The 72089-nt window shown below is 42.4% G+C and overlaps 1 protein-coding gene and 1 long non-coding RNA gene across 3 annotated transcripts in view; one reads left to right on the forward strand and one right to left on the reverse strand.

Annotated features, from left to right (window-relative positions):
* Window positions 1-6786: 6786 nt before the first annotated feature.
* Window positions 6787-40929, reverse strand: LOC145800630 (uncharacterized). The gene is made up of 3 exons (XM_082890346.1): window positions 40268-40929; window positions 7454-7591; window positions 6787-7171 (listed from the first exon to the last, which is right to left on the reverse strand). Exons 1-3 carry the CDS (start codon window positions 40927-40929, stop codon window positions 6787-6789), a joined length of 1185 nt encoding a protein of 394 aa, XP_082746472.1.
* Window positions 40930-71386: 30457 nt separating this feature from the next.
* The window catches only part of LOC145801266 (uncharacterized), a 9402-nt gene continuing 8699 nt past the window's right edge, over window positions 71387-72089 (forward strand). For both annotated transcript variants that reach the window (XR_014342466.1, XR_014342465.1), the window contains exon 1: window positions 71387-71651. This is a non-coding gene — a long non-coding RNA (uncharacterized LOC145801266). The remainder of the gene's footprint in view (window positions 71652-72089) is intronic.

Below are 72089 nucleotides of genomic sequence, written 5' to 3' on the forward strand. Positions count from 1 at the left end.
GATGATGATAGAAGGCGAGAGTGGGAGAATGGTTGGGGTGGTCGTGGAAGAAGGCTACAATGGCAGTGACGGCGGCGGCCAAAGTTTAAGTGATTAGGGTTTTGGAAGAGAAAACAAGAGTATTTTGGTAGTTTTATTTAAGGACAAAATTGTAATAAAAGAAAATTTCATTAAGTGTGTGTATAAAGAGCAAGTAGTGTATGGAAATAGAAGCTTCCTCCCTCAAGGTCTTTTTACTATTTTTCCATGACTATTTTGCCCATGCATCTTATTTTTCCACCAAACCGTAACTTCATCCTCACAAGCTCGAAGCGTCTCTTTGTTTGTAACGCCACAAATTTCTAGCCCAAATGATAATACAACAATCATGGCTCTTTCAAGGAAAGCAAAATATAAATCTCCAAACTTATATTACATGATATAATAGTTCTTGATGCAACAATACATTAATCCAACAACAAGTAAATAAACAAATAAATACCCCAAGGGTTTACAGGTCTCCAAGACTTGAGTCTGGTTACACAAAACGGTTATTCAAACCCACACACATACAGCCCTTGGCTTACACACAGAGTCATAGCAAAATGAGAGTCTCGCACTCTCAACACACATTTCCTCGCCTTTGGTTAGACGACATCACCACATCTTTTCCTGCACAAAAAATCTCGTAGGGTGAGCATAACGCCCAGTAGGAAATTCTTAACAAAGTATATACATTTTATACAAGTCTCAAGAGATGAAATGAACATGCCATGCTATACCCTTTTTGAAGATAAATCACATTTTCATCTTTTAAAAACCATCATACTCAATGATATCATGCAATTTCAATTGTTCAAAACTTAACAACTTATTTCAAGGGCGGTAAATACGACTTTGGTCATCCCTAGGTCGGTGTCATTTTTACCAGTATTAACCGGAAGGCTCGACACCTATCCGCCCGGGTTTTCAGTCTTTCACCTTGAACTCTCAGGCCAACTTATTCAATGTCATCTATACCACCTATCAAGACTTACCAACGTATTTACCCCAAAACCATTTCATGAAAACTTATTTCCCAACATTCTTTTCTCAATGCAAGTTTTCAAATCAACTTTCAAAGTTTAATGTAATCAAATAAATTGATATACCAATTTCACAAGATGAATATAAATACTTTTATTCCAATTCATCATCCAAGGAATAACACAATTCTATTTTCTAAAGTATCCTCAACAATTAGTCATTTCAAGACTATTTCAACGTTTTGTACAATAATTTCCAAAATGAACAACAATTCTCATATTCCATGAAATTTATCACTTATATAAACATAAATAAGAAATTTTTCAAGCATCCATTTATTTTGACACACAAAATAAATATAACAATATCATTCATAGATTTTCAATCTCTTTTAAAAATCTCCAATTTCTAGGTTTTCTCACCAAAACTATACAACTCAAATCTTTTGAAAGAAAACTTTCCAAAATCATCTTTTCTTCAATCAACGAAGATCAAAACCCATAAGATCATTTTAAAAGAACAAGAGACAAACCCACTTTCAAAATCGCTCAACTTCTTGAATCAACAATCAATTTTCAAAGCTATCGAAAGATGATTTTGAAAATCATATAGATCTTGCAAAAATATATATATATATATAACTCTAAGAAAATCCCTACCTCAAGTTTTGAAGAAGAAATGAGATGAAACCCCCAAAATCAACGATGCCTAAACTCGATCTTCACCGCAGACAATGAAGCTCTCGAGATGATAACCCACTTTGATGAAGAAGCAATGGCAAAACTCAAATAGATCTTGAGAAATCAAGGATTTTGATCTAGTTTGTGTAGAGAAATGTAGAGAGAATGGTGAGGAAATGTTTTTAGAGAGAGATATATATATATACAAAAGTGATCTGAAATATCAGATTCACGAACTGATTTAACATGGTCCGCTCGAGCGTGAAAAGCCCCGCTCAAGCGTCGAATACACATTCCTATTACTTTTGCAGATAGGTCAAACTTCTGGAACCAAGCATTCTCCGCTCGAGCGCATAAATGGCCGCTCGAGCGGACAAGCAACTTTGAATGCATTTTGTTCAGGGGCGTTGCCCCTTGACCCCGCCAGGGCGTTGCCCTCAGACCAGCCAAGTGGCGCTGCCCCCTGGACCCCCGCAAGCTGACCGGGCAGCTCGATTCCCGACATAGTCAGCGAAGTGGCCGAACATGAAAGATACGCTACAACCAGATACAAGCAGGAGACATTACCTGTTCCAAACACACTGCTACAACCCTATAACCAAAATAAGGGGATTATAGGGAACTAAGATACGTAACACCGTTCAAAATCATACCAACTCGAGCCCGGAACACCACAAAGAGACAGGTCAAAACTGGGATTGCTACATTGTTAACTAGAGTCAATTCAAGCATTGTTGAAATTTAGCAAGAAGCCACTGGCTAAAAAATTCTTAAATCACTTATTGAAATTTCTTGGTGAAGAAATTTCTATATTCAATTTGCATTGGGGATAAAAGTGATAAAGAACCAACTATCATCATTAACATAATAATGGGAAATGCTAGGGGTGCATAACATATGCACCCTACTATAAAATGTGTAATTTTTTTACAAAATTTTGTAATGTTAATTACAAAATGTATAACTTGATCACAAATTGATATATCAAAAAATGTCATAACCAAATTACAAACTTTTATAACATTAATTACAAAATTTTTGACATTTGTGATGCCAATTTATAAGAAGATTACACATTTTATAATTAATATTAACCACAAAATTTAAATATGAAGCAATAAATAAACAAATAGAAACTTGTAATTGATCAATAAACTGAGTACACTATCTTACTACTCATACTGCTTCGAAGCAAAATATAAGGATTTTAATAAACGACAAAACTAGAATGAAAGAGAGTATGACTATGGCTATTTCTATGTAATGAAAAGACAAAACTAGAATGAAAGAGAGTAGAATTCAGGTTTGATAGGGTTTGATCCATGGGCCTCTATTTGTTTGAACTTTATAGAAACAACAACTCCTTTGATATTTTTAGTAACTGTCAAAGGAAAAAAAATTGAGGAAGTTACTGACCGGTCCCATTTTTCAATCTTAATACCTATCAAGTCCTCTCATTTTGTTTTTCAATTTTACCCTTGGTTATCACAAGCATGAAACACACCGTTACTCACAACTTCTCTCTCCCCCAAACGCACGTGAAAGACACGTGATTTCTCAATCATCTCTCAGACGGGTTTTGTCGATTTTGAATAATCCACGAGATCTCTGGTGTTTTCATTCTAAAGGGATCTCTCACACCTTTGATCCAGATTGCATAGAAATCAAAATTTTGATGAGATCTCCATCGTTTTGATATCCATGTATGTTGTTTTTTTGTATTAAACTATGAAGAATTTATTAGTCGTATTCATTTTCATCATGATATCTTCATGTTCATTTGTAATTTGCAATCTAAATTTTGCTATACAGTGATAAATTTGCTTAATTTGCCTAATTGAGTGATAAATTCTTCATAATTTGCCTAGTTCAATGATAAATTCTTCATGTTGATTTTCTGTATTATACAATGATAATTATCAATCATATTCATCTTCATCATGATATCTTCATGCTCATTTGCAATTTGCAATCTAAAGTTTGTTATATAGTGATATATTTCCTTAATTTACCTAATTGAGTGATAAATTCTTTATAGTTTTCCTAGTTCAATGATAAATAAGATTAATCTTCAGTGCATAACCTTTGTTTACCTTTTCAAATGAGTGATATTAGTTTTGGTTATGTTAGGACCCTAAGGGGTTGATAGGGGACACTCGTTTGATGTGCATTGGTTCAAGTTAAAAGCAGATAAAATTTTTTGACAAGAAGTTAGTCAAATTTATCACTCAAGCTAGATTGTGGTTTGTTAGTTTGAATTTTGATGGTTATCAGACACATGTTCTAATAATCTAATAAAAACTTGTGTATTAGAATTGAGGTTATTTTACTACAGTTGGACCACATTTCAACAAACTTCGTGAATAGCACAAACAAGTTATGATAAGTTTTAAACGAAAAATAAAATGAACAAAATTTTTATCTTGTTGAAGATAAAACCATATTGTGCATCAAAATATCCATTATTAAGATAATAATTTATCTTAGATGTAAATGGTGCTTCAAATAACCTTTGTTTGCTTAACTTAATTCATGTGTATAACCTTTCTTAATCTTCCACATTTTGATCGAGATTCGGAAGAAATCGAGATTCCGAAGACATGTCTGGCATTTTCTGACATACTCCTCTCTCCCGGTTTAGTTGATCTCCGATAATCATGCCAATAAAAAGCGAGTCATGCTCATCTCCCCTTCTTCTTTCATAATCCTAATTACATAAATTAAAATTTCACTTGAACCTATGTATGTTGAATTTCTGTATTATGCAATGATAAATTATCAGTTGTATTCATCTTCATCATGATATCTTCATGTTCATTTGCAATTTAAAATCTAAATTTTGCTATACAATGATAGATTTGCTTAATTTGGCTAGTTAAGTGATAAATTCTTCATAGTTTGCCTAGTTCAATGATAAATTCTTCTTAATCTTCAGTGTATAACCTTTGTTTGTTTGCTTGACTTAATTGATTGATAAATCTTCATGGCATTTCATTTGCAGTAGAAAATTATTTATTTACACAGTTTTGTTTATGTTGTGAAATTGAGTTGATTGTTGGTAAATTGAATGTGATTAGCATTCTGTGGTTTCAAATCAATTCAGTAAATTTTAATGCAAATTGATTCTAAATTTTGTTTACTTTTTGAAGAATAAGTGATATTAGTTTTAATTACCTTAAGAGCCTAAGGAGATGGTAGGGGACACTAATTTGATATGCATTTTTAACATACATAAAATGTGAATAGGTTTAAGTTAAAAGCATATTTTCTACGTTGTTTAAATTTATAATATATAAATTTTAATTTTAAATTTATTTCATATTGTAAAATTTTAAAATTATTAGTCGTATTCATCCTCATTATGATATCTTCATGTTCATTTGCAATTTCAATTGTAAAATTTGTTATACAGTGATACATTTGCTTAATTTGGCTAATTGATTGATAAATTAGTTGCCTGATTCAGTGATAAAGATTATTGGCAAGTACATAAAAGATGAGTAACCTACTCTCATCGCCCCTGATAAATTTCAACAACAGACATTGAGTGTCATAAATAGCCCACAATAAGGAGACACATCGTAAGTTTATCAATAACCAAACACTCTTATAAAACAAAAATGCAATGAAACCAAATGCTAATATTTTGTTCTCAAAATGTTTTTGCAGGCTTGATTATGGAATCATTGTTCGCTATATCATGAGGTAATATGTTTCCAACAACATAATGCCTAAGCTGATATATTAACTATCTTCTTGACTGACAAACAAATTGCTCTACAATAAATAGTTGATGAAAATATTGATGACTTGCTTCCACAAGAATTAACAGGCGTGGAAGACAAAACAAAAGAAAATATTGATGAATTGACTCCACAACAATAAACAGATCTAGAAGAGAAGAAAATAGTAGAAAACATTGATTAATTTGGTTGTTACAATGTGAATAGTTCACGTATTTTTCTAGTTTGGTTGTTACAGTGTTACCTATATTTTGGTCATTTTGGTTCTTACTTTGCTTCAATGAATATTACAATACTTGGTTGTTACAATGTCAACTTTACTATTCATGCTTGAATGAAGCATTCAAAATATTGATTACAATATGATTATTTGTGTCAAATTTAAAGGTTAATAACAAGTTTGGATCCCTTGATTATTAACAAGACATTTTTTTTTAACATTGATAAATTTATCACTGTTCAAACTAACAAAAACCAGTAATGTAACTGTTGAAACTCACAAAAACCTGTAACTCTCTCTCTCTCTCTCTCTCTCTCTCTGTCTCTCATTCTTTTTCCCAATTCAAGTAAACAAAAAACTATAAAAAATAATAAAAAATTTATCTAAATTGAAAATTAAAGCACAAACACTGTTACATTTTTTAAATTGGAAATTAAAACACTGTTACAGTTTGTAGATATTTCCAAGTTTGGGAATAAATTTATTACTGGTTTAAACTGTTGCATCTGAACATGACAAGGCTAAAGCATTTCCTAGATTGAAATGTTGAGCAATTTAAAGTGAAAATGAGTTGCAAACTCGAAATATTTTGCTTTAAGAATCCCACTTATAGTTAATGGCATAGTGGCCGTTATGTATGACAGATTGGGAAACCTAGCCTAAAGTTGCCTGCAATTGATTTGTGTTGGGTTTAAGGCAGTGATAAATTTATCACTGTAGAAAAAAAAAAACATTTGGTTGGATATAACAGTGATAAATTTATCAGCTACTAACATAAATGTAAGAAACCATCAACTCTTCCCATACAATCAGTAATAAATTTATCATTCTTAAAAATAATAAAATTCAACAACCCCATTAATACTTAATTGTTTCATTCAAACAATAATAAATTTATCACTCTTAAAAAAAATAATCCACCAACTCATCCTAACCAACTAGTGATAAATTTACCAATGTAGAAAAAATCAAAAACAGCAACTACATTTAACCAAAATCAAAGAATATAAATATATAAAACTTAATCCTATAAAAATATGAGCAAAAAATATAATTTACGTTCAAAAAATTCCTCAATCATCCAATGCAACTACCAAAATGATATATCTTTCAAAAAATACTCAATCATTCAATGCAACTAACACCTTTCAACTCTCAACGAAGTAATTGAATTAAAATCAATATAACTAAACCAAAGCTTCTTTACATGTCTTCTGATTATTAGTTCCCATCTTTCCACACCCACTGCACCTAATTCTCTTGATTTCGCTCTCTCTATTCTTGGACGTCCAGCTGACCTTTTATAAAAAGAAGGTAAAACAACATCATCATCAACTACATTTGGCTTCCACATACTAGGAACTGGATGGATAGAATTCAAATACGAATCACAATAACTATGAACATGATAGTAATCATCAAGAAAACGATTCAGATCCTTCTCACTCCTCTTTATAGCACAAAAACCATGTTTGAAAGGAAAAGTATCAATTTCCCACAATCGACAAGAACAAGAACGTTTTCTAATATCAACCATAACTGAATGATCCAATTGGATTTCATAAATGCCATCGCGACATTTTTTAACTATCCATCCCTTTGTATTATTAAAAGCTTATTCTAACTTTTTCTCTACAAAAGGACAAACAATACGATTCCACTTATTCCTAACTTCTCTCTTTTTTGAAAATTGCTACATTAGTTTCATCCATATAGCATTAACAAGACTAGTTGAAAACAAATGGCGCTCATCCCTAATCCATGAATTAAAAGATTCCGTAGTATTTGTGCACATTTCACCATACCTCTTGCCTTGAAAATAAGTGTTACACCAATGCTCATTAGGCAAATCTTCAAGAAACTTCTGAATACTACAACCACAACGACCCTTAAATTCTTCAAATAGCTCATTAAACAACTCAATAGTAGAAGCATATGCACATCTACTAAAAAGAGTAAACAAAAGCAAATACTCTTTAGATTTACAACTCTTCACTGACAAATAAGTCTTCAAGTTTGTCTTAAAATCATTAGACAAAAAGAATGAGAAGAAAACGGATACACCTGTAGACACCCAATTTTTGACCGTCCTCAAAGACTTGAACGTCACCGTCTGAACACCCGGTGATCATCCATGTTTGTGTTCGTTTGGAGTTCCCGAAGGTCTCGGCTACGCGCCTTGCCTCAGGATCTCCGAACACGACCGTTTAGTGTCTGGTTTTGCACCAAACACTTGTGTTTTGCCTTGGAGGGGCAGGGAATGCCTTGTGAGGCATCCCCACACGCCACCGGCAGTGGCTAGAGGCCACCGGCTGGTTTTTGCTGCCATCGGCACTTTTTATTGCCGGTCGGCACTGTTTGTTGCCGGTCGGCACTGTTTTTTGCCGGTCGGCACTAAATTTTGTCAAAATGACATTTTTGGGCAGCCGACCACTGTTCATCTACTTTATGGAGACATTTTGTGCCAGCTGTGATAGCTGGCACCAACTCTGCCTCCCTCCATACACGTGTATGGAGGGATGTCCCTCTAAGCAAGCTTGTTGTGTAAGCTTTGCAAGAGGGACCTCTATAAGAGGGAAGGCCTTCTCCTTGCTCTAGGTTAGAAACTTTGGAGGCAAGAACCAGAGCTTACACTTATAGATACACCCTATCTCTATATTTCCCTCTCTCCCCCCCTTTGTGTGTGTTTCTTGGCCTAAAAATGTGATTTTACCTTACTTTTGCACCAATACACACACTATTACACCTTGCTCCGAGATTGAGGACTTTGGGGGTTGATTCTTGAGTTTTTGGACTGTTTTTGATCAAAAGAAGGGGGCTGCCTTGGCTGTTCTAGAAGAGTGCTTCAAGGGTGAGCATTTTACTTTAGTTTCCCCAAACTTGCACTAGTCTTTTACCTATCTTTCTTGCTGATTTAGTTTTTGTACATAACATAAAAAAGGCTTATATTTTCATGCTTTAGAACTTTCATTAAGGGTCTTTGGTGGTTTGAGTTCGAACTCACCTTCTTAGGCCTCATTTGGCCTTTTTGTTGCCTCCTTGGTAAGGCCTCATTTGCCTAAGTGTTTTGATCTCCTCACCACTGAAAACCATTGTATTTTCAGTGGTAAGGAAGGTGGTTTGAAGTCTAGCATAGGGGAGGGGCACCCCTCTCCCTTCATTGTTTTATTTCCTTGCATTTTGGCTTAAAGGGTAACATGCATGCTTGATTGGTTTTAACTCTTTTTCAGAGGTTTTTGGGTGTTTTTAGGTCATATGTGATCTCTGTTTTTGGCCGGATTTTTACCCATTTGCATGCATAATATACTTGCTTTATATCCTCCTATTTGGCCTAGAAATGTATCTCATGTTTAGGCCATGATTCTTGCATGTGTTGGCTTGGTTCCATGAAGGTGTTGGCACTATTTTACCATGTTTAAGGTCTGTTGGCTATTCATTTCAGTCATACTTGTCTTGGTTGGTGTCATCTCTTTGTGTTTTGGCTTGCAAGCTTTGAGTATGTTGACCTCTAGCATGCATAGTTTTGACCATCCTCATGATTTGGCATCATTTAGGACCATATTTCAGTCCAAGAATCATGTTTGTATGTGTGCATGTGTGACCTCTTTCATGCCTTGAGGGTGCGCCCTTTTATGCCTACACATGAGCCTTGGTGCATACATCTCTTTGGAGCCACCTTAGCTACCATATTAATGAGTTTTGGAGTCCCTTTTTTTGCATGTTAAAATTCTGTTTTGGCTTGTCCAAGTCATTCCATGAGTGGTCATGCTGGTAGGAGTGAAGTGCCTCCTTTCCGTGCCTTAACCTTAGGACCTTTGGTTTGCTTGTTGGCATGAGTATTGGTCCACCTTTTGGACACTTTTGGCCACTGTTTTGAGGTGGGTGAAGGTCTGCCCCTTTACCATTTTAAGGCCCTCTTGCATGTTTGTCTCATGTCCTTGGCATGATTGTTTCATTAAGCCTTGTAATATGTTGATCCCATTGCTCAAATGGTCCATGTTTGCATTACACTTACATCTTGCATGCTTAGCATTGCATACTTGCCATACTAATTGCATGACACTTGGTATGCCTTGTATCTTGTTACCACGTTGCATTTTGAGCCATGTTTGCATAACATGCATTGCATTACTTGGTTTGGGGTGTCAAACCAAGTGTGAGGGTTAAGGGGCGTTCATACCATAAGTGATGAAACGTGCCTTAACTCTCGGTCACCGGGGCTTTTGACTTCAACATGATAAGGTCTTGGTCCTCATTTGTGTGGTTGCATGCATCTTTACATCAAGTGGCAAACTCGATACCTTGGGCTATCATGCACCATTGATGGCTCGAGGATCGAGGGTCATGCTTCCCTAAGTTCAAAGCATGATGGGAAGCATGATCATGCTCACATGTGCCTGAAAATCCCATACCGTATACTGTCTGTTCTCTGTTGCTGTCAAAACTGTCTTCTACAGGAAGCTTCTGCCGACCGGCAGAATTAAGTGCCGACCGGCAATCTTTGAGCAGCCGATAAATCCAAAGACAGCCGATGGAAATCCTGGACTGCCGGTGGGGATTCCCCCCAGCCGGTGGTACTCTGCAGCATGCAAGGAACCTGTCCTAGGGCTTTGGCATTTTTCAGAGAGACAGGGCAGTGTAAACAGAGGTGGCAGAGGTATGGCACGGGTTTTTCAAGCGAGCCGGGTTCCGAGCATGCATCATCCGCACGTCCAGAGGCAGAGGCTGCGGCCATCATCTTCTTTCTTTTGCATTCTTTTTATTAACTAATTAGAAATTCTATAATAATTTTATTTGCTTATCATTCGGACTGTAATATTTATTTGGCTCCTCCGAGTGAGGGCAATTATGTAATAAGTGTGCGTGAGTGTGTCTATGTCTTCCAACCTCACATCTTTCTTCCTTTTTATTTACCTGCTTATGATGGTAGACTAGGGCATTTTTAAAATTAGCATACCTTATGCTATGCATGCGTGCATCCATGCATTTGTATTGCATGCATTAGGCTCGGTACATCACGCTAACTGCATATGTGCTTCAATTCACAAATTGAATATGTGATAGTTGATCGCATTCCACATGCCATGTTTAGGTTAGCCGAGCCTGTCTAGATTGCATTTTTGCATGCGATGCATTAGCCATTCTTAACATGAACTAGGACACGCATGTTTGCTAACTAGTTTACTGTTTTGGCACGGAGTACGATGTAAGTATTTATGTTTTAGCATCCCGCATGCGTGTGAGTGTTGCCATGACAGTATGCTTGCCATGCGGCTAATTGCTTATATGATAAACTGTTTGAATGCCTGTGGGTGAAGGTTGGATTGTTTGAGTTGGAAAAACTCATTGAAATCCGTGTTTTAGCCTACTTGCGAGTAGCAAATTCCAAAGCGTTTTTCAAAGCAAACGGATATGCAATGCTTGTTTCCAAATTAGGCAATCTAGTCTATACTTGTTTGCTGTGCGCATAACATAGTAATTCTAGGCTAATAACCGGAATAAGAACACATAACGTTTTCCAAATTAGATATCACAGTTAGTAGAGGCCGGTCTTCGGACCGGGCGAAAGGGGGTGCTCATAGCTGACCTTCCCCGATCGTACCCAACCTCCCGAGCCGAGATAACTCCGGTGATGACGGACATGTGGCCTTCGGCACCGAGTCAGGGTTTCCTAAATTCTCCCATTTTAAAATATTTAGGTGTCGACTCTGTATCTGGCAAAGCAGTCCATGTTTGGCACTACTTTTCAAAAATCTGTTTCTCAAAATGATTTGCCGGATTTGGACTCTTTGGTTCAGATTAAGAACCGTGACACAAATCGAGTCCGAACTGTAGTGAGGCCCACGGACACGTCTACAGTTTCTGGTGACTCCGCTGGGGAAAATTAGAGAGCTTGACTCGAACTCGTGATATCCCGTTTTGATTACACTTATGTGTTTCTTTGCATTGCATGTGCATTGGTGCGCCTAGGACACCGTGTTTGCCATCTGCCATTCCTGAACGGTTTGCCGGAGGCTTGTCTTGTCAAGGCATGACCATAAGGCTGACCGGCTATGGGCTCTGACAGTATGGGAACACAAACCCCGGTTTTACCGGGGCACCCTTTTCGACCATTCGACCTAGTGCATATTCGGATCCATAGTGACCATTCCAAGTTAGGACAGGCTGCTTGCCCGATGTTAGGTTGTTTGAAAACTGCTGCGTGCATAGTGAAACCCTACCCCAACATAGGGGTGTTTTGGCTCTTTCTTACTTGCTATGTGCTTTTAGAGTGTATCTCTACAGGAACGTACATACCAGTTTGCAAGTCCGGGGCATCAGGCCTAAGGGCATTGGTATCAGAATTCGAGAATCAGTTATATCCGCGGGTATCAGGTTCAGTATGTTGGGAACAGAAATTTGGGGAACAGTGATCAGTATCGGGGAACAGTGTGTTCAGCTTACCAACTGTGTATTATGAATGCCCAACTGCGTGTTGTATGTGTTTATTTTATGTCGTTGTGCCGTCCGATTGTTTGTTTATTTACTGCTTTATTTACCTTTTTGCTAGGTAGTTTAGCACCATTGCTTCCAACCCGGTAGATATTCCCCGAGCACTCTGGATTAGAGGTCGTCGGCTCCATCGATCTGAGGATCTGGTAGACGGACAACCAGTGTACCGCTCCCTACCCCCGGTTGCTAGACGGAGGACAGCTAGGCAGAGAGCATCAGTTCAGCAGTCAGTTCAGAGGGCCTTATCTACCCCACCTGAGTTCAGCAGGGATCAGGGTCCTGTTTCACCCAGAGAGAGGGAACGTGTACCAGTAATTCAACCAGAGCATAATAGTATGGCTAGCTTAGAGGAGATGGTGCGCCAACTCCAGGACAGCATGAAAATGATGCAGCAGGATGCTGTTCGGCAGGCAGAATTCGCCAAACAGCAAGCCATAGTTATGAGTGAACAAGCGGAGTTAATCGTGAGATTGCAGCAGCAAACTGGGGCGTCAGCTTCACAGCAAGTCCCTCCCCCGCCAAGGGTTCTGATACCCGAAGAAACACCGAATACCCGGAATGTCCAGGAGGATACTGACCTTCCAACGGGGCCAGCTCCGCCCCCGATTCTGCCTCAACTATCCAAGGCACCCACTCCTATCAATCAATCAGATTCTCCCTTCGAGTCCGAGGTGGACCCCATGGCATTAAAAATGAGCAAGCTTGAAAAGCTGTTTAAGAAATCTCAAGGTGTGAAGTCCATTCCGGACATTGAAGACGGATACACCGACGCGGCCATGACGCTGCCTGACCGATTTAAGATGCCACAAATCGATCGTTTTGATGGATCCGGGGATCCTATGGTGCACATGCGACTGTTTTCAGACATCCTAAGGCCAATGGACCTCACTAGACTGCAGAAGCTGTCTCTATTTGGCCGGACCCTATCGGGTGTAGCGGCCATATGGTATGCTAAATTGGAGGATGACGTCAAAAGAAGTTGGGACGAGATGGCCGAGGCCTTCATCTTGCAGTACTCGCACAATACACAAATCGAGATTACGACCCGGGATCTCGAGACAACGAGGCAAGAACCCAAGGAGAACTTCTCAGAATTTGTAGCCAGATGGCGGGCTAAGGCTTCGATGATGACCTTAAGGCCCACGGACAAGGACCAGATTCGGATGATTGTGCGCAATCTTCAGCCGAAGCTAATGCAGAAGATGATTGTACTCCCCTTCCCTACCTTTTCAGATCTACACGAAATGGGGGTGCAAATTGAGGATGCCTTAAAGCAGGGATTGATTGATAATGACCGGGAGCAGCCCCGCAGAACTTTCAACCGTAACGCTAATACAGGCCCGAGTGGCACTACAACCACCAGGACCTCCGAAGTGAGTATGGTCACCACCAACCCTCCCCCAAGAAATATGGCAGTCACACCATTCTCCGATGCGTCCGGAAGCAACCCACAAACAGCCAAATACCTTCCCAAAAATGCTAGAACCTTTGCTCCGCTTTATATGCCCCTGTCCAAAGCTTTGGGGGTTTTGATCAGAAAAGGGCATCTGAAGCCCCTAGAGCCGCGGCCCTTACCGGAAAGACTCCCCGCTGCCCATAATCCAGCCAAGTATTGTGCATTTCATCAACAGCACGGTCACGACACCGACCTGTGCTTTCGATTGCGTCATGAGATTCAAGATCTCATTGATAACGGGGTGATTTTACCTCCTGAGAAACCCAATGTCACTACAAATCCTCTCCCCACACATAACCAAGCTCCACCACCTAAAAGAATCAATTTCATCCATACTGGGGTCGTGCCCTACGATCCTAGCATCTATATCACATCTTCCTACCTGCCTAAGCTAGAATTTTTCCTTCCTAATTGCACCGATTTGTGCATGATGGACGTCTCCATAACCCAACCCAAGCCAGCGGTGGTGACCATCCAGAGTAGGGGAGAGAAGACTCTAAAGGAGAAGGGGGTTTTTGAGCCAGAGTCTGCGGAGTCTGGGAGTGATGTTGGAAATGCTTATAGTCCGAGTGACTACATTTCACCGATGGGCCAAAATAGACCATATGTGAAGTTTCCAGTAGAGGGAGAGCTATGTGCAATCCAAGGGGACAGCCGAGGGCAGGAAATGGATGATTTGACAGCTGTGGAAGAGGATCTTGCCAAGTTCTAGTTTTACAGTAACCAAGATCCAGAAGACTCAGCCGTCAACTGGTTCGATTATGAGGAATCGGCAGAGGCCACGGGATGGTTGGATGATCAGCCAGATGTGGTAGGAGAGTTTCAGTCAGAACAAGGCCCGGCAGGGGTAGGAATTTCAGTAACAGCCGGGAACGATGGAGAACAGAGTACATCGCCGGGGAGCGCCGGTGTCGATAGTTTCGCTCGGGAATGGAGCATTTTGAGTACAGGGATTATTGAACAATCTACTGCATTGGCACAGTCAGAACGGGAAAAATTTGAAGATTCTGAGAGAATCAGGAAGGCAAAAGCCCATGTGGGGGTTGAGATCGCCGCAAGTATAGAAATGGAGAATGCCGCGAGCATAGGAATAGGAGGTACTGCAAGTATCGGAACAGTCATGCTGGAACCAGACAGGTGCCTGTCGGCCGCAGATGGAATGTGGTGGGAGGATGACGATCTGTGTCTTGCCCACACCGACGAAGATTGGGGGAATCACCAACCAGATGATACCTGGTATATCGGCGAAGTTGATCACATGACCAGGAGTGGACGGTATTTCAAGCCTCCACATCTGGATCAACCAGAGGCGTCTGGAAAGGATAGGGAGGCAGAGAAGCAAAAGGAAAAGCAACTCGAGGATGAGGCCGTATTGAGGCAATTAAAGAAGATACAAGCAGACATCTCTATTTAGGGGCTGCTTATGGCTTCTCGAGTACATAGGCAGGCTGTCCTCTCAGCCATGGACAAAGCCAAGCTTTCCATAGACACCACGCTCGAACAGTTGGTGGGCCTAGTCTTTTCGGGAGGGGCCGCCCCGATGTTGACTTTTTCTGATAAAGAATTACCACCTGAGGGTGCGAACCATAACAAGCCACTCTACATCTCCGTGGAGTGCAGAGATAAATGGATACCCGTGGTACTTGTCGACACAGGGTCCGCCATCAACGTCTGTCTGGCAAGAACAGCCTACGCGATCGGTTTGAAAGTCGCGGATTTTGTGCCAACGGCCCAGGTGATTCGGGCGTATGACAACACGAGCCGGGAAGTAATGGGAACAGTTAAGATTCAAACAAAGGTCGGGCTGGGACAGCATGAGATAGATTTCCATGTCTTGGAGGTCCCTGCAACGTTCAACCTGCTTTTGGGGCGGCCGTGGCTACATCAGGTGAAGGCGGTCTCCTCCACCCTACATCAAGTGGTGAAATACCCCTATGGGAAGGGAGTAGCCATTGTTTTTGGAAACTCATCAATTCATCCGCCACCAGAGGTATCTACGCCTGTTCTAGAAATCGAGCATGGTATGGAAGATGTGTTCATATCGGGTTTTACCTTGGCTGAGGCTCGGGTTGTACAGGACATCATGGCAGCTAATGAAGGGGTATATGTCAGTGCCCAAGCAGTCTATCTCATGAACAAACTCCAGCACATCCCCGGGATGGGATTGGGGAAGAGCGGCCGGAAGGGCGTCGCAGCATTGGCCGAAGTGCCACACAACCCTCATACCTTTGGACTGGGTTACTTACCCACCAAAAAGGACTGGATAAGGAAAGGAAAGGAGATGGCCGGAAGAGCCAGAGCAAAACAGATGGGGAAGCCCTTTGACTTAATGCACCGGCCCATTCAGGGTACCCTAAACGGACGCTTCGTCCGGGAGGGGGAGGACTTTCCGTTCTGTGGCTTCCCGGAGCCGTGGCTGAATGCAGAAAGGAAGCGTGTACCGGGGTTTGAGATTTTCTTTGACCTCCAGCTACCTGAGAATGACACCGCTGAAGAGCAGACACACTCATCGGCTGAGGTTGAGCAGAGTGAGGAAGTGCAGTCTGAGGACGCTAAAGATAAAATGGGGGTAGCACTGGCGTGTCTACTTTCAGATCCTCTGATCAAACAGAAGCGCTTGGGGGATAACTCCTCGGTATGCATGATCGGGAATGAAGCAGCCGCAGGCCTACCATCAGCTATTTTGGATGCGTCCATCGCACCTTCTCTCATCTGGCAATATGAAGAAGGATTTTTGTCCAGCAGCACCGGGTCAGGTAGTGAGCCGGAATCTGATTCCACCGAGTCCTGTGAGTCGGAATCAGGTTCCAGCTCGACTGAGTCTGAGTCCGGTATTCCTGGGGGTGATAACCCGGATGCCACAGTCCTGTCTAGGTCGTCATTTTCTTTCTCTTTTGAGTCTGTTGTAACAGAAAAAACGGACGGCTTGGAAGTATTTAATGAGAATGATGTGGATGTGGTTTCTGAGTATTTTTCTGTGCCTTTGATTTATTGCTTAAATCAGGATTTTCAAAATTTTGATGAAAACGACGAGGAAGAAATTCCTCCGGTTTTGCAACGGTTGATTGATCAAGAACAGGAAAGATTTGTTAAACCCTTAATGGATGAAATCACTACTGTGAATGTTGGTACTGAGAAGGACCCGCGGCTGGTCCAGATCGGGTCCACGTTGTCTTCGGAGGAACGCGAACGCTTAGTCGCTTTATTAAAAGATTTCAAAGATGTTTTCGCGTGGTCCTATGAAGACATGCCTGGAATCGATCCTGAGATTGTACAGCACCGGATCCCTCTTGATCCCGAGGCCCGACCTGTCAAGCAGAAACTCAGAAGGATCCGTCCTGATTGGGCCATTAAGATCAAGGAAGAGGTCACCAAGCAAATTGATGCAGGCTTCCTGCTGGTATCCGAATACCCGACTTGGTTGGCCAACATTGTTCCAGTGCCGAAGAAGGATGGCAAGATCCGAGTATGTGTAGATTTCAGGGATTTGAATAGAGCTAGTCCGAAGGACGACTTCCCCCTGCCGCACATTGATGAGTTGGTAGATTTTACAGCGGTGCATGCTTTGCTTTCGTTCATGGATGGCTTCTCAGGATACAACCAGATAGTGATGGCACCCGAAGACCGGGAGAAGACTGCTTTCACCACCCCGTGGGGGACATACTATTATAGAGTGATGCCGTTTGGGCTGAAGAATGCTGGAGTCACATATCAACGGGCTGCAACCACGATACTGCATGATATGATCCACAAGGAAGTTGAGGTGTACGTGGATGACATGATTGTCAAGTCCAAAGAAAGAGAGGGCCACTACACCGCCTTACAAAAGTTTTTTCAAAGGATCAGAGAGTTTCGGCTGCGGTTGAATCCCCAGAAGTGTACATTCGGTGTTACAGCGGGGAAAATGTTAGGGTTTCTGATTACACAAAGGGGCATCGAGGTCGACCCTTCCAAAATCAAGGCCATCTTAGAAATGCCACCACCAAGGACTGAAAAGGAGGTGCGAGGCTTTCTAGGTAAAGTGCAATTCATAAGACGGTTTATCTCAAAATTAACCTTGACTTGTGAACCACTTTTTGGTCTCCTGAAGAAAGGAAAGAAATTCTAATGGGACGACCGATGTCAAGCAGCTTTTGAGCAGATCAAAGAATATTTACAGAACCCGCCCGTGTTGTCACCACCGGAACCGGGGAGACCGTTGATATTGTACCTTTCAGTAACTGAGACTACCATGGGCTGCATGCTCGCACAAGAGTCAGAGGACAAGGTGGAAAGGGCCATCTACTATCTGAGCAAGAAGATGCTGGATTACGAGACCCGCTACACTCCGCTGGAGAAGGCTTGTCTGGCCTTGGTATGGGCTACCAGGAAGCTGCGGCACTACCTGTTAGCTCACTCTGTAATGTTGGTTTCACGCTTGGATCCCATCAAATATCTTTTCGAGAAACCGGCACTTACGGGTAGGCTAGCTCGCTGGCTGCTGTTGCTTTCCGAATTTGATCTGAAGTATGTAACACGCAAGTCAGTAAAAGGAAGAGCAGTAGCGGAGTTCCTTGCCGAGCACCCGGTTGAAGGGGATGAAGCGGTTGAGTACCTGTTCCCAGATGAAGCCATTATGCATATCGCAGATGAAACTTGGACGATGTACTTTGACGGAGCGTCGAACCAATACGGGTATGGGATAGGAGTGTTGCTGATAGCGCCTGACGATTCCCGTATCCCTTTAGCATTCAAGCTCCGGTTCAAAGTCTCGAACAATGAAGCAGAATATGAGGTGTATATTGCTGGCCTAGAAGCAGCCCTAGAACTAGGGGCAAGACGGTTGGACGTCATTGGGGACTCGAACCTTGTTGTGTCTCAAGTAAAAGGAGACTGGAAAGTCAAAGAGGAAAGGATGATAATTTACCACCAAACCTTGGATTTGTTAATTCCTCGATTTGAGAAGCTGAATTTCACCCACCTAGTAAGAGAAAACAACAGGTTCGCAGATTCACTAACAACTCTATCTTCCATGATAAACATCCCGTTCGGAGTCCGGATGCGTCTAGTCATTATTGACCAGAAGTTTGCGCCAGCGTACGAGTCAATTTCCGCCATAGATGAGGCTCAGGACGACAACCCCTGGTATTACGACATTTGGAACTTCTTGGAAAAGGAGGCGTATCCACCAGGGGCAAATGCCAAGGATAAAAGGGCAATCAGAAGAATGGCTGTTCAGTTCATCATCTGCGGAGGTAAGCTGTACAAGAGAGGTCATCTGGGAATGCACAAGCTCTGTGTAGAAGCTGAAGAATCAAAGCGCCTGATGGAGGCCATCCATGGAGGGGAGTGCGGTGCACACATGAATGGAGTAATGCTGGCCAGGAAGATCCTCAGACAGGGCTACTACTGGTCTACAATGGAAGAGGATTGTATCGGTTTTGTTCGGCGATGCCACAAATGCCAGATCCATGCGAACCGCATGAACATCCCGCCGTCAAAGTTGTATAACATGACTTCGCCATGGCCATTTTCGGTTTGGGGAATTGATGTGATCGGGGCTGTTACTCCGAAGGGATCAAACGGGCATGAGTTCATCCTGGTTGCGATAGATTATTTCACGAAATGGGTCGAGACCCAATCATATGCCGTGTTGAAAGCGTCGCACGTTGCAAAGTTCATCAGAAACAACATCATCTGTCGCTACGGGGTCCCAAACGAGATTATTTCGGATAATGGTTCCCACTTTAAGAAGGAAGTAATTGACTTGTTGAAGAAATATAATGTGGCTTTTCATAAGTCATCCACGTACCGGCCGCAAACCAACGGAGCAGTTGAGGCCGCCAACAAGAACATCAAGCATATACTGCAGAAAATGGTGGAAACCTACCGGGATTGGCCAGATAAGTTGCCGTTTGCTCTGTGGGGCTACAGGACTTCAATTAGAACTTCTACCGGAGCGACTCCGTATTCATTGGTCTATGGAATGGAGGCCGTTCTACCTATCGAAATTGAGGTTCCGTCATTACGAGTATTGGCCGAGTGTCAAATAACCGAAGCAGATTGGCAGCAGAGCAGGTTTGAGGAACTTATGCTCTTTGATGAGAGAAGACTGAAAGCACTATACCACGTTCAAAGTTATCAGCGCAGAATTGCCCGGGCTTTCAACAAGAAGGTTAAGTCCAGGAACTTAAAGGAAGGAGATTTGGTGCTCAAGGACAACCGAGCTCCCATCCACGACCCAAGGGGCAAGTTCAGACCCAATTGGACTGGTCCCTACATTATCAAAGCTATCTGGTCAGGTGGAGCTATGGTTCTGATGGGCCTAGATGGTCTGGAGTTCTCCCAACCGATCAACATGGACAAGTTGAAGAAATATTACCCTTGAGAGGCTCGCTAGGCCGAAAACCCGAAAGGGCGACCTAGGCAAAAGTTAGAGCACAAAAAATTAGAAAATATAAAAACTGAGCTCGCAAGGCTGAAAACCCGCAAAGGGCGGCTTTGGCAAAAGTTAGAGCGCAAAAGGAGAGTGAAAATACTCGAGCGAACCTAAGCCTGAACTACGTAAGGCTTGATTCCCATCCATGGGATACGTAGGCAACTTCATCTTGGAGTTCAGCCATAATCCTTTTCCCTGATCAACTTTGTCCATTTGATCGTCTCGGCCATCTTTGTTCATTCAACATTCAAGAGTTCGGTTATGATCTCCGGTGCAGTGCTCTTCAGACTAGGGGCAACTTTCCGTTGCCATGCAGTGCTGCGGTACTATTCAGACTAGGGGCAACTTTCCAGTTGCAGGGATTCGGGGTTGTGCACCTCAGTGACAGATTTCAGGCGTGTCTAGTTCTGATCCACACTGAAAATGTCTTTGAAAAGTTTTAATAAAAATCGACTTTGTTAAAATTAATCTTTTTACAACTAAGACCATTTTTGGACCAAAGCGGAAAATTTTCAATACCACAACCTTCAATTTCATTGATTTCAAAACAGAGTTCTCCTGCTCTTGCATACAATCGAAGTTGCTTTTTATTACATTCATAAAGAAAACTTGAAAGTACTAATAAAGCAATAAATCTGGGGCATAGTCAAGTCAGGTGCTCCTGCGCCCCCTCCTAGAGCTGGTCGAAGCCTCTGACGCTAAGTTGGGTCCGACCTGTGCCTCCTCGTTAAGCCAATCCAAGCACTCGTCAGACAAAGTGCAACTGAAAGTAGGAGCGGGGGCCAGGAGTTCTCTCACCCTCCACGCGGTGGCCTGCCAAGCAAGCTGCGCGCCTCGGGCTGGGAATGCAGTAGGATACGCTATCCCCTCTGGCGGGCAGGTCTGATCATGGCCAAATTGACGTCGAATCCGGAATGTGAAGTAGAATACACAGTGAGTAAGACCGATCAGTTGAATCCCAGTCTGCCGGGGCATATTGTAACTCATTGCCGGAAGGCTCAGCCAAGGGCACCGCCAAGCAATACGGTCTGCAGACAAGTGGCACATCCAGGCGAACCACCATCCTTCGTCCAGGGCATTGACTAGACGGTCCCGGAAGAAGTAGCCGCGAGCTGAATATGCCGGGCAAGAGTCCACAACTTGTAGCTTGTCCATTAACCATACCTGGGAAGGGATGAAAAAAATGAGAGAATAAAGAATAGAGAGATGTACGATGAGAGAAAAGTGAGAATAGGGTTTTGTGAGAAAAGACCGAGCTTGAGGGCCGAATGATGTGAGCAATGCATATATGTGAGATTGGGTGGGAAATATTACCTGTAGTAGTAGCGGACTCCCTGCTAATCTGGTCGTCTCATGACGATAAAAGGCGTCTAAGCCCATCAACGTCTCGGCCAGAGTCATGGCAATACAGCTCTTGCCCTCCTTCAAGCCTTGGGCGACCTCGGTCAGTCGGACGCTGGATCCTCCGGAGCCTGAGATAAATAGAAAGTGAGATAGCATGCACAAACAGAGGGCGTGTCGCCGGAAGCCTTGCCAGTGATGGTTGTTGCGATCGCCGGCGTCAGAAAACCGATCGATCAAGCTCGGAATATCCAACATTCCGTCACAAATCAGAGACCGAGCGTCACGCATACTGAGTCCACACATTCGCCCTAAGGATTGGGCATGGCCAAAATTGAGTTGGGGTAAGAGCTCCTCGTTGCGCTCGGACTCCATTAAGGCTCGGAAATCCTCAAAAGTAGGACATATCTCTTGCCCAGCGAAGCTAAAGACATGCGTCACCGGATTCCAAAACCTTGCCGCGGCATGGAGAAACGGGAGGTGCAATGGGGTACGACCCAGAGTGAATAGTGCATTTATGGCGAAACCCCGAAAATTCACTTTTTCCGAGCCATCCAAGCTAGCAATCCAAGCTGTGAGATTTTGAGCAAGAAACTCTTCCATTGGAGCAAATCAGTGTGAAAGTGAGAAAAACTACGAAGCTGGGATCTTTTGTAGGAGATAAGGTTGAGTGGAGGACAGGTGTCAACATTCTGGTGATCCCCTCATTAAGTGCCGGCCGGCCAAACTCTTTACCGACCAACCATAATATTTTGCCGACCAAGCAATTTTATGGCCAGTGGCCATTCCTTGCAGCCGGTGGTCTTTACCCCTGGCCGGTGGGCTTCCTCCTAGTTTCCTGAGCTGTTTATGCTAGGTATTGGGGAACTTCGCCATCTCCAATCCCTCCCCGACGATCGATTCTTGCGAGGGCACACCTGTCCGATTGACAAGTTATTGTGCATTTGCTTATCGAGTTGTATTTCACTCTCTTTGAGCTCTTGATTTGTTTATCGAGTTGTACTCACACTTGTTTGGTTGTATCACGTCTTTGTTTTTCTTATCGAGTTGTAAGTTGGTTCACTACCTGATTATTACGACGCGAATTTTCAGTGTTCAAAATAAGTTCAATTTCGTTCACATTGTGGTGTGAGACTCTGCGATGCGACGCATAGAAAGTTTACAAATGCAACATCTTTTGAACAAAATGGTTGTTTCATTCCCATCATGTGTTTTGCAAAATGTGTAATTTTGAGAAAAAATAAAATCTGCCCGAGGCAGTGCAATGTGCTTAAACTACCAGTAAAAAGGAAAGTAAAGCATAGAATGGCAGAGTAGCAAAGTATCAGAATTGATACCAGTGAAACTCCCCTTTGCGGTCAACGCACCTTCCGCACCTCTGTTCGGGTCAACCACATCGTTTGGCGCCTTCACAATGCGGGAAAGCACACCTTTGAAACGTGAACCTTCGAGTTGACCTCGGGCCATAACTTCTGCGAGCAATGCTCGATGCGTGCGAAGAATGTCCCGTCCCGTATCCTTTTCATGCCTTGTGGATTCCACAAATTGTTTCAATTATGTTGTGTAACAGTACATTACATTACCTGCGTAAACCGCATGTTTGCAATCAATTTCATTACTTGCGTAGACCGCATGTTAATTACATTACCTGCATAGACCGCATGTTTGTAATCATTTCATTACTTGCGTAGACCACATGTTAATTACATTACCTGCATAGACCGCATGTTTGTAATCAATTTCATTACTTGCGTAGACCGCATGTTAATTGTTTTACCTGCGTAGACCGCATGTTTGTAATCATTTCATTACTTGCGTAGACCGCATGTTAATTACATTACCTGCGTAGACCGCATGCTTGTAATCAATTTCATTACTTGCGTAGACTGCATGTTAATTACATTACCTGCGTAGACCGCATGTTTGTAATCAATTTCATTACTTGCGTAGACCGCATGTTAATTGTTTTACCTGCGTAGACCGCATGTTTGTAATCATTTCATTACTTGCGTAGACCGCATGTTAATTACATTACCTGCGTAGACCGCATGTTTGTAATCATTTCATTACTTGCGTAGACCGCATGTTTGTAATCAATTTCATTACTTGCGTAGATCGCATGTTAATTACATTACCTGCGTAAACCGCATGTTTGTAATCATTTCATTACTTGTGTAGACCGCATGTTAATTACATTACCTACGTAGACCGCATGTTTGTAATCATTACATTACTTGCGTAGACCGCATGTTAATTACACTACCTACGTAGACCGCATGTTTGTAATCAATTTCATTACTTGCGTAGACCGCATGTTTTGTTTGCGTAGACCGCATTAGTGTTCAATTTCATTACCTGCGTAGACCGCATGTTTTGTTTGCATAGACCGCATTATTGTTCAATTTCATTACCTGCGTAGACCGCATGTTTTGTTTGCGTAAACCGCATTATTGTTCAATTTCATTACTTGCGTAGACCGCATGTATTGCTTGCGTAGACCGCATTATTGTTCAATTTCATTACCTGCGTAGACCGCATGTTTTGCTTGCGTAGACCGCATAATTGTTCAATTCATTACTTGCGTAGACCGCATGTATTGCTTACGTAGACCGCATAATTGTTCAAAATTCATTACCTGCGTAGACCGCATGCTTATGATCAATTCATTGCCTGCGTAGACCGCATGCTCCACTTACATGTCTACATTTTCACAGCATTGTTATGCTTCCCACTTGCTTTGCGCTGTCACGCATTTCGAGTACACTACTATGCATGTTGTTAACAATATTGTACCTGTTAAGTTTGTTTTCTTTGCAGGCACGATATTGTATGTACGGTTCATTTGAGGCTGGCGCAACCAGACGAGCCGCACAGGTATTGTATCCTCCGAGTAAGAAGTATCGAGAATTGCATAATTCTCTTACATCCTTTCTGCATTGTAGTGTAGTTTGGTGTATGCTAGCTTAAAATTGTCGCATGTATGCTTCATTACAGCTTTCTTTGCATGATCATAAGTTATGCTCGGCTTCATTGCATTGTCTTGCATTTTGCCCCTGCCTTCGGGCGCATACCTTGTTTGTCTTGCATGTTTGTCTAAGTCTTCGGCCTTGTCAAAAATGGGTCGTCTCTGGTCTTTGACATTCACTCCCATCATTGTTATGACTTTCGAGTTCTGTCAAAGAGGGGCAACTGTAGACACCCAATTTTTGACCGTCCTCAAAGACTTGGACGTCACCGTCTGAACACCCGATGATCATCCATGTTTATGTTCGTTTGGAGTTCCCGAAGGTCTCGGCTACGCGCCTTGCCTCAGGATCTCCGAACTCGACCGTTTAGTGTCTGGTTTTGCACCAAACACTTGTGTTTTGCCTTGGAGGGGCAGGGAATGCCTTGTGAGGCATCCCCACACACCACCGGTAGTGGCTAGAGGCCACCGGCTAGTTTTTGCTGCCATCGGCACTTTTTATTGCCAGTCGGCACTGTTTGTTACCGGTCGGCACTGTTTTTTGCCGGTCGGCACTAAATTTTGTCAAAATGACATTTTTGGGCAGCCGACCACTGTTCATCTACTTTATGGAGACATTTTGTGCCAGCTGTGATAGCTGGCACCAACTCTGCCTCCCTCCATACACGTGTATGGAGGGATGTCCCTCTAAGCAAGCTTGTTGTGTAAGCTTTGCAAGAGGGACCTCTATAAGAGGGAAGGCCTTCTCCTTGCTCTAGGTTAGAAACTTTGGAGGCAAGAACCAGAGCTTACACTTATAGATACACCCTATCTCTATATTTCCCTCTCTCCCCCCCTCTTGTGTGTGTTTCTTGGCCTAAAAGTGTGATTTTACCTTACTTTTGCACCAATACACACACTATTACACCTTGCTCCGAGATTGAGGACTTTGGGGGTTGATTCTTGAGTTTTTGGACTATTTTTGATCAAAAGAAGGGGGCTGCCTTGGCTGTTCTTGAAGAGTGCTTCAAGGGTGAGCATTTTACTTTAGTTTCCCCAAACTTGCACTAGTCTTTTACCTATCTTTCTTGCTGATTTAGTTTTTGTACATAACATAAAAAAGGCTTATATTTTCATGCTTTAGAACTTTCATTAAGGGTCTTTGGTGGTTTGAGTTCGAACTCACCTTCTTAGGCCTCATTTGGCCTTTTTGTTGCCTCCTTGGTAAGGCCTCATTTGCCTAAGTGTTTTGATCTCCTCACCACTGAAAACCATTGTATTTTCAGTGGTAAGGAAGGTGGTTTGAAGTCTAGCATAGGGGAGGGGCACCCCTCTCCCTTCATTGTTTTATTTCCTTGCATTTTGGCTTAAAGGGTAACATGCATGCTTGATTGGTTTTAACTCTTTTTCAGAGGTTTTTGGGTGTTTTTAGGTCATATGTGATCTCTGTTTTTGGCCGGATTTTTACCCATTTGCATGCATAATATACTTGCTTTATATCCTCCTATTTGGCCTAGAAATGTATCTCATGTTTAGGCCATGATTCTTGCATGTGTTGGCTTGGTTCCATGAAGGTGTTGGCACTATTTTACCATGTTTAAGGTCTGTTGGCTATTCATTTCAGTCATACTTGTCTTGGTTGGTGTCATCTCTTTGTGTTTTGGCTTGCAAGCTTTGAGTATGTTGACCTCTAGCATGCATAGTTTTGACCATCCTCATGATTTGGCATCATTTAGGACCATATTTCAGTCCAAGAATCATGTTTGTATGTGTGCATGTGTGACCTCTTTCATGCCTTGAGGGTGCGCCCTTTTATGCCTACACATGAGCCTTGGTGCATACATCTCTTTGGAGCCACCTTAGCTACCATATTAATGAGTTTTGGAGTCCCTTTTTTTGCATGTTAAAATTCTGTTTTGGCTTGTCCAAGTCATGCCATGAGTGGTCATGCTGGTAGGAGTGAAGTGCCTCCTTTTCGTGCCTTAACCTTAGGACCTTTGGTTTGCTTGTTGGCATGAGTATTGGTCCACCTTTTGGACACTTTTGGCCACTGTTTTGAGGTGGGTGAAGGTCTGCCCCTTTACCATTTTAAGGCCCTCTTGCATGTTTGTCTCATGTCCTTGGCATGATTGTTTCATTAAGCCTTGTAATATGTTGATCCCATTGCTCAAATGGTCCATGTTTGCATTACACTTACATCTTGCATGCTTAGCATTGCATACTTGCCATACTAATTGCATGACACTTGGTATGCCTTGTATCTTGTTACCACGTTGCATTTTGAGCCATGTTTGCATAACATGCATTGCATTACTTGGTTTGGGGTGTCAAACCAAGTGTGAGGGTTAAGGGGCGTTCATACCATAAGTGATGAAACGTGCCTTAACTCTCGGTCACCGGGGCTTTTGACTTCAACATGATAAGGTCTTGGTCCTCATTTGTGTGGTTGCATGCATCTTTACATCAAGTGGCAAACTCGATCCCTTGGGCTATCATGCACCATTGATGGCTCGAGGATCGAGGGCCATGTTTCCCTGAGTTCAAAGCATGATGGGAAGCATGATCATGCTCACATGTGCCTGAAAATCCCATGTCGTATACTGTCTGTTCTCTGTTGCTGTCAAAACTGTCTTCTGCAGGAAGCTTCTGCCGACCGGCAGAATTAAGTGCCGACCGGCAATCTTTGAACAGCCGATAAATCCAAAGACAGCCGATGGAAATCCTGGACTGCCGGTGGGGATTCCCCCCAGCCGGTGGTACTTTGCAGCATGCAAGGAACCTGTCCTAGGGCTTTGGCATTTTTCAGAGAGACAGGGCAGTGTAAACAGAGGTGGCAGAGGTATGGCACGGGTTTTTCAGGCGAGCCGGGTTCTGAGCATGCATCATCCGCGCGTCCCGAGGTAGAGGCTGCGGCCATCCTCTTCTTTCTTTTGCATTCTTTCTATTAACTAATTATAAATTTTGTAATAATTTTATTTGCTTATCATTCGGATTGTAATATTTATTTGGCTCCTCCGAGTGAGGACAATTATGTAATAAGTGTGCGTGAGTGTGTGTATGTCTTCCAACCTCACGTCTTTCTTCCCTTTTATTTACCTGCTTATGATGGTAGACTAGGGCATTTTTAAAATTAGCATACCTTCTGCTATGCATGCGTGCATCCATGCATTTGTATTGCATGCATTAGGCTCGGTATATCACGCTAACTGCATATGTGCTTCAATTCACAAATTGAATATGTGATAGTTGATCGCATTCCACATACCATGTTTAGGTTAGCCGAGCCTGTCTAGATTGCATTTTTGCATGCGATGCATTAGCCATTCTTAACATGAACTAGGACACGCATGTTTGCTAACTAGTTTACTGTTTTGGCACGGAGTACGATGTAAGTATTTATGTTTTAGCATCCCGCATGCGTGTGAGTGTTGCCATGACAGTATGCTTGCCATGCGGCTAATTGCTTATATGATAAACTGTTTGAATGACTGTGGGTGAAGGTTGGATTGTTTGAGTTGGAAAAACTCATTGAAATCCGTGTTTTAGCCTACTTGCGAGTAGTAAATTCCAAAGCGTTTTTCAAAGCAAACGGATATGCAATGCTTGTTTCCAAATTAGGCAATCTAGTCTATACTTGTTTGCTGTGTGCATAACATAGTAATTCTAGGCTAATAACCGGAATAAGAACACATAACGTTTTCCAAATCAGATATCACGGTTAGTAGAGGCCGGTCTTCGGACCGGGCGAAAGGGGGTGCTCATAGCTGACCTTCCCCGATCGTACCCAAGCTCCCGAGCCGAGATAACTCCGGTGATGACGGACATGTGGCCTTCGGCACCGAGTCAGGGTTTCCTAAATTCTCCCATTTTAAAATATTTAGGTGGCGACTCTGTATCTGGCAAAGCAGTCCATGTTTGGCACTACTTTTCACAAATCTGTTTCTCAAAACGATTTGCCGAATTTGGACTCTTTGGTTCAGATTAAGAACCGTGACACAAATCGAGTCCGAACTGTAGTGAGGCCCACGTGCGCGTCTACAACACCTCAGCTAAATTTTTCAGCAAACCTCCATGCCGATCGATTACAAATGCAATATCTCTTCCCGGAGTCAAAATAACCAATAACTTTGATAAGAACCAATGCCAATTGTCGTAACTTTCACTATCTAACAATGGCAAAACATAACGGATATAAACCTACAAAAAATATATATATACACTTTATCAGTAACAAATAAAAAAGATTACAAAACAAAAGCAAAATGCAAAATGCAAAGTATATAGTATATAGCACCAACCATAGATAAATTTATCATTATATAACTATGAAAATTCAACAGCAGCATGCAACATATATAATCAATCAATAATAAATTTATTAGTGTATAAATATAAAAATTTAACAAAAGTATACAACATACTCAACCAACCAATGACTAATTTCTCACTAATAGACTAACCATATTCAATAATCAACACTCTCCAATAACAAAAATGATAAAATTATCATTATTTTAAAAATAATAACAAATAGACACAAAATATACCTTGATTACTGTCTTTTGTCGTAGCAGCCTATGATGACCGGCCGCGTCGTGAGTCCCTTCACTCACCGTTCTCATTGGGTTGTTGTGTTAGAAGGATTTTGTTTCAAAATTTTCATTCTTATTTACTCTGGTGTTGAGTTTCACTTGTTTCGAAGGGTGCGAGTTCGGTCCGGAGTGCCAGGGGTTTGAGCCAAAGAAATTCTGGCTAAAGGACCAGGGTCGCACGTGCAGGGCCTTGGCTCGCATGTGCGGGGAAGTGAGGGCTTTTGAGTGTTGCATACTGCATTATATGCAAGTGTGGAGGGAAGTGCGGGAAAGCGCCGCACGTGCGGGAGGCACGTTCCGCACGTGCGGACGAGCCTAAATGTAGCAATCCCAGTTTTGCCACTTCGCTGAGTATGTCAGGGATTGAGCTGCCCGGTCAGCTCACGGGGGTCCAGGGGTAGCGCCCCTTGACGGGTCCAAGGGTAGCGCCTTGGCAGGGAACGAGCTGCCCGGTTAGGTCGTGGGGGTCCAGGGGGCAGTGCCCCTTGGCGGGTCCTAGGGCAATGCCCTGGCGGGGTTGAGGGGCAACGTCTCTGAAACAAAAATGCAAAATGCATTAGAAGTTGCTCGTCCGCTCGAGGGGCCGTTTATGCGCTCAAGCAGAGAATGTTTGGTTTCAGAAGTTTGATCTGTCTGCAAAAGTATTGGGAAAGTGTATTTGACGCTCGAACGGGGCTTTCCACGCTCGAGCGGACCATGTTCTATCAGTTCGTGAATCTGATATTTCAAATCACTTTTGTATATCTCTCTCTTTAAAAACCTTGTCCTCTCCCTTCTCTCTTCATTTTCCTATGCCAAATTGGATCAAAATCTTGATTTCTCAAGATCCAATAGAGTTCTGTCGTAAGTTCTTCATCAAAGTTGGTTAACTTCTCGAGGGCTTCGTTGTGTGCGGTGAAGATCGAGTTTCGACACCGTTGATTTTGGGGGTTTCATCTCATTTCTTCTTCAAAACTTGAGGTAGGGATTTTCTTCGAGTTATATATATTTTTGCAAGATCTATATGATTTTCGAAATCATCTTTTGATAGCTTTGAAAATTGATTGTTGATTCAAGAAGTTGAGCGATTTTGAAAGTGGGTTTATCTCTTATTCTTTTAAAATGATCTTATAGGTTTTGATCTTCGTTGATTGAAGAAAAGATGATTTTGGAATTTTTTTTTTCAAAAGATTTGAGTTGTATAGTTTTGATGAGAAAATCTAGAATTTGGGAATTTTTTTTTTAAAGGAGACTAAAAATCTGTGAATGATATTGTTATATTTATTTTGTGTGTCAAAATAAATAGATGTTTGGAAAAAAAATTATTTATATTTCTATAAATGATGAATTTTAGGGAATATGAGAATTGTTGTTTATTTTGGAAATTATTGTTCAAAACGTTGAAATAATCTTGAAATAACTAATTGCCGAGGATTTGAGAAGAGGGAATTGTGTTATTCCTTGGATGATGAATTGGAATAAAAGTATTTATATTCATCTTGTGAAATTGGCATATCAATTTATTTGATTACATTAAATTTTGAAAGTTGATTTGAAAACTTGCATTGAGAAAAGAATGTTGAGAAACAAGTTTTCATAGAATGCTTTTGTGGTAAATACGTTGGTAAGTCGTGATAGGTGGTATAGATGGTATTGAATAAGTTGGCCTGAGAGTCCGGGGTGAAAGACCGAAAACCTGCGCGGATAGGTGTCGAGCGTTCCGGTTAAAATCGGTAAAAATGACAATTTGGTAGTACTTGTATAGTCTATTTGCAGACACCGACCTATGGATTACCAGAGTCATATTTACCACCCTTGAAATAAATTGTTAAGTTTTGAACAATTGAAATTGCATGATATCATTGAGCATAATGGTTTTCAAAAGATGAAAATGTGATTTATCTTCAAAAAGGACATAGCATGGCATGTGCATTTCATCTCTTGAGACTTGTATAAAATGTATATACTTTGTTAAGAATTTCCTACTGGGTTTTATGCTCACCCTACGGGATTTTTGTGCAGGAAAAGATGTGGTGATCCCACCCAACTAGGGGCGTGGAAGTATGTGTGTTGGGAGTACAATACTCTCATTTTGTTGTGACTTTGTGTGTAAGCCAAGGGCTGTGTTTGTGTGGGTACCGTTTTTTGTAACCAGGCTCAAGCCTTGGAAACTTGTAAACCCTTGAGGGTATTTATTTGTTTATTTACTTGTTGTTGGATTAATGTATTGTTGTATGAAGAATTATTGTATCATGTAATGTAAGTTTGGAGATTTATATTCAGTTTTCCTTGAAAGAGCCATGATTGTTGTCTTATCATTTAGGCTAGAAATTTGGGGCGTTACAACTTGGTAACAGAGCTACCAGGCTTGAATACTTGGAGCTCGTGGGAAGTGGTTGTTTAACCGCAATTGGTTCATTTAGCATGCTTAGGAAGTGTTATGCATTTTGTGACTATGTGATAACATGCTTATATGACTAAATGGGTATGTGATTGGACTTTTGGGATGTTGTTTGCGCCTGTTAAATTCCTTGAGGTCTTATTAGAAGGGTACTTGATCAATACTTATTCTACTAAGAATTCTTGGTTTTCCGTGGGACGAATCTCATCATAAGAGTATAATCCGTATGTGTTTACATGACTAAGTGCTTATGAGGGGTGAAATTTAATTGTTATATAGTAGAGGAATATATAGCATTATTGTGATCAAACGTGTAAGGCAAGTTGCGGGCACGTGTGGGTTAGTGTGCTAAATTAATTCTATTGTCATTTATAAGATGTCAAGAAGAGGTCAAACCTATGGTGGTAGAGGCGGGAGGCGTGGTAGGGCTCGCCGAGGTGTGCATGAGGTACCGGTCCATGAGGTTCTGGTGCAAGAGGAAGAGTCCGGCCAAGCTAATGTGGCCGAACAAGTGGGGCATGTGGGAATCCCAGGACAGGCGGGTCAAGCCGCAATGGGGGCCTTAGCTTGAGAAATGGCAGGGGCTTTAAGAGAGTCTATGAACTTGTTGAGGGTGGAGAATCAAGCCCGAGAGAACACCGCCGAATCAAGGGCGAGTTTCCTTACTAGAGAGTTCTTGCGGCCAAACCGGATGAGTTCCATGGTGGTCCCGAACCCAAGAAAGTGGATGAGTGGCTTGAACAAACTGTGAAGACATTTGAGATGCTTCAGATCGAAGATAGTGAACTAATAGTGACTCTAGCGAGTTACTACCTCAAGGGAGACACGGGTCAATGATGGAAATATGCCAAGGGTAGAGTGGAGCCGATATGGGAGGCCTTTGCGGTTGCTTCCCAAGATAAGTCCATGCCTCTCACTAGGGAGAGATTGAGGCAAGAGTTTAAAGACCTCAAACAAATCGACATGCCCGTGGGCGAGTTTGAGGCGGTCTTCTCTAGTTTGTCGAGATTTGCACCAGAGTTGGTGGCAACGGAAGAGCGCTGTTGCATTGAATTTGAAAAGAAATTGAAAAAAAAAATTATGTTCAAGCTTGTCGGAAATATGATTCAGGAATATAACCGTCTTGTGGAGACAGCGACACACGTAGAAATTTCCATACAAGCCGATGAGGAGAGGCTTCGGAGTATAGACAGAACAAGAAGAGCAGGAACACCTATCCATCCCAGTCCCACCCACAGCAGTCTAGATCCACTTTTCCTTTGCCTAGTGCGGGTCCGGGAAAAAGTGCATCAAGTAGCTTCTCGTGTTTCAAGTGCGGCCAACCGGGCCACAAAGCCTTCTCATGCCCACAGAAAGGAGGAGGGCAGTTAATAGTACCACCACCTAACCGATCTCAAAGTCAGTCTCAGTCTCAGAATAAAGGTCAAGGGTTTAATTGTTATCAGTGTGGTCAGTCGGGGCATATGAAGAGAACTTGCCCACAGTTGGGAGGCGCTTCTGGCGTGTCAGGGTCGAGGCAGACTCAGAGCCACCAGTAGGCTCAATCAATCCAAGCTTCGCGAGTTAATCAGGAAGCCGCTTCGATTCAGTCAGTACAATAAGCCTATGCTCCGAGAGGGGAGCAAGTCAATCAGGGACCACAAGGGCGCGTATATGCTGTTACCGTGCTAGAGCAGTTGCCAGAATCCTCAGTTGTGAGAGGTATTTTTGTTGTGTATAATTGTTTAGCTAATGTATTGATAGACACGAGTGCATCTCATTCATTTATATCTACTGCATTTGCTTCTGCATTGGGGTTAGAGGTAGCACGGTTAGTGCCTCCACTCAAAGTAGAGTCACCTGTTGGAGGTACAATTGATTTAGACCAGGGTTGTCATGATTGTGAAATAGAAGTTGCCAGGAGTCGACTTCCGTTTGCTTTTGTGTTACTAGATATGTCGAGTTTTGATGTCATTTTAGGCATGGACTGGTTGTGTTCTTATCAAGCAGTGATTGATTGTTATCGTCAGAGAGTTACAGTGTGCACTTCGGGTGGTGATCGTTTCTATTTTCTGGGAAACCAAGTTGATAGAGCCTTGTCGCCAGTTGTTGACCCTTATAGTAAGAGCAAGCTTAGTGGCCTTCTTGCAACTCTCTTGGATAGTGAGAGTGACGGGGCTCGTGTTGAGTTACCAAGGGTAGTTTGTGAATACCCGAATGTCTTTCCAAAAGATCTTACTAGTTTACCACCTCACTGGGAGATCAAGTTCTCCATTGAATTAGTGCCTGGCACGGCATCGATTTCCATGTCACCGTATAGATTTGCACCCTCCGAATTGCATGAGTTAAAGATTCAACTCCAAGAACTTTTAGACAAGGGCTTCATTCGCCCTAGTACATCGCTATGGGGAGCGCCGGTTCTCTTTGCGAAGAAGAAGGATGGGTCATTGCGGTTGTGTATTGATTACTGCAAGTTGAATAGAGTTACAGTTAAGAACAAGTATCCTCTACCCAGAATAGATGATTTGTTTGACCAACTTAGAGGGTCTCGTTGCTTCTCAAAAATAGATTTGAGGTCGAGCTACCATCAGTTGAGAGTTCGGGAGGAGGACATTCAGAAGACGACCTTTCATACTCGTTATGACCACCATGAATTCCTTGTAATGCCTTTTAGGTTGACCAATGCACCGGCTTCCTTTATGGATTTGATGAACAGAATTTTTTGAGAATACTTTGACCATTTTGTGTTCGTCTTTGTGGACAACATCTTGATTTATTCAATCTCTGAAGAGGAACACAAGACTCACTTGCGGGTAGTGCTAGGTTTACTTAGTGAGCACTAATTGTAGGCCAAATTTGAAAAATGCAAGTTTTGGTTAACAAATGTGAAGTTTTTGGGTCATGTAGTGTCTAGAGAGGGAGTGACTGTGGACTCATCAAAGATAGATGCCGTACAAAATTGGGAACAACCCAAGAATGTTTTTAAAATCTAGAGTTTCTTGGGATTAGCGGGGTATTATCGACATTTTGTAAGGGCGGGGTATTATCGACATTTTGTAAGGGACTTCTCTAGACTAGCTGCACCTTTAACTAGGTTGACTAGAAAGGGTTTCAAATTTGTGTGGAGTGAGGCTTGTGAAAAGTCATTCCATGAGCTTAAGACTAGATTGACTACCGCACCAGTTTTGATAATTTCGGAAAGGGGTTTGAATTACACTGTCTATTGTGATGCGTCCAGGGATGGACTTGGTTGTGTCTTGATGCAAGAGGGAAAAGTTGTGGCCTATAGTTCACTTCAATTGAAAACTCATGGGAAAAATTACCCCACCCATGATCTAGAATTAGCAGCGGTGATTTTTGCTTTGAAAATTTGGAGGCATTACTTGTACGGTGAGATGTTTGAAGTCTTCTCCGATCATAAGAGTCTAAAGTATTTGTTTTCTCAAAAAGACTTGAATTTACGACAACGGAGGTGGATGGAATTTATGGAGGATTATGACTTTGAGTTATATTATCATCCAGGGAAGGCCAATGTGGTGGCCGATGCTTTGAGTCGAAAATCTGTGAGTAGTTTGGCAAGTGTGGCCATTCAGGAATGGGATATGCTAGATATTATTGGCAAGTTTGATTTGCATTTGGGTGAGTCCGGAGAGAGTGCTACCTTGTTTACTTTGAATGCTCAACCTACCTTGGTTAGTAAGGTCATAGAGGCACAACGAGGAGACCGTGATGTGGAATCAATCCGTGTTAAGATTTCCAATGGAAATGAAAAGAAAGGTTTGAACATTCACTCGGATCTGAGTGTACATTACCTAGACCATTTGTTTGTACTAGAATCTTGTAGAGAAGAAGTACTTTGGGAGTTCCATCACTCATGCCTTGCAGTACACCCGGGAGGCACTAAAATGTATCATGATCTTAGTCGTCCGTTTTGGTGGAGAGGTATGAAATGGGATGTCACTTTACTTGTATCGAAGTGCTTTACTTGTCAACAAGTGAAGGCCAAACACCAAAGACTAGCGGGTTTGTTACAACCCTTACCGATAGCCGAGTGGAAATAGGAGCGTGTTACCATGGATTTTGTAGTTGGGCTTCCTAGAACACAACGAGGCAATGACGCCGTTTGGGTGATTTTTGATAGGCTGACTAAGTCTACCCATTTCATTCTGATGTGCACCAGCGACTCAATTGGACACTTGGCAGAGTTGTACATTAGAGAGATAGTTCGACTTCATGGAGTGCTTGTGACTATTGTGTCGAATAGGGATCCTCATTTTACTACCCGGTTATGGCAAAGCCTTCAAGAAGCATTGGGAACTAAGTTGACTCTTAGCACCGTTTATCATCCTCAAACCGATGGACAGTCGGAACGTACCATTCAGATTTTGGAGGAAATGCTTAGAGCTTGTGTTCTTGATTTTAAGGGGCCTTGGGAAAGACACTTACCATTGATTGAGTTTGCTTACAACAATAGTTACCAAGCTAGTATTGGGATGGCACTATTTGAGGCCTTGTATGGCCAACCTTATAGATCACCGGTTTGTTGGGCTGAAGTGGGTGATGCACCGTTACTGGGTCCGGAAATTGTTAGAGAGACAACCGAGAAAGTTGTTCTCATTCGGAAGCGGTTAGCTACGACCTAAAGCTGAGAAAAGAGTTATGCCGATAAGAGGAGATGACCTTTATCTTTTGAAGTTGGTGACCATGTGTTTCTAAAAATCTCACCAAGGTGGGGTTTGATGAGATTTGGTAAGAGTGGTAAATTATCTCCAAGGTTCATTGGGCCTTTTAAGATCTTAGAGCGAATTGGGGAAGTGGCATATCAGTTAGCTTTACCGCCACAACTTTCGGGAGTTCACAACATATTTCATGTAGCTATACTTAGGAAGTATGAACCCGACCCTTCTCGCGTGCTTGATTGGGCTGACTTGAAGGTAGAGGAGGATGTCTCCTACGAAGAACGACCGGTTCAAACATTAGATACCTAAGAGCAAGTGCTACGGGGCAAAACTATGCCATTGGTAAAGGTGTTGTGGAGACACCATGGGGTTGAAGAAGCGACGTGGGAACAGGAGGCGGAAGTCTGCTCCAAGTATCCGGATTTATTTGAAAATGCTTAAGTTATTTTTCTTTGTAATATTCCCTAGTGTTGAGGGAAACATATTTAAAGTTGTTAACCACATGTTGATATGTGCGTTATTGTTTTAAGCATAAGGTTGTTTAGAGTTGCCATTACTTTTTTGGAAAATTTCATGTTTATGCGTATTTGGGAGGTTGTTGTTAATGAGATAACCATGGTGGAAATGGTGGAATTTGGTTGAGAGTTAGTATTGTGATTTGAAAATGAAAGAGCGTGGTTTTGATCGCCCTGGTGGGGTTGGGGGGTAGCGCCCCGAAGCAAAAATGCAAAATGCATTAGAAGCTACTTGTCCGCTCGAGCGGAGAATGTTTGGTTTCAGAAGTCTGACATGTCTGCAAAAGTACTGGAAAAGCATATTTGATGCTCGAGCGAGGCTTTCCACGCTCGAGCGGACCATGTTATATCAGTTCGTGAATCTGATATTTCAGATCACTTTTGTATATATCTCTCTCTAAAAACCCTTTCCACTCCCCTCTCTCTACATTTCCCTACGCCAAATTGGATCAAAACCTTGATTTCTCAAGATTTATTAGAGTTCTGCCATAAGTTCTTCATCAAAGTTGGTTAACTTCTCGAGGGCTTCGTTGTGTGCGGTGAAGATCGAGTTTCGATACTATTGATTTTGGGGGTTTCATCTCATTTCTTCTTCAAAACTTGAGGTAGGGATTTTCTTAGAGTTATATATATATTTGCAAGATCTATATGATTTTCGAAATTATCTTTCAATAGCTTTGAAAATTGATTGTTGATTCAAGAAGTTCAGCAATTTTGAAAGTAGGTTTGTCTCTTGTTCTTTTAAAATGATCTTATGGGTTTTGATCTTCGTGATTGAAGAAAAGATAATTTTGGAAAGTTTTCTTTCAAAAGATTTGAGTTGTATAGTTTTGGTGAAAAAACCTAGAATTTGGGGATATTTTTTTTTTAAAGGAGACTGAAAATCCATGAATGATATTGTCATATTTATTTTGTGTGTCAAAATAAATGGATGTTTGGAAAAAAATTTATTTATATTTGTATAAATGATGAATTTTAGGGAATATGAGAATTGTTGTTCATTTTGGAAATTATTATTCAAAACGTTGAAATAGTCTTGAAATAACTAATTGTCAAGGATACTTGAGAAGAGGGAATTGTGTTATTCATTGGATGATGAATTGGAATAAAAGTATTTATATTCATCTTGTGAAATTGGCATATCAATTTATTTGATTACATTAAACTTTGAAAGTTGATTTGAAAATTTGCATGGAGAAAAGAATGTTGAGAAACAAGTTTTCATAGAATGGTTTTGAGATAAATATGTTGGTAAGTCTTGATAGGTGGTATAGATGATATTGAATAAGTTGGCTTGAGAGTCCGGGGTGAAAGATCGAAAACTCACGCGGATAGGTGTCGAGCCTTCCGGTTAATACCGGTAAAAATAACAATTTGGTAGTACTTGTATAGTCTGCTTGCAGACACTGACGTAGGGATTACCAGAGTCGTATTTACCGCCCTTGAAATAAATTGTTAAGTTTTGAACAATTGAAATTGTATGATATCATTGAGCATGATAGTTTTCAAAAGATAAAAATGTGATTTATCTTCAAAAAGGGCATAGCATAGCATGTGTATTTTATCTCTTGAGACTTGTATAAAATGTATATATTTTGTTAAAAATTTCCTACCGGGCTTTATGCTCACCCTACGAGATTTTTGTGCAGGAAAAGATGTGGTGATCCCATCCAACTAGGGGCATGGAAGTATATGTGTTGGGAGTACAATACTCTCATTTTGCTGTGACTTTGTGTGTAAGCCAAGGGCTATGTTTGTGTGGGTTTGAATAACCGTTTTGTGTAACCAGGCTCAAGCCTTGGAAACTTGTAAACCCTTGGGGGTATTTATTTGTTGTTTACTTGTTATTGGATTAATGTATTGTTGCATGAAGAACTGTTGTATCATGTAATGTAAGTTTGGAGATTTATATTCGGTTTTCCTTGAAAGAGCCATGATTGTTGTCTTATCATTTGGGCTAGAAATTTGGGGCGTTACACTAAGTCCGAAAACTCTGTTTTTCCTCCTTCATTTGGGTTGTGTATATCACTTTTGGAACATTTCTTTCTCACTCTAAAAATCATTTTGCTCCTCCTTCTCTCTAAAAACACTCACCAAACACCAAAAACCCTTGATTTCTTGCAATCCATTGGGTCTTGATCCATCATCTTTCACAAGTTTTCGAGAACAAAGCAAGATCCTCACTTTGTGCGGTGGAGATTGAAAATTCTACACGCTTGATTTTAGGGTTTCATCTCATCTCTTCAACAAGAACTTTTGGTAAGGACTTCTTTGAGTTATATATACATGTTTATGCAAGGTTGTTGTTGATTTTGGAGTTTTCTTAAAGATATTATAAAAAGTTTTTGTTTTTGGCTCAAGAAATTAGTGGCTTACAAGAGGAAATTCATCTTTTGTTTCTTTGAAAGATTTTCTTGAATAGTTGAAGCACATTGGCATAAAAATGATGTTTTTGGTGAGATTTTACCAAGAAATAAAGAAATGCGTTGTTTGGGTGAAAAACCTAGAAATTTGGGGGCTTTGGTGGATGTTGAGAAATTATGACTTTACTTGTGTTAAATGAATGTTCAAATGGAAATTTCATGACATTGGATGCAAAATGTCAAACTTCTTAGTATTTGTGAAATTAGTAAGTTTCTTGGAATCTATTGTTTAAACATATATGTATATAAATCTTGAAATAACAAAAGGTTGAGGATACATAAGATGTGGGATTGTTGCTACATTTGGATAGCCATATATATATATATATACACTTATGTTAAATATATGTGGAATTGTATTGAAAAGAAAAGTGGAAATTGTGATCACAAATGGAGGATTTGTGGGAAAGTTTGTAAATGGTAGGACAATGCATTATATGGATAATCACCTCATTACTCGATTGATCATTTCATTGCATGGATTATTGTTGCATGAACATTCTAAATACCTTGCTTATTGTAAACATCGTATTTGGGATTGAAACTTGCATTATGAAAGAAATTTTGTGAAATGAATTCATTAAAATATTTTGGAGTAAATACGTTGATAAGTCCGGATAAGAGGTGTAGATGAAATTGAATAAGTTGGTCTAAGTGTCCGGGGTGAAAGACCGAAAACACACACGGAGGAGGTTCCACTTCCCTTCCGTTTAGCAACCAGTAAAGTGGGGTTTTTGGTAGTGCTAGTTATGCCTACTTGCAGACACCAACCTAGGGATTACCTGAGTCGTATTTACCGCACCATTGAACTAAATTGTGAATTCCCGAGTTGTTGAGATATCAAGTTAACATTGAGCATGGTGGTTTTCAAAAGATGTAAATGCAGTTTTTTTTTTTTTTTTTTAAAAAAGGCATAGCATGGCATGTGCATATCATGTTGAGAATCTTGCATAAATATATACTTTGTTAAGAGTTCTCTACTAGGCTTTATGCACACCTATATGGGATTTTGGTGCAGGAAAAGACGTGGTGAACCCGCCGAACTAAGACGTGGAAGTATGAATTGAGAGCACAAGGCTCTATTTTGTTTGTGATTGTAATTTTTGTAATGCCAAGGGCTATTTATGTATGGATCCGAGAGACCATTTTTTTTATAACTGGGTTTAGGCCTTGGAACTTGTAAGCCCTTAAGGGCATTTACTTATTTTGATTGAATGATTTTACATGCTATAGATTCATGTACAATGATTCAGTGAATGTATAACTGCATGTGAGATTATTCTTGTATAAACATTTGAGATTATGTAATGGAATATGTTGGAGATAATTCCGCTATCTCTTAAGAGTCATGGTTAATATTATTATTTCAATAGTATGTTTTTTTTTTTTTTGGGCATTACACAGCCAATAAACAACCTTTGTGTATTCCGTTCAAGAAAGTTCCATCAAGCATCAACACATGCTGACAATACTTGAAACCATGAATACATGCCTCAAAAGCAAAAAACAATCTTTTGAAATGTTTTCCTTTACTATCAACATCAAATCCCATATCAAAAACACTCCTCGGATTAGCATCATTAGCGGCATTAACATACCAACGAAGATCATCAAATGACGATGAATAGTCACCAAAAACAGATCCCCTTGCTTTTTCAATACCCATCCAAGCTCGCCGATAAGAAACTTCTGTTCCATAGTAACCCTTGAAATCACAAACCACTACATTAGCCGATGTCAAAGGCTTATTACAAACCTCACTTGAAATTAGTCCACCAATCATACTTGAAGTCATCATAGCATATTTAACTATACGAAAAGAAGATCCACACGTATGAACATCATCAAATTGTTTAATAACAAAAGCTTTACTAGAATTTTCCAATCTAGCATGCACGCTCCGTAAACATCCCAAATCAGTCATTCTCTTACAATGAACATTGACACGATCCTTATCATTCTTAACAATATCAAAATTAAAACCAAAATGAATAGAATACTTTGACAACACATTCCGAAATTCAACAACACCTTGAGCAAACCTTTTTTCCACTCCTTTCATACAATTAACCCAACTATCGGAGAGCAAAGGTTTCCATTGATTTGAATAAAATAAAGGCAAAAAATCAGTTTCACAAATAACACTACTACTACTACTAGCTTCACCATTACAAATCATATAACATTCACTTAAAGAACAACACTTAACAAAAACATCAATACGATGAATATCATAAGAAAGTGCAAGTCCAACCATAACCTCCCCAAATCCACTTCACTTTCTAGACTACAACAAGAATGTCCAGGTATTGAATATGAAAGATTCAAAGAACTACCAACTAATTCATTCCACTTTGCACACAATTTATATAATAAATCCTTGAAATTAAATCCATTATTATACTTGATAACCAATGTCACAACTCTAAACTTGCACATAAGAAACAAAGAATTATCCATCATTATAAATCATGTCACAAACAAAAATTATATTTCAGCAAACAACTCAAACAAACTAAAACAAATTTTGATACAGTGATGAAATTATCAATCAACTCAAACACGTCCAAAAACCAAGAGTGAAATTTTATCACTACAGAAAATAACAAAAATTACCTACACTGTAACACCCTCAAAATAAGCCCATAATATATATAACATTGACATGCATTAATAAAAGAAAATCAACCATTATACCATTCATCAAAGTATTCTTATTGAAAAGCATTACATGTAACATCAAAAGTAAGTGCCCTACGGGCTTACATCTTTCCAAGCCAACACTTGGACACAAAATGTGAGTACTAACTCAACTACAAATTAAGCCCTTGGCTTGAGTGTTTACATGTAATATCAAATAAAATAAATAACAACTAAACTAAACAGAGTCTTCAACTCCAATTCCTTCCAAGCTAAGTCCTTGGAGGTAGCTTATCACCTGAACCTAAAAATGATGTTCCCGTATAGGGTGAGCCACAGCCCAGTAGAAATATACTAAACCAAACATAAGCATTGAATAAAGTATTCGCATTCAATAGATGGTTAACCCAAACATCCATTTTATTAACATATAGTTTCATGACAAGTTTCACTTTCCATCTATACCAATATGGCCCAGACCCTGGCCAAACTATAACAGTGAACTATATATTACATCAACAAAACAAATGAGACTAAGGCTCATACCAAAACACTTTCATACTTCCCGTTTGATACACATTTTGGTGCTGTATCAACCACATATAAAAATACTTCCATAAATCAATAAGCACACATATTAGCGGTGCTAATGGAGTCCATCCCCTATCTCCTCCCAAACAATATCCGGTTTAGGAGTCCATCCCCTATCTCCTTCCAAACCGTGGAGTACATCCCCTATCTCCTCCCAAACAATATGCATATACAATGTATTAAACACTTGTCATATACAACATACAATCAATACATGTATTTTATGTATTAATTCAACAGTCTAAATCAATAACTTAACCAATGTAATTAGTTTCAGTTTTCCCTAATCCACATGCAATGTCTACACCAATCACGACTATCCTCCACCGATAGCCCAGAACAGTTATTTCTAAACAGGAAATAAATGTATCAACCAACATAATTCCAACATTTTCATAGGTGAGTGATTAAACTAACCAACTACACCATTTAATCAATAAATTCATTAATTCCACGAACTCAACTAAATTCCCCAATTTTCCCTAAATTAATTATATAAATTAATTTATTACAACAACTAGGGTTTTTTCCAAAATTACCAAACAACCCCCAACATATCAAAATACCAAAACTTAGAACAAAACCTATAATATGGAGTAGGAAATCCCTACCTTAAAGTGAAGAACTCGAATGGAGAAGATGACGAAAGTCCAAAGTGCTCCAAATCCTCTCTTTTTCAGATTAAAAGAAAGCTATCGCGAAGCTCTACCTTTCTTCCAAAGGGACTAGGGTAGAAGACTACCGGAAATAGATCAAATCTTAGAGAGAAGGTAAGAGTAGAGAGAGAAAATCTCAAGTGGCGGTTGTGGACACCCCATTTTTGACCGTCCTCAAGACTTAGACGTCACCGTTTGAACACTCGGTGATCATCCATGTTTGTGTTCGTTTGGAGTTCCTGGAGGTCTCGGCTACGCGCCTTGCCTCAGGATCTCCGAACTCGACCGTTTAGTGTCTGGTTTTGCACCAAACACTTGCATTTTGCCTTGGAAGGGCAGGGAATGCCTTGTGAGGCATCCCCACACACCACCGGCAGTGGCTAAAGGTCACCGGCTGGTTTTTGCTGCCACCGGCAATGTATGTTGCCGGTCGGCACTGTTTAGTGCCGGTCGGCACTCTTTTTGGCCAAAATGGCATCTTTGGCCGGCCGACTACTGTGCATCTGCTTTTGCAGATATTTTAAGACAGCTGTCTTGCTTTTTGCTCCCCTCCATACACGTGTATGGAGGGATCTCCCTCTTTAGAAGCTTGTCTTGTAAGCTTTACAAGACAATAAGCTCTATAAGAGAGGGTCTTCTCTCTTGGCCTTAGGGTTAGACACTTGAGACACTTGAGAGAGCTTAGACAGCCATTTTTAGGGTTTTGAGTTCTAGGGTTAGAAACCATACACTTTCTATCTCTCTTTTTACCCTTTGTGTGTGTTAAATTGTGTTTGTGTCTTACTATTGCACACAAACACATAGTGTTTCACCTTCACTTAGCTACTGAGGTTCTAAGAGGTTGATTTTGAAGTTTTGGAGCTGTTTTCAACCTAGAAGGAGCTGTTGGAGCATCATTGTTGAAGAGGTCTTCAAGGGTAAGAATCTTACCCCTTTTTACCCCATTTTTGCATTGTATTTCTACCTATCTTAAAATCGTTTTTGAGCTTAGTGTATAATACAAAAAAGTTCTGTTTTTAGACCCTCTTGATTGTTTATTAAGAGTGTTTTATGGTTTGGAGGTGTTTGATCCCTCTTAGGCCTTGAAAGGCCCCATTTTGTGCTATTTTGTGCTAGTTTCGAGACTTTGGTGTTTGGGCCTCTCCACCACTGAAATCTTGAGGGATTTCAGTGGCGGAGATGGTGCCTTGAAGTCTCCAAAAGGGGAGGGCCATCCCCTCCCATTGTTGTCCTTGAAATGGACCATTTTTGGCCTCTTGAGGGAGCACCATGTTAGAGTGCGTATTGATCATGTCTTGGCTGTTTTTCATGTTTAGTATGTCATAATATACCTCTATTTTGTGTTGGTTTTGGTACACCATGCATGCTTAGCATACCTACCATGTAATGCCTTGTTATTGCCTTGACATGCTTTAGGTTGTTAGCCCTTATTTTAACATGTTTTAGGCTTAGTCTTGTGAAGGTTTTGCGCATATTTTGCCATGTCTTAGGTCTGTCCATAGTTGTTTGGGTCGGATTTGGCATGCTTAGTATAGCCCCTTTGCATTCCGGCTTGTTGGCCTCAAGTATGTGAATGTATAGCATGACATTTTTGCATTGATTTGGTGATTTGGAACCATCCACCATGTCATTTCAGTCCCATTTGCATGCTTATATGTTTACCTTGGATGCATCTTTAATGCTTTGGAAGCTTGTGTAGCATGCTCCATGTTTTGGCCATTGCGTATGCCTTTGAATTTGAGCCACTTAGATGCCATCTAGGGAGTCCCCTTTGCATGGTCTAGGTCTGCCTTGAACCTATCTTAAGCCCTCTTAGCCTTGTGAGGCTTGGTTGGCTTAGCCATGGTTCAAGTCCCCTTGACTTGCTTCAAGTAGTTGGACCATTTGCATGCTAATGTTTAGTCTATCTTGTTGCTTGGTTTGACATCATCCTAACATGATTTTCAATGCTTACCTTGCATGCTATTTGTCCATGATTGCCTCATTCAAATGTGCTTAGAAATAGCCCTTTGATGCTTAAGCATTTGGGCCTTAACATGTGCATGTGTGTATGTGTATTTGGGTCCCTTGTTTTGGTCATTTTAGCCATTGTTTTGGGCCTATTTAGAGCTGCCCAAATCATGTTTAAGACCACCTTTTCATTGGTTGGTATTGCCTCATGTTTGCTTGTATGCTTGCATAAGTGTCTTGCCATGCCATATTGCATCCTTAGCTTGTATGCCTAGGTTGCATTGCATCTTGCATGCATGCCTTGTTCCTCGACTTGGTGATAGGAATTGGGCCTTGGTTTGTTTGATTGGTTTGCATTTCATTTGACATGAAAGTTGCACACTTGATTCTTTGGGCCATCATGCATGGAAATGCGTGATTGGTGGTCCGAGAATCGAGACACATGTCCTTTTGAGTCTCAAACATGATAAGGGACATGATTGGTGCATATATGCCTTGAATTGTGCTGCCATGCTTTGCCTTGCCCTCTGTTGCTGTCAATTGCAGATTCTGCAGGAACACTCTGCCGACCGGCAGTGCTCAGTGCCGACCGGCAATCCCTTCTCTGCCGATAGCTTCACCAATGGCCGGTGGCCATATCCCACTGCCAGTGGCAATTCCATTCAGCCGGTGGTGTTCCCCGATGTCCAAGGAAGCAGTCCTGAGGTTTTGACAACCTCCAGAGGAGTGAAGGAAGGAAAACTGCATGGCGGTGCATTTCCGAGCAGGACCGAGCATGCATTGCATCAGGCTCTCCTCCCGAGGCGGTTTACTGTTTTCTTAGCTTAAGTTAATTTGCTTAGCTAATTAGGCAATTTGTAATATTTAATTAGCTTGCGTAGTTAATTAATTTGTATTATTTATTTGGTCCCTCCGAGCGAGGGCAAATCTGTAATAAGTGTGTGCGAGTGGTGTGTATGTCATCCAATCCCCACTTCTTTCTTCCCTTTTACTTACCTGCTTTGTTGGTTAGTATTAGGGCATGTTTAATTTAGCATACCTTATGCTATGCATGCGTGCATTCATGCATTTGTATTACATGCACCGGGCTCGGTACATCACGCTAACTGCATTTGTACTTCAATTCAAAATTGAATACGTGCATCAATTGATTGACTGCATTTCACATGCCATGTTTAGGATTAGCCGAGCCTATCTAATTGCATCCTGTATGTGTGGCATTAGACAATTTAACATGAACTAGGACACGCATGTTTTTGCTAACTAGTTTATCATTTTGGCACGGAGTACGATGTAAGTATTTATGCTTTAGCATCTCGCATGCGTGTGAATGTTAACATGACAGTATGCTTGCCATGTGGCTAAATGCTTATGTGTTAAACTGTTTGAATGCCTGTGGGTAAAGGTTGGATTGTTTGAGTTGGAAAAACTCATTGAAATCCGTGTTTTAGTCTACTTGCGAGTAGCAAATTCCAAAGCGCTTTTTTCAAAACAAACGGATATGCAATGCTTATTTCCAAATTAGGCAAATCTAGTCTATACTTGTTTGCTGCGCGCATAACATAGTAATTCTAGGCTAATAAATGGAATAAGAACACATAACGTTTTCAAAATCGGATATCATGGTTAGTAGAGGCCGGTCTTCGGACCGGGCGAAAGGGGGTGCTCATAGCTGACCTTCCCCGATCGTACCCAAGCTCCCGAGCCGAGACAACTCCGGTGATGACGGACACGTGGCCTTCGGCACCGAGTCGGGGTTTCCTAAATTCTCTCTTTTTTTTAGAAAAATATTTAGGTGGCGACTCTGTATCTGGAAAAGCAGTCCATGTTTGGCACTACTTTTCAAAAATCTGTTTCTCAAAACGATTTGCCGGATTTGGACTCTTTGGTTCAGATTAAGAACCATGACACAAATCGAGTCCGAACTGTAGCATGAGGCCCACGGGCGCGTCTACAGTTTCTGGCGACTCCGCTGGGGAGATTTAGAGAGCTTGACTCGAACTCGTGATATCCTGTTTTGATTTCGCTTATTTGTTTCTTTGCATTGCATGTGCATTGGTGCGCCTAGGAACACCGTGTTTGCCATCTGCCATTCCTAAACGGTTTGCCGGAGGCTTGTCTTGTCAAGGCATGACCATAAGGTTGACCGGTTATGGGCTCTGACAGTATGGGAACACAAACCCCGATTTTACCGGGGCACCCTTTTCGACCATTCGACCCAGTGCATATTCGGATCCATAGTGACCATTCCAAGCTAGGACAGGTTGCTCACCCGATGTTAGGTTGTTTGAAACCGCTGTGTGCATAATGAAACCCTAGCTCCTGACAAAATAGGACAAGGAAACCCTACCCCAACATAGGGGTGTTTTGGCTCTCTTTACCTGCTATGTGCTTTTCGAATGTATCTCTACAGGAAAGTACATACCAGTTTGCAAGTTTGAGTATCGGGCCCGAGGGCACCAGTATCAGTACTGTTGAGAACCAGTTATCTGTGGGTATCAGTTCAGTTTTGGGGACAGTGGTTTCTGGGGAACAGTGATCAGTAGTGGAATACAGTTGTTCGGCTACACCTGTGTTTGATCCGTTTGGGGCTGAAATGCTGCTTGTTTTTCCTTTCAGTTCAGAGGGTCAGAGAGTTGATACAGAATAGCCAGTGTTCCCTCTTGCTGAGGCAGGACTTATGATGACGCAGACTTCAGAAGAGTTCGTGGTTATGACGACTGCATTAGATCAAGGGATCACTCTGCAAAGTGAGGCCAACATTGATATGCCACATCCCCCCAGGTCGCCTGTTGTGCACCCGGTCTGGGCCCCCCAGTTGTATCAGGCTCGTGAGCCCACCACCTTTGAACTAATGGGGATGATAGGTGATCTCCAGAGGTCTGTGGTGGATCTCGCCTACGGAATGTCAGCTTCACCTCCACCCGCACCATATGCCGGGAGTTTTGTACCCCAGGAGCCCCCGCTGTTGGGGCGAATTGTGATCGAACTTAGCCAACCGGAGATGGCCTCCAACTATGGCAACGACATGCCGACATCGACCCAAACCCTCGATCAGACTGAGGCCAGAGGAAAAGACAAAGCAAAGGTAGACGCTGATCCCATCGAACAACTGCTGTGGGCAATCGAGGCTTTGAAAGTCGGGGGGATGAACAAGCAACAGATATCCGCAGTTGTGGCAAAGGCTGTGGAGGATGCTTTCCCCACTCCACCTGAGGGGAGTTCAAGTCAGTCAGGAAATCGGGATAGGCCCCGTCATGCCAGAAAAGTTCCTCCTATTTCCAGCCCTGCACCTGGGAAAGATCAGAAAGCTAAGGTGGCGCCTGCCGATCCTTTTGCTTGTGCGTCTAGTAAGAGCGCTCAGACTCCAAAATACCTGCCCCGAGGGCGCAGGGCCTTTCATGCTCTCTACATGCCTCTGTCCAAGGCACTTCAGATCCTTGCCGAGAGGGGACATCTTAAACCCTTGGAGCCTCGGCCACTCCCGAAGAATCTCCCCGCCACGCATGACGCTGCTCAGTACTGCGCGTACCACCAGCAGACAGGCCATCCAACCGACAATTGCTCCCGCCTCCGTCATGAGGTGCAAGATTTGATTGATAACGAGGTTATCCTCCCGCCCACCTCAGCCAAGTCCGTTACTACCCAGTTATTGGATATTGAGGACGCAGATACTGCAAGTATGTAAAGTGAACCACCTGCGGGCGGCATTCGGTGTATTTTGGATGTAGCGTCTGGCACGCGCTTTTGAGCATCGGTGAAACCGAGTTTTGTAAATTCTGGCTTGGATATCGAGCCAGTCTTTTGTTTTGAGTCTGTCTCTCTGTTTTGAGTCAGTCTTTTTGCTTAAAGGTCTGTCTTGTTGTATCGAGTCAGTCCCCTTTGTATAGAATACCAGGTGATTCTGGGGTTGTTGTCCCGAACACCGTATTGTCTTGTAATTATCTGTTTTTGTTTTTAGTCTGTGTCTGCCGAGGGGCCAGTTATACCAACAAATTTGAATGAACAGCTGTGGCTATCTCATTTTCACGCTTGCTTCCAGTGTAAGTTAATTGTGCTAGAGGACTTGAATGGACTGACAATACATCTCGCCTGCTCTCCTGCGCGCCAAACTCATTGCATTAGCCTAAGTTTTTCAAAAACCCCTTTTAACACTGCGGTGATAAAAACGAAGAGGAACGAATTCCTCGGGTTTTGCAGATTTTGATCATTTTGAGAGAAAGAGAAGCATGCTAAGCTTTTTTAATGAATGAAATCATGCTTGTCAGCGTGAGTACTGGGAAGGACCCTGGCTTGATCCAGATTGGTTCCACACTATCTTCGGCGCGAGCGATTCGTCGCTTTCTTAAAAACTTTCAAAACAAATGTTTTACGCGGCCCTGTGAAGACCTGTGTGGAACCGCTCTTGAGAATGTGCAGCCTAGGATCGCTCTCAGCCTCAAGATTCAACCCATCCGTTTCAGACCTTGAACCCGTTCAGCAAGTTCAACGGTCAAACGCCATGCAAGGTCTATATGGCCAGTTTTGAAGCAGTCCTCGAGCAAGAGGCACCAAAGCCGAATCAGAAGGAGTAGATCTCGCCGGAAGAAGCTCGTGGAGCAACCGGGATGGATTCTTCTGCAAATCATTGCAACAGCTGTTCTCCTAGATACAGAGAGACTTCAACTCCAAAAACCATTTGGCATGGACTTGCTACACTTTTACCCTTTGAGAGGCTCGCTGGGCCGAAAACCCGGAAGGGCGACCCAGGCAAAAGTTAGTGCAAGAGAAAAAGACAAAAAAAAAAGTAAAAAGCAAAAATACAAAAAAGAAAAGAAATAGACAAAAAAAAGAAAAAGAAATGAACAAAAGAAAATGAAAAGAAGCTCGCAAGGTCGAAAACCCGCGACGGGCACCTTGGCAAAAGTTAGAGCCTGAAAAGTGAAGGTTAAAATACCCGAGTGTACCTTAACCCGAACTACGTAAGGCTTGATTCCCATGTTTGGGATACGTAGGTAACTTCATTCTGAAGTCCAGCCCCCAACGCTTTCATAGCGTCTCAGTCCATGCAATGGTTTCGACTTCATCCCAAAGTCTGGTCACCAACACCTTCCAAGGCAACTGTGTCCATATATTTGTTGTGACCGTCTTTGTCATCTCTGTGTCCAAGAGTTCGGCCACCGCCGATGAAGACTGTCTGCGGATTGCTACGGCACCATCTAAACAAGGGGCAACTTTCCGTTGCCACCAGTCGTCGCGAGCCGCCATTCAAACCAGGGGAAACTTTCCGTTGCCGTGCGGCATTCTTCAAACTAGGGGCAATTTTCCATTGCCTCCGATCCGAGGTCACGCATCTCAAAGGGTAAGTTCCATGCTCGTTAAGCATCAGCCGTTTGCAAAAATAGTTTTTGAAAATTTTTACTGAGGTTGACTATTTTCTCGAAAACTATTTCGTTTTCCAAAACTGGACCATTTTCTTGGACCCAAAAAGGAAAATTTTCAGTGCTTACAGCCTGACTTGCATGGTTTTCAAATCAAAAAATCGAACAAGTATGTTAATCCGACTCTCATTTTGATCAAAACTGTTTTAGTAGAAAACCAAAACAAAAAAAAATGGTCAAAGTGATGAACTACGGGCACAGTTGAGTCAGGTGTTCTGTCTTTCCCCTGTCGTCAACATACTCGCCAGAAGGGCACTCTACCCACCAGAAGAAATAGCTGTGAGCTAATGGCATTGGGCATGAACCCACACCTTCCTATTCATTCATTAATCACCCTGGGGAGGGACGAAAAATGAGAGAATAAAGAATAGAGAGGTGTAAGTTGAGAGAAAAAGTGAGCCAGAGGGTTTTGAGAGAAAAATCGAGCCTAAGGGCCGAGTGATGTGAGAATCACAAATGAGAAAAGGGTGGAAAACAATACCCAGGGAAACTGGCTCCTCGTGATCTGAGGTCCCCCATCGTCGTTGACGCGCCTGTGTGTCGTGTCTTTTGTTGTGTTTAGTTCAACCTTTGTTTTAGGTCTCTTCCGAGCGTGTCTCGTTGTGTTTAGGCCGTGTACCTCTTTGTTTGAGTCCTCCCCGCTGTGTTCGGTTGTAGGCTCAATACCCCGGTTAAGAAAACCCCTTTTTCGAAAGTTAAATCGTTTATGCTCAGAATGTTGTGCCATTCTCTATATTCGACTGTGTTTCACACTCCAGCTGGTTTCACCTCCGTAGTCCGTCTTGTCAGATTGGGTTGTTTTGTTTAAAGTTTGTCGTGTGCAGAATAAACCGAATGCTGTGTTATGGGCTGTATGCAGATTAATCCCCAACAGAGTAAGGGTTGTATGTCCAGAATCAGGCAGTGGGTTGCCTAGGTTATTTTGCTGTTGGCCGTTTAGTTATCTGATTATTACAGTGCAAGTGTTCAATTTTCAGACAACCAATCAATTTTGTTTACATTGAGGTGTAATGTGGTGTGATGCGATGCAAAGTTTGAAATGTAAAGATATACAGATGTAAACACTTTTTCAGATAAAAAGCCTGTTTCATTTCATCATCTTTTCAAATGTACAAGTTTTGGAAACAAAAATCTGCCCACGGCAATACAAGGTAATCTAACTACCAACAAAAGAGAAAAGTACAAGAAAGAAAGAAAAATAGCAAAAATCTGTATCCATGACGAGCACTCCGGGGGGCCATCAGTCTGTCCTAGTCCTCTTCCTGGACGAGGGTCCAGGAGCATCATCAGCATCGTCGTCAGAGCCCGAGCTAGTGCCGCCTCCGGTCTCCTCCTCTGATGACTCTGACTCCGCCTCTGCCTCCGCCTCTGACTCCTTGTCATCATCATCATCATCCGGGACTGGAGCTCGCGAGCTACTCCCGACATGAGTGCGCCACACCTTAGTGCGGGGAAATGCTCTGCCCTCCTCATCTCTCCCTCGGGCAGGGACGGAAGGTCCAGCTGGAGCACCTCCTGCCATAGGAATCTGGAAAGAAGGCTGAAAAAGTACATAAAAGACAAATGCATCAGTATACTGTGAACAGTTTATCAGTGTAGAATGTAGTGTATGAGTATAGTGTGAGAATGTCGTGAGTAGTTTATCAGTGCAGAATGCAGTGTATGAGTACAGTGTGAGAATGCCGTGAGCAGTTTATCAGTGCAGAATGCAGAGTACAGTGTATGAATGTCGTGAGCAGTTTATCAGTGTAGAGTACAGTGCAGAATGCAGTGTATGCAGTGTATCAGATGCTGTGAGATCAGTGTATCAGGTGTTGTGCCGTGCAACAGATTATGTGAAGCAGTGTATGAATGGTTTGAGGCCAGTGTCAGAAGAACATACCGGAATGCTGTAGAGGGCCAGGAGATCAAAAGTCCGCTGAAGCATCCCCATCATGGAGGCGTTCATCTCCAATGACTGCCGGGTATACCCAGAAGAAGCCTGTAAAAGTATCAGATGCATTAATATTCTTTGGAATATCAAATAAACTGAAATGAAATGACTGTACAAAAATGCAGTAATACATACCGGAGGCAAGTCGGGGACACTGACGAACTCGTGATCAGCTAGTGGAGGGGCGAAGGGGATCTGATAGGTCGCCCCACCCTGCCCCCGGAAAGTTAGTACAGCAGGCAGGGCGGGCCAGCCAGCTCCCCGTCCTCCCTAGGCTCCGCCTCTGCCACGGACTCGGGCCCTCCTCGAAGCTCCCGCTCCTGCCCCAGCCGTTGGCGCTACGGGCCTGGCCCCCTCCGCTCGACGGCCGCCACTCAGAGGTCGCATAAGGTACGTCTGCACGTACTCTCGGTAGTCGCCAGTGCCTCTGAAGCGGGCCTCCTCCCAGCCGATAGTGTAATCATCCATCTGCTCGGTGTTGAGCCTCTCGGTCTCCCTCATGTCCGCAGGAGGGTGAACCGGGACTATCTGCTCCGGTAACCCCAGGGTCTAGCGTAGGAAACGCTCACCCAGGTACCAAGCCCGACAGACTGGGCCCTCCAGTAGGATCCGGAAACGCGAGGTCTCCTCCGCACCGGCAAACCGATCCCGCGTCACCGCCGGCAACGGAGCCCACGGCCGCCAAGTGATCTGAAAGTGACATACAGTTTGTTATCTACTGTTTTTGAAATATGCAGTGGAAAGGCGAAGTTTAAATAAACTGCAAGTAAAACATACCTCGGCAGGGGTAATGGTATCAAAGTATCGGCGGAAAAAGCCGAATGTCTCTCGTGGCCTCCGGGTGCATCTCCCGTCAAAGCGACGTGAAAAGAGGACGACCAGAGGAGTCTCCGTGACTGGTACGGGAGCGAGCCTAGGAAAGTAGGCGTAAACCCACAACTGCAAGATAAATACCAGTGCATTTATCAGATAAAGCAGAATACAGAATAAAGCAGAAACGGCAGAGTCGTGTGTTGTGCAGTGTATTGTGTATAGTGTACAGTGTGAGCAGTGTACAGTCAGTGTAAAGCAGAATGTATGTGTGTGCCGTGTATACAGTATACAGCAAGTATAAAGCAGACTACAGTGTGTGCAGTGTACAGAGTACAAAAAATATAGGGCAGAAATGAAAAACGGAGAAGAAGTGTACCTCCCAAGCCCGCCAATAACCTCCGAGCAACTGGCCGCTGCCGCGGGAAGCTGAGCTCATGTATCCATAGAGGGTGGCCAGAGCGGCGCCACCCCAATCGTAATGCAGAATGTCCCGGACGTCCACCAGTGCGCTGAGAAGGCAGAGAGGCACGGTGTTCACCCGGTCGGCGAAGATGGTCGTCCCGAATAAGAACATGAGGAAGCCGCGAGCGTACCTCTCCACGGCCTCCAGGGTCATCGGATCTGCATCAACGAGAGTGGGCTGGACCCTAAACTGCACCTCGAACCAGGAGTACCGCACAAAACCTGGACGAGCAAGAGGTGGCGCCTCACCCAGCAGATGGACCTGAGCGACGGTCCACTCATCCATGTCGATATCAAAGGGGATCGGATCACCCCCTACCCCGATGCCTGTGAGCATCGAGAAATCGTAAGGGGTCATCGTCATGTCCCATACAGTGGAGAAGTGAAATGAATCGGTGGTGTCCCACCACCTCTCCGCCAGAGCGGCAAGGAGAGGTCTGCATGTGGTAAGCCTGGAGAGTCCTCGGCAGAAGGCGCCGAAGCTCGCCTGGTCCACTACGTGACGAACCGCGTCGGGAAGCTCGTCATACCACTCCCGAGCACCAGTGTTCCCATACCCGCGGATGGTATGGAAACCCTCCTGTAAACAGAAAATAACAATTGCAAGACAACATTCAAAATGCAGTTTTAAGAAGCATACAGATGTAGCATGTGTAGGTCTGACAGGTTTAAACGAATACCGGGTGCCGGTGTGCTTACAGTGAACTACAGCGTGTGATGTGTCAGCGTGTTTGGGTGGTTCAGAATAGATATAGCATGTGTGCAAGTTTGACAGGTTTGAACAGCTATCGGGTATCGGTGTGTTTGCAGTGAAATACAGTGTGCGCAGTGTGTTTGGGTGATTCAGGGCTAGTGCAGTATGTGTGCATGTGTCAGTTTCAAGCAGATATCAGTTGTATGTATGATTGCGATCAACTACGGTATACAGCATATCAGGCTAAAGCAGTTAAAGAGCATAAATAAGCTACGATAGTTTTGTGCCCTACATTGCAGAAAGTAAAGTAAAGAAAAGAGAGTTACCTTGGAAGTGCCGAAGGACAGGTGGGAGGTAGGCTCGCGCAGTAATAGCTCGGGTGGCACGTGCCTCTCGAAGCTCCGAAACTGGCGGAGTCCGTCGGGGGGCAGAACATGAATCGTCAGTCGGTAGGTCGCCGGGTCGAACGGGCGCTCGCTCAAAGGTAGGAGCTCGGCCCCGGGATCCATCTCATGATCCGGGGGAGTCCCGCCGCGTGGAATGTCATCTTCCATGTCGAGAATGATGAGAAAATAGCCGGAGGAAGGAAAACCGGGCTAGAATACGAAGAGTCAACCGAAAGGTCAACTCCCGAGAAGGTCGAAAATGGCTGAAAAGGCCGGAATGTGAAAAGGTACGGAAATCAAGAGGAAAGCGAGGAGAACAAACCCCGAAAAGGTGGGAACACCAAACGAGGCACCGAAACGAAGTTTTGTTCGGTTGAAAATGTCCGAAACGCGAAGAAAATCGCGAATCCGATGACGAAACGGGCGTAGAACGCGAAGAAACGGGCGAAAGAGGAGAGAAAAACGCTCTAGAGAGAGAGTGTGTGAGTTTTCGGCGGAAGAGGAAATGAAAAATAGGGTTTGGAAGCCCTATTTTAAAACACCCGAGGTGAAATGTCGAAACTACCCCGACTCAGCAACTTTTTGCCGGTCGGCAATATTTTGTGCCGGCCGGCAGTATTTTGTGCCGATGGAGTTATTTTGCAGCCGGTGGCCTCCCCTCCCGGCCGGTGGTGTTCCTACAGCCTTGTTTAGGCCATATGAGAAGTTTTTGGTCTTCATAGCTCAAGCAAGTGCAAGAAAGTGTATCTCCGACGCTCAACCGGCCTCCGTTTTGACCTCGGACCACGTCTTCTATGCGTAGCACTCCAACTCGTACAAGGTTGTATCCTTTGATATCCTTTTTGCCTCTTACGAGATCCAAAAAGTTGCCCCGTGTGCGTTGCACACGTTCATCGCACTATCTCGGTGCATTGCATCGCGCTATTACGCGCCTCACGGCTGCATTGTTATGCATACTACATGCATTGTAACACGCACCCCTTTGCATTTTCATGCACATCTCTCATGCATTGTAATTGCATTTTTATTACAAGCATTGTCATGCATTTCAATACATATGTCGCCTCGCGCATCGTTTGCGTTGTCGTGCATTCCCTTACCATGCATTGTCATGCATTCCGAAACACGTGCGTTGTTACGCATTTAAGTCCATTTACATTCCATGTGGCATGCGTGTCACACTTGGCATCATTTTACATTTCGTGTGGCATGCATGTCACACTTAGCATCGTTTTACATTCCGTGTGGCATACGTGTCACACTGGGCATCATTTTGCATCTTGTGAGGCACGCGTGTCTCATTTGTTCCATTTTGCATCTTATGAGGCATACGTGTCTCATTTGCTTCATTTTGCATCTTATGAGGCATACGTGTCTCATTTGTTCCAGTTTGCATCTTATGAGGCACGCGTGTCTCATTTGTTCCATTTTGCATCTTATGAGGCATACGTGTCTCATTTGCTTCATTTTGCATCCTATGAGGCATACGTGTCTCATTTGCTTTATATTGCATCTTATGAGGCACACGTGTCTCATTTGTTTCATTTGTATCATTTCCATCGGCACGTGTGCCTCATTTACATCGGCACGCGTGCCACATTTGTCCCATTTACATCGGCACGCGTGCCTCATTTGCCCCATTTACGTCGGCACGCGTGCCTCATTTGTCCCATTTACATCGGCATGCGTGCCTCATTTGCCCCATTTACGTCGGCACGCGTGCCTCATTTGTCCCATTTACATCGGCACGCGTGCCTCATTTGTCCCATTTACATTGGCATGCGTGCCCCATTTGCATTAACATGCGCACCTCATTTGCATAGAACATGCATTCAATCGCACTATTTTATGCATTTCAAATCAATCGCACTGTCTTGTGCATTTCAAATCAATCGCACTGTCTTGTGCATTGCAAATCACTCGCACTGTTTTGCACATCGCACTGTTTAGTGCATTTCAATCACGCTGTTTAGCGTATCGCACTGTCTTGTGCATTTCAAAATCACTCGCGCTTTCTTGCGCATCGCATTGTTTTGTGCATTGCATCTCAATCGCGTTGTTTAGCGCATCGCACTGTTTTGTGCATTGTATTTCAATCACGCTGTTTTGCGTATCGCACTGTCTAGTGCAAATCACTCGCGCTGTTTAGCGCGTCGCACTGTTTTGTGCATTGCATTTCAATCGCGCTGTTTAGCGCATCACACTGTTTTGTGCATCACATTTCCATCGCACTGTCTTGTGCACTCGCGTTGTTTAACGCATCACGCAGTTTTGCGCATCTTATTGCATTGTGCATTGCATTTCGATCGCGCTATTTTGCGCATCACACCGCCCTGTAATATGTGCGGTCTGGCGAGACCTTAAACCCGCGTGGTCTGGCGAGACCTTAAACACGTACGGTCTAGGAGACTAACTCAATACCAAAGTCAGAATGTAGCATTCGCCAACTGCTCAAAACGGTGCGTGCCATACGCCATATCTGGAGTAAACTGAGCACCGCCCGTAGGTGGTTCATCCCTCGATCACATCACGTTATCCCCCAAGTTCACTGATCAAGTGCCGATAGACTTTGCAGGACCTGGTGCGGGGATGACCCCATTGTCGATCAGATCTTGTATTTCGTGGCGGAGACGAAAGCACATGTCAGTGTCATGGCCAGCTCGCTAATGGAAGGCACAGTAGTCAGTTGGGTTGTGTGAGAGAGGGAGGTTCTTTGGTAATGGCTGCGGTTCCAGGGGCTTCAGATGCCCTTTCTTGATCAAAGCCCCTAGAGCCTTTGACAAAGGCATATAAAGTGGGGTGAAAACCTTCTTGGCTTGGGGTGGATATTTGGTTCCTTGTGGGCTACTTCCGGATGCACCGGTGAATGGGGTGGTTGTTTTTGGTGCGGTGGCGGTGACCATGCCCACTTCGGAAGATCTTGCAGCTGCGTCACCGCTGGTGGTCGCATTCGAACTGCGGGTAAACGCCCTCCTGGGCTGCTCCTTCTCCTGGTCAAAAAGGCCCTGCTTCATAGCGTCCTCGATCTGTACTCCCATCTCATGCAAATCTGAAAAGGTTGGGAAGGGGATCACAATCATTTTCTGCATTAGCTTGGGCTGGAGATTGCGCACAATCATCCGAATTTGGTCCTTATCCGTAGGCCTTAGAGTCATCATTGAGGCTTTGGCTCTCCAGCGGGTCACGAATTCTGAGAAGCTCTCCTTCGTCTCCTGCCTCATCATCTCAAGATCAGGGGTCGTAATCTCAATTTGGGTATTGTATGAATATTGTGCGACGAAGGCCTCGGCCATCTCCTCCCAGCTTTGTTTCACTGAATCCTCCAATTTAGCATACCAGGTGACTGCAATACCTGACAGGGTCCTGCCAAAAAGGGAGAGCTTCTGTAATCTTGTCAAGCCCATCAGGCGCAAAACATCTGAAAACAAGCTTAAGTGGACCATGGGATCTCCTGACCCATCAAAACGGTCGATGTGAGGCATCTTGAACCTGTCTGGCAGAGTTACAGCTGCGTCGGTGTACCCGTTCTCAATGTCCGGGATGGACTTTACCCCCTGGGATTTCTTAAACAGCTTTTCGAGCTTCCTCAACTTCAACGCTGTGGGGTCGACCTCGAACTCGGAGGGAGAATCCGGTAGATTGGTAGGTGTTTTGGATAGTTGAGGTAAAATTGGGGGCGGAGCCGGCCCGCCTGGAATGTTCGTATCATCCTGGACGTTTGGCATCTCCCCAGGTGCCGGAACTCCTGCTGGGGGAGGAACTTGTTGTGAAGCGGACGCACCGCTTTGCTGTTATAGCTTGGTGATGAGCTCGGCCTGCTGGGCCATGATCGCAGCCTGCTGTTTGGCGAATTCAGCTTGGTGGACAGCATCTTGCTGCATGAGTTTCATACTTTCTTGCATCTGGCGCATCATTGCCTCCATCTCTGATGTGTTCTGCTGATCCATCTGACTGATTGGTATCTATCCCTGCAGTAGAAACTGAGACCTCAGCCTGACTGTTCACTGGTGGGGTGGATAAGGGCCGCTGACCTGGTAACTGCTGAATCGGTGATTTGTGCCCGACTAGCCCTTTTTACCCTGTCTCTGGCGGAGGAACACTGATTTGTCTTTGAACTGAATCTCTGACCTGACAAAGTCTATCAGCACAAGTCCGATGAACCTCGGGGAATATCGGAGCCTTCTGAAGCTATGGTTCCCAGACTACCCTAGCAAAAGAGAAAACAGACAGCATCTCAGCCTGATTCCATCTGAACAGATACGAGCATAGTTGAATGAGTGTGCCCTCTACTGAATTCTGTCCCAAAATTCTGCCCCAAATCTGAGTCTGATACCCACAGGTAAAGCTAACTCCCAAATACTGATAGTAATGCCCGCAGGCCTGATGCCCAAACTCATATACTGATACATGCATTCCTGTAGAGACGCACTCTAAAGCACATAACAGATAAGTGAGAGCCAAAACACCCCTATGTTGGGGTAGGGTTTCCCTGTCCTATTTTGTCAGGAGCTAGGGTTTCACTACGCACACAGCGGTTTCAAACAACCTATAAACGGGTAAGCAACCTGTCCTAGTTTGGAATGGTCACTATGGATCCGAATATGCACTAGGTCGAATGGTCAAAGAGGATGCCCCGGTAAAACTAGGGTTTGTGTTCCCATACTGGCAGAGCCCACAACCGGTCAGCCTTATGGTCATGCCTTGACAAGACAAGCCTCCGGCAAACCGTTCAGGAATAGCAAATGGCAAACACGGTGTCCTAGGCGCACCAATGCAAATGCAATGCAAAGAAACACACAAGTGTAGTCAAAAACAGATATCACGAGTTCGAGTCAAGTTCTCTAAATCCCCAGCGGAGTCGCCAGAAACTGTAGATGTCCCCGAACGCCCCGGGAGGAACGAGCTCCCGTTCTGTTCATTTTGGGGTCACTACAGCTCAGGACTCTCAAATTTGTCACGGTTCTAAGTCTGAACCAAAGAGTCCAAATCCGGCAAATCGTTTTGAGAAAAACAGATTTTTTTGAAAGAAGTGCCAAACATGGACTGCTTTGCCAGATACAGAGTCGCCACCTAAATGTTTTTAAATGGGAAATTTAGGAAACCCTGACTCGGTGCCAAAGGCCACGTGTCCATCATCACCAAAGTTGCCTCGGCTCGGGAACTTGGGTACGATTGGGGAAGGTCACTTTGTGAGCACCCCCGCTCGCCCGATCAAAGATCGGCCTCTACTAACCATGATATCTGTTTTTTGAAAACATTGTGTGTTCTTATTCCGGTTGTTAGCCTAGGTTACTATGTGATGCACACAGCATATAAGTATAGACTGGGTCGCCCGAATTGGAACAAAACATTTCATGTTTGTTTATTTGAAATATGGTTTGCTACTCGCAAGTAGGCTTAAAATGCAGATTTTGCCACTCTCGGGTGGGCTTAAAACAATGGCTTTGCCACTATCTAGTGGGCTTAAAACAAACAGTTGATGATTTATTCCAATCCAAGTAACCCAACCTTCACCCACAGGCATTCAGGCTGTTATATCACATAAGCATTTAGCCTCATGGTAAGCATGCTATTCATGGCAGTCACTCACACGCATGCAAGGATGCTAAAGCATAAAACTTACCGAGTACTCCAAGCCAAAATAGAAACTACATTAGGAATCATGCATGATCCTAAGTATACAAAAATGCCTAATGCAACACATGCAAAATGCAACTATAGCATGCTCGGCTATTCTAAGATGGCATATGGGATGCAACAGCTAACAAATATTCAATTTAGAATTGAAAATACAATGCAGTTAGTATGATGCGGCGAGCCCGGTGCATGCAAAACAGATGAATGAATGCAAACATGCTATCATACTGTATGCTAATTGAAATATGCCCTAATCTAACCATCATAAGCGGATAAATAAAAGGGAGAAAGACGTGGGGTTGGAAGGCATACAACACACACACGCACACTTATTACAGTTGTGCCCTCGCGCCGAGGGTCCGAATAAATATACAGTCCCAAATAAAAGAATATTACAGCCCCGAATATTACAGTCCAAATAATATACAAATTCCTAATTAATTAACAAATTAACTAAGAAAATAAATAAAACTGGCATGCAAGCCAGGGACTGCCTTGCTTCTGATGGATGATGCATGTCCGGGTTGTCTTGCGCGGAAATCCACCGGGATGCCCCAATTAGCCTCTGTTTAGCAGTTTTTCTTGGAAAGCGTGCCAGACTCCGAAAAGTTGCTGATTCTTCATTTTGCTGCAACAGAGAGCAGGAAAGGGGCATAGCAATGTATTTTCACAAATATATGCATGCCTCGATCCTCGTGCCACCAATCACGCATACCAAGGCATGATGGCCGAGGAGTCGAATTGCACAACTCAATATAGAATGAATGCACATGAAAACACAACAAGACCTAACTCCATCATGGATGATCCGGAGTGTCGGTGGCTGGGGAATTGAGACACATTCCGTCACTCGGAGTACGAAATGCACCTCGTTTCCCGTGCCCGGGCTAACTCCTATCCCGAACACGATGCAATATGCATGACATGCATAAAATGCAACTAAGATACAATCCTAACATACACAATGCTATGGAATGACATGCCTTGAAATGCGTGCACACGGGCACACAAACCGAGGAAATGCATGAATGCAATCTAAGATACACCTAGTATGCACTATGTTGTGAAAATGAGATGCCTCGAAATGCGTGCGCACGGGCACGCAAACCGAGAAAATGATATACGCAATGCAAATGACATGGAAATATGATATGGGCTTACACTAACATGAGAGAGCCTCAGCCACACTCACATAAGAGGCCGATGGATGAAAATGAAGTGCCTCGAAATACGTGCACACGGGCACGCAAACCGAGGCAATGGCATACGCAATGCAATATGGCAAAAATGGCATAGAGAATGCAACATGGACTTATACTAACATGAGAGAGCCTCAGCCGCACTCACATAAGAGGCCGATGGATGAAAATGAAGTGCCTCGAAATGCGTGCACACGGGCACGCAAACCGAGGCAATGCATACGCAATGCAATATGGCAAAAATGGCATAGAGAATGCAACATGGACTTATACTAACATGAGAGAGCCTCAGCCGCACTCACATAAGAGGCCGATGGATGAAAATGAAGTGCCTCGAAATGCGTGCACACGGGCACGCAAACCGAGGCAATGGCATACGCAATGCAATATGGCCAAAATGGCATAGAGAATGCAACATGGACTTATACTAACATGAGAGAGCCTCAGCCGCACTCACATAAGAGGCCGATGGATGAAAATGAAGTGCCTCGAAATGCGTGCACACGGGCACGCAAACCGAGGCAATGGTATATGTAATGCAAATGCATGGAAATGGCATGCAAACATGCTAATGAGATTTCGGCACTGAAATGTGGGGGAAAACAGCCCCGAAACGGGGCGAAAGTACACCCGATTCACGGAATGGTCCCGAAACATGAATTTTGGGACCCGAAATGGCCTATAGCTATACCAAACATACAAAATTGGCACATGCAATGAATAGACAGAAGCAAGGCAGCCCCTAAATATGCACTTTTCCAGTTTATAGCATGGCCAAACAGCAAACCAAAACAGGGAAAAACTAGCATGCAAGAAATGGCCCTAAACATGAGATTAAGAAGCAACTCACATCTGCTGTCCTCAAACAGGTTAGGGCCCTTCAATAAAGTTGAAGAGGGGCCCAAAATATAATGTTTTCCAGAACTATAAAAACCCCAAAAACAAACACAGGTATGGCTGCACTCCCATGCAAGAAAAAGGGCCAAAAGGTGGCCAAAGAGGCAAGTGGTATATGCAAAGCCCAAACTGAAAAATTCCCTTCTACAACATTGAAGAGGGACAAAAATATGACTATTTACAGAACTGTAAAAACTCCAAAACAGTATACAAACATGCTAGAAATGCGATGCAAAATAAGGCTCAAAAGAGGCTATAACATGAGGTATACAAAATATTCGACAAACGGCCAAAGACCCTTAATGAAACATGAAGAATGGAACAAAATAAGACTATTTTCAGAACTGTAAAATGGCCAAAAACAGAAGCATGATAGGCTGCCAAAGCATGCAAGAAAATGGCATTCAAGGAGGATATTGAAGCAAGTGCAATATGGAGGGCTCAAAATGGGTTGAGCCCTTAATGAAACAAGAAAATGAGCTCAAAAAAATGACCTTTTCAGTTTTGGTCGGAGCTCAAATCAATAAGCATGTATGGCTTAGAGATGGTGCAAAAATGAGCTAGAAAGGAGGGCAATTGGACTTACCTTTGAAGACCAACACTTTTGTTGCTTCTTGGACCAGATTTGGTGACTCTAAGCTGCTGGAATTCTTCCCCTTGCTGCTGGAATGGAGGGGTGATGGTAGAGCTTGAAGATGATGAAGAAATGGAGCCCAAAACTTGAAGGAAATGGGGTGCTATGCATGTATCTCCTCCAAGCAACTCTTGTAACCCCTTTTCTTGAGTTGGGAGGCCAGCAATATCCAAGAGAGAGAGAGAGAAGAGTCTAGCCAAAGTGGAGCCAAAATGAAGCCTCTTGTTCCCCCACAAAATATCCCCCGGATATAGATATTTTCCGGGGGAAACAGCTGCACAGTTGTAAAGTGGAAGGAGAGAGGAACATGGCCGGCCCATTACTTTTGCTGCAGGTGGCCGGCCGGCCACCTCCCCTAGCCGGCCGGCCAAGGGTCAAAAAGGCCAAGTTTAATTAGTGGTCGGCCATGACAAAAAGGTGGCCTCCCAGGTCTCCTCATCACAACCCTGTGGTTCGAATTTGGAAACTCTAAAACAGGAGAGAGAACAAGCCATTTTCAAGAGGGGTTCAAAAGGGTCAAATGGAAATAGTGGCCGGCCATATGATATTAGGATCCTCCCATGTGTGTACATTACAAATATGTGGTTGAAAGTTCAAGAAAGTGGCCCCAAGGTGTTCAACATTGGCTCGGAAGCGAGAAAAACGGGTACCGGAGGGCGAAAATGGAATATAACTGGTTGCCAAGATAATTGCTGGCCTCCCACCTTCCAGTGACCTTCTTGGTGATGAAACAGAGGCACCTGCCAAAAATGAACGAAAACTAATGCAAAACGAATGCTCGGGGGCCAAAACACGCAGTTCGGGGTCCCGAAAAAGGGCTGCTAAGCACCAAAAGTGGCATTCGGCCACGAAGTGGGTTTCTCAGACCCCAGTGTCCCTCAAAAGGGAGCAAATAAGATGTACGCCAAAAATCAGAGCAAACGGAGATGGTTAGGCGGTCCCGAACCGAGACACACGGCCAACGATCCCGAAAAACCGGAAACCGGACTCCGAAATGGGCAAAATGGCCTGCGGCCACAAAATGTAGCCCACGGCCACTGAGAGATGATCCACGAGACCTCTCCCTCCCCTCGGGAAAAGAAACAAAGAAAACCGAGCCTGGTTCGCAAACCGAGGCAAAGCACAAAAGAGGGTTCGGAAGTCCGGAGACAGGGCTCACGGCCGCAACTCTGAAACTTCTGAACGAGCACATTATGTAATATCACCAGGCGCTCAATCGGTGACGTCTGAGTCTTAAGGTCGGTCAAAAATGGGGTGTCTACATGTGGTTTCAAACCGTTCGTGATTGGATTGCGATTTAATTGCTTTGCATTTTAGTTTGCATTGTTTCAATTACATTGCATCTTCATTCGCATTGTTTATACATTGTTTTGTATATATTGCATTTCATTTTGCATCCATTTTTGCATTGTTATGCATGTTGCTAACAATATTGTACCTGTTAAGTTTGTTTTCTTTGCAGGCACGATATTGTATGTACGGTTCATTTGAGGCTGGTGCTACCAGACGAGCCGCACAGGTATTGTATCCTCCGAGTGAGAAGTATCGAGAATTGCATAATTCTCTTACATCCTTTCTGCATTGTAGTGTAGTTTGGTGTTTGTTAGCTTAAAATTGTTGCATGTATGCTTCATTACAGCTTTCTTTGCATGATCATAAGTTATGCTCGGCTTCGTGCATTGTCTTGCATTTTGCCCCTGCCTTCGGGCGCATACCTTGTTTGTCTTACATGTTTGTCTAAGTCTTCGGCCTTGTCAAAAATGGGTCGTCTCTGGGCTTTGACATTCACTCCCATCATTGTTATGACTTTCGAGTTCTGTCAAAGAGGGGCAACTGTAGACACCCCATTTTTGACCATCCTCAAGACTTGGATGTCACCGTTTGAACACTCGGTGATCATCCATGTTTGTGTTCGTTTGGAGTACCCGGAGGTCTCGGCTATGCGCCTTGCCTCAGGATCTCCGAACTCGACCGTTTAGTGTCTGGTTTTGCACCAAACACTTGCATTTTGCCTTGGAAGGGCAGGGAATGCCTTGTGAGGCATCCCCACACACCACCGGCAGTGGCTAAAGGTCACCGGCTGATTTTTGCTGCCACCGGCAATGTATATTGCCGGTCGGCACTGTTTAGTGCCGGTCGGCACTCTTTTTGGCCAAAATGGCATCTTTGGCCGGCTGACTACTGTGCATCTGCTTTTGCAGATATTTTAAGACAGCTGTCTTGCTTTTTGCTCCCCTCTATACACGTGTATGGAGGGATCTCCCTCTTTAGAAGCTTGTCTTGTAAGCTTTACAAGACAATAAGCTCTATAAGAGAGGGTCTTCTCTCTTGGCCTTAGGGTTAGACACTTGAGACACTTGAGAGAGCTTAGACAGCCATTTTTAGGGTTTTGAGTTCTAGGGTTAGAAACCATACACTTTCTATCTCTCTTTTTACCCTTTGTGTGTGTTAAATTGTGTTTGTGTCTTACTATTGCACACAAACACATAGTGTTTCACCTTCACTTAGCTACTGAGGTTCTAAGAGGTTGATTTTGAAGTTTTGGAGCTGTTTTCAACCTAGAAGGAGCTGTTGGAGCATCATTGTTGAAGAGGTCTTCAAGGGTAAGAATCTTACCCCTTTTTACCCCATTTTTGCATTGTATTTCTACCTATCTTAAAATCATTTTTGAGCTTAGTGTATAATACAAAAAAGTTCTATTTTTAGACCCTCTTGATTTTTTATTAAGAGTTTTTTGTGGTTTGGAGGTGTTTTATCCCTCTTAGGCCTTGAAAGGCCCCATTTTGTGCTATTTTGTGCTAGTTTCGAGACTTTGGTGTTTGGGCCTCTCCACCACTGAAATCTTGAGGGATTTCAGTGGCGGAGATGGTGCCTTGAAGTCTCCAAAAGGGGAGGGCCATCCCCTCCCCTTGTTGTCCTTGAAATGGACCATTTTTGGCCTCTTGAGGGAGCACCATGTTAGAGTGTGTATTGATCATGTCTTGGCTGTTTTCCATGCATAGTATGTCATAATATACTTTTGTTTTGTGTTGGTTTTGGTACACCATGCATGCTTAGCATACCTACCATGTAATGCCTTGTTATTGCCTTGACATGCTTTAGGTTGTTAGCCCTTATTTTAACATGTTTTAGGCTTAGTCTTGTGAAGGTTTTGCGCATATTTTGCCATGTCTTAGGTCTGTCCATAGTTGTTTGGGTCGGATTTGGCATGCTTAGTATAGCCCCTTTGCATTCCGGCTTGTTGGCCTCAAGTATGTGAATGTATAGCATGACATTTTTGCATTGATTTGGTGATTTGGAACCATCCACCATGTCATTTCAGTCCTATTTGCATGCTTATATGTTTACCTTGGATGCATCTTTAATGCTTTGGAAGCTTGTGTAGCATGCTCCATGTTTTGGCGTATGCCTTTGAATTTGAGCCACTTAGATGCCATCTAGGGAGTCCCCTTTGCATGGTCTAGGTCTGCCTTGAACCTATCCTAAGCCCTCTTAGCCTTGTGAGGCTTGGTTGGCTTAGCCATGGTTCAAGTCCCCTTGACTTGCTTCAAGTATTTGGACCATTTGCATGCTAATGTTTAGTCTATCTTGTTGCTTGGTTTGACATCATCCTAACATGATTTTCAATGCTTACCTTGCATGCTATTTGTCCATGATTGCCTCATTCAAATGTGCTTAGAAATAGCCCTTTGATGCTTAAGCATTTGGGCCTTAACATGTGCATGTGTGTATGTGTATTTTGGTCCCTTGTTTTGGTCATTTTAGCCACTGTTTTGGGCCTATTTAGAGCTGCCCAAATCATGTTTAAGACAACCTTTTAATTGGTTGGTATTGCCTCATGTTTGCTTGTATGCTTGCATAAGTGTCTTGCCATGCCATATTGCATCCTTAGCTTGTATGCCTAGGTTGCATTGCATCTTGCATGCATGCCTTGTTCCTCGACTTGGTGATAGGAATTGGGCCTTGGTTTGTTTGATTGGTTTGCATTTCATTTGACATGAAAGTTGCACACTTGATTCTTTGGGCCATCATGCATGGAAATGCGTGATTGGTGGTCCGAGAATCGAGACACATGTCCTTTTGAGTCACAAACATGATAAGGGACATGATTGGTGCATATATGCCTTGAATTGTGCTGCCATGCTTTGCCTTGCCCTCTGTTGCTGTCAATTGCAGATTCTGCAGGAACACTCTGCCGACCGGCAGTGCTCAGTGCCGACCGGCAATCCCTTCTCTGCCGATAGCTTCACCAATGGCCGGTGGCCACATCCCACTGCCAGTGGCAATTCCATTCAGCCGGTGGTGTTCCCCGATGTCCAAGGAAGCAATCCTGAGGTTTTGACAACCTCCAGAGGAGTGAAGGAAGGAAAATTGCATGGCGGTGTGTTTCCGAGCAGGACCGAGCATGCATTGCATCAGGCTCTCCTCCCGAGGCGGTTTACTGTTTTCTTAGCTTAAGTTAATTTGCTTAGCTAATTAGGCAATTTGTAATATTTAATTAGCTTGCGTAGTTAATTAATTTGTATTATTTATTTGGTCCCTCCGAGCGAGGGCAAATCTGTAATAAGTGTGTGTGAGTGGTGTGTATGTCTTCCAATCCCCACTTCTTTTTTCCCTTTTACTTACCTGCTTTGTTGGTTAGTATTAGGGCATGTTTAATTTAGCATACCTTATGCTATGCATGCGTGCATTCATGCATTTGTATTACATGCACCGGGCTCGGTACATCACGCTAACTGCATTTGTACTTCAATTCAAAATTGAATACGTGCATCAATTGATTGACTGCATTTCACATGCCATGTTTAGGATTAGCCGAGCCTATCTAATTGCATCCTGTATGTGTTGCATTAGACAATTTAACATGAACTAGGACACGCATGTTTTTGCTAACTAGTTTATCATTTTGGCACGGAGTACGATGTAAGTATTTATGCTTTAGCATCTCGCATGCGTGTGAATGTTAACATGACAGTATGCTTGCCATGTGGCTAAATGCTTATGTGTTAAACTGTTTGAATGCCTGTGGGTAAAGGTTGGATTGTTTGAGTTGGAAAAACTCATTGAAATCCGTGTTTTAGTCTACTTGCGAGTAGCAAATTCCAAAGCGCTTTTTTCAAAACAAACGGATATGCAATGCTTATTTCCAAATTAGGCAAATCTAGTCTATACTTGTTTGCTGCGCGCATAACATAGTAATTCTAGGCTAATAAATGGAATAAGAACACATAACGTTTTCAAAATCGGATATCATGGTTAGTAGAGGCCGGTCTTCGGACCGGGCGAAAGGGGGTGCTCATAGCTGACCTTCCCCGATCGTACCCAAGCTCCCAAGCCGAGACAACTCCGGTGATGACGGACACGTGGCCTTCGACACCGAGTCAGGGTTTCCTAAATTCTCCCTTTTTTTAAAAAAAATATTTAGGTGGCGACTCTGTATCTGGCAAAGCAGTCCATGTTTGGCACTACTTTTCAAAAATCTGTTTCTCAAAACGATTTGCCGGATTTGGACTCTTTGGTTCAGATTAAGAACCGTGACACAAATCGAGTCCGAACTGTAGCATGAGGCCCACGGGAGCGTCTACAGCGGTTTTTAAGAGTTAAGAGAAAAGAAGTAGGTCAAAAATTGATCCAAAAAGTGAAATCTCGGACTGATGTAGTCGACTCTCCGCTCGAGCGTGGAAATCCCCGCTCGAGCGTCAGACACAGACTCACGCTCGATCGTAAAAAGAGCCGTTCGAGCGTCAATTGCACACTTCCAGAAGTTTTGCAGGCGATGGTACCCGCTCGAGCGTCAAACTCTCCGCTCGAGCGGAAGGACAAAATCAAGGGATCACGCTCGAGCGGAAAAACTACCGCTGGAGCGGACGAACTGCAGAGCAAAATACTGGGAGATGGAAAATCACGCTCGAGCGCCCAAACTCCCGCGCGAGCAGAGAAGCAACAACGAAGAGCCCGCTCGAGCGTTAAAACTTCCGCTCGAGCGTGAAGGCCAAAATCTGTGCATCACCCTTTTTGTTTCAAAGTGGAACCAACCTGTTTCAACCCTGTCCAACACAACCCAAATTAAACCACTATGCAACTTTTTCATCTCCTATTTCCATACTCACTAATAAATTTTATCACAGTAGAAAAAAACAAACCCACAATTGTGTTCAACCAAAACAATTTTACAACAAAAAAATTCAATATTCATCACATATACATATCTCAAACCTTTCAATATCATCATCAAAATAAAAATTCAATATCAGAAATAACAACATCAAAACAATAATATCAAAAACCAAATCAAAATCAAAAACTCAAACAAAACGTATATAACTCTGCATACATAACCAAACAGTTTCTAATATCAACAAATCAACAAAATCAAAGAATCGCAGAATCAATGAATTGCATATATATATATATATATATATGTATATCAATCAAACGAACCAAAAACCTAACAAAATCATGAACCTGATGGCAAAAATCAACTACAGTCGTAGTAGAACTCCATGGTCATGGAACGGATTGTAAGTCCACTGATGAAGTTTTATTTACGTTGTGTTTGGATCATAAATTTAAAAAGAAAAAAATAATAATTTATATTTCATTCTTATTTTTCTTATCTTAACACTGTGTTTGATTCATAAATTTGATAGGGGTTTGAAAAGAGGAAGGAAATGTAGGTGAAATATTTATAAAATATAAATACATTTTACCTATATTTTACATACATGTTTTATTTTCATTTTCAAATTTTTACCTAGTTTCATGATCTAAACAAAACTCCATATTTTTTAAAATTTTTACCTAAATTCATAATTCAAATAGAGTTTTAAAAATGACTGACGTAATTAAAATTTTTCATCAATATATATAAAAAATAATTTGAGGGCAAACAATCCAAACCCGCGTCAAGTCTTTCCCATGTCCCATAGTCCTAAGACTTTGCAAGTAACTTTTAGGGTTGCTTTCTTCTTCTCTTCCTACCCACTTGTTGATTAAAGTCCAAACATAACAAAAAGTTGTTAGCTAGTTTGATCAAGACTTTTTATTTAATTGATTGATTAGCATATATTCAAAATCAAGGCTGAACGAGATTATTAAATTCCATTGGAATTCTATAATCGGAGTGATGAAGATTCCAATCATTCCAAATGAGTCAAAGTAAAATAATAAGTTATTTAAATTTGACTTAAAATTTAATAAATTTTAAAATATGCTTATGTTTGGCTTTTTTACATAACAAATTTATTTCAAATGAATTTTTAATAAGTCAAATATAAGTTAAGTTCGAACAATTTGACTAGGTAAATATAATACAAGTAATTTGATTCATTTTATAGCCTTACCTAACATGTCACATTTCTCATGTGAATACAAAAATAACTTTGATGTATGACCCCCTAATTTGGACTTGAACACAAATAACAAACTTTTACTAGGCAAGACCAAGAATGCTATGAAATGAATGGTTGAGGCCTCTTAATTAACATAAGATTCTTATCATGTCACGTCTTATATGAATAAAAATAAAGAGGTAGGTGACCCTCTAAATTTGGATTTGAAGACAATAATAAATACGGTAAATATGGTTGGAATTGATTCAATTTAGAAGTAAATTAATAACTAAATTATTATTATTTGTTCTATAAAATTTAGAATCAAATTAGACTATGAAAATCTTAGAACCGAATCAATAAAATATGGTTTGGTTTCATTTATAACCAATATTGTTAGAAACTTTGTCATCATTTACAAAATATTATTCAATACCTAAAAATTGATTAGATAATTGTTTAGAACTAGTACCACTACTATACAAAAAGGTTACAACTTATGTATATATATGATATTAGTAAGATAATTGAGAGTTTACTATAGATAATATATCTATGTATGTTTAAACGGCTCTTTTCAAATTCAAATTTAAATCCATACTCCAAACACAACCTACGTTTTGTGTTTGTATACGGAGGTCCTCCCTCCTATTTGGACATAATTATTAGAGTGTAGTGTAGCAACATATTTTGTTTCTTTGCATAGAAATTCTTGAATATTTTCTGTCCAAAATACTAATATTTGATCATAAATAATTGGTAAGATCCATCAAGTATGGACCAAAAAAATTTGAAGTTTCAAACTTTGTGAGAATCAAAGATTTTGCAGCAAATAGTTGAGTTCGGCTAATTGAAGGGTTCAAATGCTAATTATGTGAGCTTCACATTATGTTTGGTTAAGGGATTTAGGAAGGAATTTGGAAAGGGAAAGAAAAAAAGTATGTGAAATTTAAGTGAAATACAAATATATTTTATTCACATTCCACCTAACTTTTCCCTTTTTCTTTTCAAATTCCTTTGCAAATCTCTCAATGAAACACAATGTTACATCATTATTATCTATAAAAAATGTTTGAGACCTCTAAATGAAGAGCTCTAGAGGGAGATCTAGAGGTGGGCCCCACCTTATGATTTGATGTTTTGGCTTGTGATGTTGTAATTTTTATTTTTTATTTTTTATGTATTGCCACATCACTCTAGTGTTCTCTATCATCACTCATTATCTATTTACTAATCTATAACTATTATATAAAAGAACGGAAGCATACACCTCAATTGAATCTAACGCTATCTTATTATCCATTTCACCCTCTTTGTGCAAAGAGAATATCAGTTGAACCAGGTGGCTATCTTGTTTGCACCGTTTGAAGATTGAAAATCGATCCTAGAAATTTCCTATTCGCTGAGTCCTATTTGAACGAAATCATCTGCCACTGCTCTGATTATGGCCTATTAAGAGAGAAAATCACCAGAGGTACAATGCCTACACCAGCTCCCCGCTTCATCACCATCGTTGTTGTGCTATAGAGATGAAGATATAGGTATTTTGTATCCAGCTCTGTATGTTTTTGGTGTGTAATCTTCTGACTGCTTGTTTGTCATTTATTGGGATATGGATACCTGATTTGTATTTATTAGTGTTTGTTTGTATTTATTGTTATTTGTTAGTGCAATAGACAAATTATGCACACTATATGCTTAATAAAATGCCTGGCTAGCTATTTGATTAAGCCAAACCCAATTTATAAACTAGTAAATTAATGGGTCTCAATAATTTAAATTATGCTTATTATTTGGTGGTCAAAGTACCAGAACATTCTGATGAATTCACAACTTCAGATAACTAGAACTCGAAAGGGTTTCAAGATTAAAGGTTATTTAAAGCAAAAGTGTAATGACCCAATTTTTTATTTTTTTTAAATAGGCAGTGCATAATTTAATTGAGCAAATTTTCGAATTTGATTGCCGTGTAAATTATG

This window comes from Camellia sinensis, chromosome 10 (genome assembly GCF_055761805.1).
Source record: "Camellia sinensis isolate YWXY chromosome 10, ASM5576180v1, whole genome shotgun sequence".
NCBI classification, from domain to species: Eukaryota; Viridiplantae; Streptophyta; class Magnoliopsida; order Ericales; family Theaceae; genus Camellia; species Camellia sinensis.

What these genes read in the sequence shown, in the direction of transcription:
- LOC145800630 (XM_082890346.1), bottom strand. Translation starts at nt 40,929, where the DNA reads ATGAAAGGAGTGGAAAAAAGGTTTGCTCAAGGTGTTGTTGAATTTCGG. An exon ending in AAAGGTTGTTTATTGGCTGT is followed by an intron (nt 7,592 to 40,267) that starts GTAATGCCCAAA and finishes TCTTTTTAGTAG; the next exon opens with ATGTGCATATGCTTCTACTA. An exon ending in ACTTATTTTCAAGGCAAGAG is followed by an intron (nt 7,172 to 7,453) that starts GTATGGTGAAAT and finishes GGTTGATATTAG; the next exon opens with AAAACGTTCTTGTTCTTGTC.